Genomic DNA, 71,794 nt, shown 5'->3' with positions numbered 1-71,794 from the left:
GTGGGAGGGATCTGGGGAACCCTCCTGGCAGTATTGGAACAGGGCAAGATGAGGTTCTATTGCCATGTTGTTGATAATATAGTATTATTAAGATTTAATATGGCAGTATTCCTGCCAAAGTCTTTTCTGGTTCCATATAGGAGCTGAGAAAGATTGACGCATCACCCTGTGTCTCAGGAACTCGACTGCTGGGCAAGGGTTGAGTCTTGGTCATCATTATTTTCACAGTGAAGTGCGATGTTTAGGAATGAATGCCATAGATTTTCACCCTCAAAGGGGTCACAGGAAGAGCCTTTGTACATACAGGGCTATTTTCTTGTTCCCCAAAGCTTTCCTCTAATTTGTCCTCTTGGGCCAGTTTCCCAACTCAAAGCCAGACCCAAGTAGGGAAATGGCCCCAGAGTTCCTCCTTCAATGTTCCCTAGGAGGGCCTCATCCCGGTGAGCCTGCCTCTTGGGAAGAGTCTCCCTGAAGCCCGCGGTTAAACCCAACCACCCAGCTGGCCTTGGGAATGGCCCAGGGCTCAGGAGTGTCTGGATGGAATTCTACCTCTGGCTTGTGATACAGATCCCATTGACCTGTAATGGGTACAGACTCGGTGGCATCTTGTACTAAGTAGGACTCCAGAAATAATTATATTACTGTGCAAATGAATGAATAATAGGAATCCTGGCCTATACCCTGCTCTGTTCCCTTGCTACGAGGGACTGTAAAATAGGAACTCTTCTGCCAAAACTTTGTGAACTGCTCATTATGACTCTGGGCCACAGTGGACGTTGTTATGAGACACTGTTTTGTCTGGCTGTCCCTGGTTCCTGGTGAGGAGCTTCTAAAGCCCTAGGAATTTCCCATCTGTTGCTCAGGAGCTCCATGGGTCCCAACTGAGTTTATGCAAAAAGATGGCTCAGGACAGGATCTGGCCACTCTAGAAAGACCAAATGAGACGAGGGTCAGGGCTTTGAGCCATGTGACATCAGCGTGACTTCCAGAGAGATGAGGGGACTGGAGATTGCATTCAATCGTGTGGCCAATGACCAATCAATCAAACCTTTATAACGAAACTCCAATAAAAACTTGGACACTAGGGCTCAGGTGAGCTTCCTGGTTGGTGAAGACATCTAAGTGCCAGGGATGTGATACTCTCTGTGTCCATGGGGACAGGACATGGAAGCTCCTCCCAGACCTTGTACTGAAGGTCTGTTCTTCACAACTGCCCTGTTCTTTATCCTTTATAATGAAACTATCATTGCCAGGATGGCGTTTCCTGAGTTCTGAGAGTCGTTCTAATGAATTATCAAACCTGAGGGAGTTGTGGGGACCCTGAATTTGTGGGCCATTTGTCAGATGTGTGGGTGAGCTGGGGAGACCCACAGTGTGGTTGGTTTCTGAAGTGGGGAGCCCTTGGGAGCCTTGTGCCAACTTTGGAGGGTCTGTGCCAACTTTGAGCGGGTAGTGCCAGCATTGAATCACCACATACCAGGCTGGTTTCTTCTTTCTGTCCTGCAGGGACACTCTTCCCACACACATTAGAAAAAATCAGGTGCATCTCTATCCTTCTCTGCCATTGGAGGCTTGTATAGCTGGAGGGTTTTCCTTTGTTCAATCAGCCATCATGTTGGGGACAAGCGGCCTTTAGTGAGAACCCTTCTTTACAGCCACAAAGACCGATCATCATCCTGTATCCTCAGGTAGGAGGTCCAACGCCACCAACCTTCCAGAAACCAGAGGCATCAGTGAACACAAAGATTGTGCTTCCAGACATGTGCCCCAATTACCTTTCTTTAAGGAGAGAAGTCCCCCAGGGAGCCTCCTGGGGCTCTCCAATGCATCTGGTCTTGGGGTGACTATATGACAGACCCCTCCCACACAGGCTGCTGGGGACCAGAGGCTCCACCCTTGTCACACAAGTCCTAGTGCAGTTGCTGGCGCCGTCGGGTAAGTCCCTGGCAGGATACATTTGTAGACTTGCTATTTAACTGCGTGATTTGCTTTGGCAGCTGCTGAGATCTCAGCTCTCACAGAGATTTGAGACTTAATCACCCACAGCACCAACAAAGACCTGCTCTTTTTATGGGACTAGGGGGGAAAGAAAAATACAGCATCCAGACACGGCTCAGTGGTGCTCTGTGTACACCGCATTTAAAATACCTCTGCCCACGTGGGGCATCCACGTGTGCCAGGTTTCCCAGGAGGAAGGTGATCGTCTAAAAAGAAAAGCCAAAAAACCACAATAAGAGCAACAACAAAGGCTCAAACCAGCTCTGGAGGCACATGATGCTCATTGGAAGAGAAAGCGAATTTCTCCATTCAGCATGGTGCAGAGCGGTGGGTGGCGGGAGAATAGAGGGTGAGGAGGGTTTCTGGAGTGTTCTGTCTTGCTCACACTCTGAGAGGGAATTGCAGGGCTTAAGCCATTGATCTAAATCCATTTGAATGTCTTCATCATGCTCTGATTTGGCCGATGGCTGGACTGGAGCCCGCTCGCCCTGTGCCTGCCTGCCCAGCTCCTGCCTCCTCTCCTCTCTCTTTCCTTTGTGATGCATCTCACTCTAGCTGTTGGCCTGAGCGTCATCCAAGAATGGAAGCTCTGGGCAGGCAGGGATCTGCTCTGTCTTATCTCAGACCTGGCAAGTTGCCAGTACACCCTAGGAGCCTATTAAATGTTCGCTGAATGTACCACAAGATCTTCCAACTGGCTTCTTGCCTCTGCCCTCTCTCCTCTCACTTTCCTGCTTAGTTCATCACATAAAATATCATTCTGATAACCAGTGAGGTCAAAGGACCTTTACCTCCTGTCCCCACTGTAGACTTGCTATTTAACTGCGTGATCTGCTTTGGCAGCTGCTGAGATCTCAGCTCTCACAGAGATTTGAGACTTAATCACCCACAGCACCAACAAAGACCTGCTCTTTTTATGGGGCTAGGGGGGAAAAAAAACACAGCATCCAGACACAGCTCAGTGGTGCTGGGGATTGAACCTGTGGCCTTGTGCATATGATGCAAGTACTCTACCAACTGAGCTAAATCCCCAACCCTGTCACCACTTTTAACCTCCCCCACAGGAGCCTCTGAACCTGGTCATGCTGGATGATTCGCTCTTCCCCAGATGGCCGGGCCTTCCATACCTGCCTTGGCAAGAATCTCCACGCCCTCTTCCTTGACTGCAGCCTGCATTTCCTACCCCGCTGGGCCTCCAGGGTGCCACACACACACACACACACACACACACAAAGGCTCAGCACCTATGGGCAAATGCCTGCCTCCCATACCCACCACCTGGGCCTCACATGCAGCCAGCGAGCTGTTCTCTTTTAAAGGCTCCCCATGTATATAATGTACTACGATAAGTTCTTTTTGTTATTTACTTGAATGGAGCTGCAGCCAGTTGAAAAAAGAAATCTGTTTTTCATTGAGTGAGGGAAAAAAAATACTCCATATCGGGGAACTCAGCCATTTGCACATCCGGATCCTCTTACCACAAATGGCTTAAGGGCCAGATACGCCAGCTTCCCCTGCTAGATGCACTTGGCACTGCAGCCAAATGGAATTTCAGGCAAGGTGTGGGGGAGGGGGAGGGCCAGAGCCCTCTCTGGCTTCCTGGAAATGTGGCCTTGGCTCAGACTAGCTATTAGGCCATGACCGTAAACGGCCAGGAAACCTGGCAATGGCTACCCGGTGGTGGGAGGGAGGGCAGGTGATGAATGAGAGGAAAATGTCCCAGAATACATCTCCGATGTTCCATTTGTTGGTATGGAAGGAGGGGCAAGGAGGGGAAGTTCACTTTAGGCTTCTAAAAACCCCTGCTACGATGCCTGGCCTCCTGGGATGGGGGCACATTCCTGCTTGTGGTCAGATGAGGTCAGGCCCTGCTCAGGGCCCTAATCTTTTGGAGCTTGTTTGCCCATCTGTAAATTTAAGGGATAACAACTGTCTCTGTCCTCCCGGGTGTGTGTGTCCAGGTGCCTGGTCATCTGTAGGCTGAGCACAGGTGGGTTGGTTCCCCTGGGGCTTTCTGGTGGAAAGCATTGATTAACCTCCAATGCCAGCCATCTGCACCCATTTTGCAAGAAATATGGCTTTTCATTACATTAGTGAGACTGCTAATGATGATCAGGGTTGCTAATATTAGCACAACACACCCAAAGACACAACATGGTCAGACTTAGAGAAGAGCAGCCGTGCAGGGCGACCCTGGGGCTCCGGACAGCAAACTGCCCTTCAGCAGCTCTGCGGCGCTCCGTGTCTCACTTGCATTCGCTCACCCATATCTCAGCACAAAGTGACTGCGAGTGGTGTTCCCTTGGTATCTGGAGGTCTTGCCTCTCAGTCACTTCCTGTCTCGGAGCAGTCGGGACACATCACACCTTTCCTAGCAGGAGGGGCCCCCAACACATGGCCGAAGCCCTGTCATTGGATGCCTGGAGGTTTTCCATGGGGTTAAATAGAGATGACATGGGGTTGCTTTAGTTCCTTCATTGGGCAAATTTTCTAGAAAAGTATGAAGCTAGTTTCTGACCCAGACTCACAGATACCGACAGGTTGCTTTCCACTTAAAAAAAAATACATATATATATATATATATATATATATATATATATATTTGCAGAACTGAGGATTGAACACAGTGATGTTCTACTACTGGGTTTTTATTTATTTATTTATTTATTTTTTAATCTTGAGACAGGGTCTCTCTAAGTTGCCTGGGCTGTTTTTGAATTTGAAATCCTCCTGCCTCAGTCTCCTGAATAGCTGGGGCCGCCATGTCTGGCACTTTAGTTTTTTTTTTTTTTTCTTATGGACGAGAGAAGACTTCCACAGCTTCTCTCTAGTACCCTTCTGTGGGGCACCTGGGGTCCTCATGGTTCAACCAGGCTGCTCAGAATCCCCACTGCAGCCCGCATTCCCTTTGCCAGGAGACTTTTTCTGTACACCCAGCAGCATCCTGAGTGGTGTCCTTCTGGGGCTGTGCTGCCCACCAGCTAACCTGGGAATTACTTCATATTAAGTTGTTAAAGACTGACTGTCGGTGGAGCGCCCTACAAAATAATACAGATGCTCCTCAATTTATGATGGGATTGCATCTCAATAAACCCATTGTAAACTGAAGCCAGAGATCCTAAATTGAAGATGCATTAGATGTGCTTAACCCATCAGACACCCTGGCTTAGCAACACGGCAAGCTGCAGAGTCAGTTGCTTCCTTTCTGATCACGTGGCTGACTGGAAGCTGGGGTTAGAGGCTGCAGCTCAGCATCACAACAGAACATCCTGTGGCAAAGAGCAGCCTGGGAAGGACTGAGATTCAAAATTTGCTTTCATGCCACTAGAAGGTCTAAAAATTATCAATTGGACCATCATAATTGGGATTTTACTACCAATGAAGAGTAGTAGCTGGGGTGTCATGGTGGACGTTGGAGGAGATGTTCTGGATAGAAACTCTGGAACAGTTTCCAGTGGCCGGCTCTCCCAGCCCTGACCATAGAGAGGAAGAAAATGTCATTTACTGAGGTCCTGCTGGACCATCAGACTTTTCTATGTGTCAATGTACCTTTCCCCACTTCAATTTGCTGTTCTCGTCTCTCTCTGTTCAGCTCCTATCTCTGGAGGTAAGAGATCAGATCCTTGGAGGCAGGGAAGGGCTGTGGAACCTTTCTAAACTCAGGAAGCTGGGCTGAAAGTATACAGAGGAGCTGAGCCGAGTGCAAGCCACAGGTGGGAGGTGAGCCCTGGGTCAGGACATGGGTCCCATGAGAAGAGGTGCCTGGAAGAGAAGGCATCATTCATTGACCTATCTTGTCCATTGAGGGCTGCTATGTGCCATCCATGGTGTGAGGGACAGGGTGGGGACATACCAAGAGAAAGCCGGGGTCAGTGTCCTGATGTGTGAGAGGAGCCATTGTGGAGAGTTCTAAGCTGACCCATTTCCAGTACGCAGTGGCTTCTCTTTATCTGTCCAGAGCTTTCTCCCACTTTCTCATGGAATTAAATCACTTCCATAAGGCCATTCTAGGAGGGGCTGCCAATCATAGCAACTCAGCTCAGGGATTGGACCAAGAGGTGGGCATATAACTCCAGCCAGGCCAATCAGAGGGCTTCCCTGGGATTCTAAAATCAGGAGCCAAAGGAACAGTAACCCTTCCTTTCGGGCTGCTAAAGGGTGAGAATGTGAGTGGAGGGCTACCCCTGGCTGAATGCCTTTCTTTCTCAAAGGAAAACCCCAGCTGTGGTGGGATGGAAAAAAGCTGCTGTGTGGAGTCAGTAAGAATGAGAGTGGGGAGGGGCACCCAGCAGAACTCAAGCTCCCCAGGATCTCTGAAGCATGGATGGTTTGGGGGATGTGGAGAGATAGGGGGAGAACCAGGAGAGAAACTTGGCGGGAGCTAAGATGTGGCAGGGAGATATTAAAAAGAAATGGTACTTGACAATGGGGAATGACAATGGAAAATCACCCACGGGATTTGGCACCTAGAACCCCACAGTGACCTCGACAGGGCAGCCAAGACGTGTTGGCCAACTGCTATGTGCTCAGAGGTGCCATGGTATCTTGGGGTTCTCTCAGAACTGTTTCCCGAGAGCCAGCCTCTGCCCGCAATACTAGATAGAGAGAGAAGGGGACAGACGGAGTCCGTGTCCTCACCGTGTCTGATCAGAAATTTTATAACCACCACCTTTTCAGTTGACTGCAAGGTCCATGAATCACCCCTTTTATTGATAGGGAGACTGAGGCTCAAGGGGGACACAGATTTTTGCTTTCTGCAAGAGCTCCCATCTCTGCAGAAAGCCCCCTTTTCCAAGGTGGATTGAATCAGGTTGGTCAGCAAAAGAAACTCTGTCTCACACCTGCTCTGCCACTAAAGGAGGTCAACCGGTTCATGTACCAGGAAAGTTCAAAGATCAGATGGATTTCAGGGTTGGTTTGACTCAACAAGGTTGGTTTGCAGCCCAACAAAGTTATCAAATGCCCTGTTTTCCTCCAGTCTCTGCCTTCTGGAATGGTAGTTCTGTCCTAATAACATCTTCCCCCTGGTGGCAAAGAGGCCTCCAGGGTGCCACCCCTCACAACTGCTACCTTATTTCCTCTTGAGAGTCTTTTCAGACAAACAAGGAAAGTTTTTTTTCCCCCCCTCAGGAAACTCCCAGAAATTTTTCTCTATGTGTCATTGAACACATGTCTATTCCTGAGGCGATATTAACAATACTCTGGGCTGAGGGGCTGAGTCTCGGGTCACTTGGAACAGTCACTATGGCCTGGAGGATGAGAACACTCTGACTGTCCAGGTGGCCAATGCTCACGGCATGGGCAGGCGGGCAGCCTTCTGAAGCCAGGAGCTTCGTGGGCGTCTGAGTGTGTGGTGTGCCCGGGTGAAGGGTGCCGGCTGGCAGACAATAGGGCTCCCCCAGGGATGCTGGTGGCTTATTCTCCATGTGCACAGGACTGAACAAACAGTTTGTGTGCTCATTGAAGCAGCAGAGGACCTGATTGGATGCCTGGATGAGTTTCTCAGGAAGAGAAAGAACCAGATGAAGAGGCTCTCAAGGGACTTCGTGTCCTCCCCAGTTCTTGGAGGATGTTTTCTACAATCCTGGAGGACTGGTGTAAAGCCAGGGAATTGGAGCCCACCTCAGGGTCTGTAATTGCCTAATTAATTCAGGCACAGGGGCCTCTGGCAGGTGGGATGACAGGAAGGTGGGGCCACTCTGTGTGCTCTTACTGCCTGCCACATCCCGCCCCGGGAGGCTTGGCTGTAGGACACTCGCCCAGGTGGGCATCGGAGGGCTAGGAATTCTGACAGACGTTTGACAAGGTGCTGGACTTGGCGCGTGGCCTCCTTCCACCCATAGGGCACACCAATTCCCCTTTCATCAGCGAGGAGAAGCCTGTTAGTTAATTCTGAGCCCCAGGCTGTTCTCTGCATTTTCTTGGTTACTGCCTGGATCTGGTTCAAGTTCACCCAGGTCCTGGCTCGGGCAGCACCCACAGGCTCCGTTTGATTGCAGCGTTCATTTATTTATCGAGAAGCCATTCTCTGGGCTGGGCCTGGGTTCCAGGCTCTGTGCAGGGTGCGGGAAAGTGGAGGGTTGAGCAGGGGAAGGAGGGCCAGTCACTGCTGCAAGCAGACGCTCCAGCTTGAGAAGCACCCATCTCGCAGGTGGGTGCTGGGCTGTGAGGGGCTCGGCGTGCTTTGGAAATAGGGGTCCAGGGGTGGAGGCAGGGGTAGAGGGGTGGTGGAAGGTGAGGTCATAGGGGTAAATGGAGACTGAAGAGCAGAGACTTCTTAACAGAGTCGGAAATGAAGAATCATGTCCAACTAATAGGCAGATGGGTTTCTGAGGCCAAATGCATATGGTAGGCTACAGGTGATAGGGGTGACAGGTGAGGAATGGCAGGCAATGGATCAAGGCTGGAGAGGGCTCAGCAGTGGTGTGACTTCCCATCGGATGGGGTGGTGGCAGGAATCAAGATGGTCTTCAGGGTATTTGTACCTGAGTTAGAAAATTCAGGTGCAAATAAATAAATAAGAAAAAAAAAAGAAAATTCAGGTGCAAGGGATGGGTTTGGGTGGGTGGGATGAAGGTTCGGTATTGATGTGCCCTGGGACATTCAAAGAGTATCCATAGGATTGCAGGACAACAGGCAGAAGCACAAAGGTAGGACAGAGACAGGGATGCAGAAGTCAGCACCACCATTTTTATTTTACATTCCCTCCTAGTCTTTGTCCCATGAGAGACTGTCACAATTGCATGGGACAGAGTCACCCAACTGGGCCTCCATTTCCTGGTTGGTGACACAGGTGTTATAGCACTTGCCCTGCAAAGCTGTCTCCAACATTAACTGAGAGGGTGAGCTCAGCCTCAGTGAGCATGATACCCAAGCTGGATGTGGTCCTCACCATTGTTACCATGCGTACAGGCTTAGGATGGCCGTGGTGTGGGCTTTACACAATGCCCTGGGTTAGGAATGGCTCTGGAATATTGCCTCCATGGAAACCAAAGGAGGCAATGCTTCTGCTGTCCTCTGAGCATGAAAGAGGGAATTCATTTTTTCATGCCATCATCTCTAGGATAGAGAAGGCCAGGCTGCGTCACCACAAAGCACCCAGAGCAGAGACACAATGCAGTCTCATGTGACCATCTCCTTTCTTTCCTCTATTTTTGCTCTGGGGTCAGGACCACTGGACACAAGGTCAGGCGGTTTTACATAATGTAATTAACTCACACAGTAGCACTGGTTTGCGGAGGACTGTTCCTGAAAGAGAGTTTGGAGGTGTCAACAGCATGGCAGATGCAGTACCCAGGGTACCAACACCCTGAGCGCCTTAGTGCTTCGAATGCAGGGAGCAGCTGCCTGATTCTCACGAATGACAAGCCCTGCTCAGACATTCAGACAGTTCCTATTTTTCCTGTGCCATGATCTGGCTTTAGACAATGAGATGCATATGCGGGGCCCGGGAGAACAGCTGATCCAAATCTACTCTGAAGACTTGTGATTTCAGTGGAAAATAATGAGCAGAAATGAATTTAAAAAAGGCCCCGAAGGCTGACAAAACTCAGGCTGAGGGTCCTCAGGTCTTGGGGTTCTCACCTCACAGACTCTATGTGTCCAAAGAGTCAAGAGCTATCTAGCTTCAGCCTCCATCGGACCTCAGAGGCTGCTCCCAGCAGATGATCGAAAATTCAAGGAATGATTTTGGGATCAGTGGGTTGAGCAAGAGAAATTATTCCAATGAAAGATTCAGTTACATCTGGTTTGCTCCTACCAGTTCTATTTCATCTAGTCTCTCTGATGTCTTATCAGAAGAATACTAAATAGGGGGATTGGTTGTGCAACTTTAATAATGCCAACCAGAGAAGAGAAATGTGTTTGTGGATCCATGAGACTGGCAAGCACTAAGTCCACAGAATATTTGGCAATTTCTTCATTTAGCAGTGCAATTAACCTCCCCTGCTATGTACTTGATGGTGTGTTAATTGCTATGGGTGCTGATACCATTTGAATGTGTCCCCCCAAAAGCTATGTGGGCAACTCAATGCCCATTGCAACAGTGTAGGGAGGCGGGGCCTAAGGGGAGGTATTTAGGACATGAGGGTGCTACACTCATGAATGGGCTAATGCTGATTACCAGTGGGCTTGGGGCTGTAGGTTCAATCTTTTGTTCTCTTCCTCTCTGTCTCCTTGCCCTTCTGCCATGGAATGACTCAGCAAGAAGTCATCACCAGGAGCTGGCACCTTGATCTTGGATTCTCAGCTTCCCAAACCATTAGCCAATAAAGTTCTATTCATCATAAATAACTCAGTCTCAGGTATTCTATGATAGTAGATTAAGAAAGGGTCTAAACATGACAGGAGTCCAGTAAAGCTCCTTGGACAGATGGGTAGCTGGGCAGATGGATATGTGGGTAGATGGATGGGCGGATGGGTGGAAGGGTGGATAGATGGGTGGATGGTGGATGATGGATGGGTGGAAAGGTGGATGGGTGGGTGGATGTAGGGATGGTGGATGATGGATGGAGGGGGTGGATAGGTTGATAGGTGAATGGATGAATAAAGAGCAAGACTTTGTAGTGTCCCCAAGTATTATAGTGATTCTTTATGCCTCCTTGGTGTGTTGTAATGGAGAGAGCATGGTCGCTTAGTCACCTCATCTGGTCCTCATCCTAGATCCTGTGGTGGAATCAATTACAGATTGTGAGCATCTATCTTTCCACTGAAATCAGGGTGAGGCCTGAAGATTTTCAAATTCTCTTATGAACAGCTTTGCTTTTCTGTATTGTAATTCAGGTTCCTTGGGAGAAACAACAGCTCCGTGTGTTTGGGACGGGGGGGAGCTAGATTTTTTGCACCAAATGGATTTTCTGCCTCAGATAACAGCAGAAGCTTCCATTTCACTGGGTTTATTAGTTTGAGCCTTAGGTGGAAGAGTGGGCTACACCTCACTCCTGGAGAATTTGTACCTCAGGAGAGAAAGGCCCAAGATGATGCATGGGAAAGGACGTTCCAGTCAGTGTGGAGCAGACTGGGCCTTTTTAGTTTGTAGAAATCATGCATCCTGGGACAGCTATTTCCAAGGGTACATGCTGAGATATGCCACCAACATCAGAGTTGAAGTTCAGGTAGGCTAATTAACCTTGGTTCCCATGACAACCAGCCAGGCAACCCCATTAGTCCCAGGCAAAGAAGCAGCCCTACACATGGCCCCGGGAGAGGAAATTCTGAGGGCTGTTACTTCTGTGTCCTGGCCGGGGTTACAGAGGTACTTTAAGAGGGTGGGGTCCAAACTCTACTCCTCCCATCATGATCCTAAATATTGGGAAACTGACGTCAGAAAATTTGCAGAGGGACCCACCAGGGCCTACCTGCTCCCATACAATTCTTAGACACTGGGCGGTTCAGGGCAGGGAGATGGAGGTACTCAGTCCAAGGACCAAAACTAGGGCTCTGGCCAACCCCATCTAGATACTGTTGACTAACTTTGTGATATTTGGAGGTCGTGCGCATAAAAAATGTCACAGTTCTTGGGTCCTGTGTCCCACAGGAGCCGGTAATGGATGGGGGAGGAGGTATCTCAGCTCCTGCATAAGTTTTTTATATATATTTTAGGTTAGTGAATTTGAGAGATGGCAAACCAAAGAAAAATATTGTGTGCTTTATGGGGAACCTTTGATCCATAGCAACTGGCCTTCACTTTGAGACATTCTGGCTTGCCTTCAAAATTCTGTGCTAATTGACATTTGTCTTTGGCTCCATAAAGGCTTCTACCCCAGTGTCACTAGGACATTGGAGGCTGAGATGTGGTCCTTCCTTTTCTGTACAGGCCAGACGCTGCAGCAATTATCATAACAAACAATTGCCTACAGAACTTGCTTTGTCTGCTTTGCTAAATGAGTGGACGAATCTTGTGACCAGACGGACTCTCCTTTTATGGGCCCTGGAACATTCTCAGGCGTCTGTCTGAGCAGAACAAAAGGGGCCTAGAAGTCTTTATTTCATTCCAACTTCTTCCCCTCCACCCCCAAACACCCACGAGGTGTTAGAGACAAAGATCTCAATGGAGACAAAGGAAGCCGAGAGTCTGGAAGTTGTAGTCAGAGGAGCAGCTCATTTTTCTGATTCCACGTTGATGGGAGAAATAATTTTTTTTTAAGACCTTCCATCTTCATGCAAGGAAAGGTTTTGAAGTGTTTGCCCCCAATTAGTGCAGCGGTGGGCAAGGTATGGATTCATCTGGAAATAAGGAAGGACTTCAAGTGAGGTAGAGGGACTACCCTTGGCAAGAGGTGAGGGGCACAGCTCCCAGGCCGCAAAGCTAATGGGGCTTAATTAGCTGCCAGGGTGGAGAGATCAGCCTGTGCTCTTGGCAGGAGGCAGAACACAACTCCACGGAAGGCCTTGGAATCCCTCCCTTTCCTGAGAAGCCGCTTCCTGGGTCCTCAGTGGCCTGTGTCATGTGCATGGCTTGTTCCTTCCAGATGGTGGCAGGATTGGTGTTGAATGTCCCTGTGACAGTGGGTGGGGCCCAGTCTCATGGTAGAAATGATCCATATTGGATGAGCTGACTCAGGGCAAAACTGGGTCTCAGCTTCTCCGTCCCTCGGCTGGTCAGCAGATCCTTTAACCTCAAGGAAGCTTGGATTTCTCATCCACAAAATGGGCTCAGGGACGACACTGAGGTAAAGAGTCAGTGGGTGTTAAGTAAGATAATGGAAATGAACCCGAAATCTGTGATGGGCTCTTCATACTTGTAAAATTGTGCTTCTGCCACGTCAAAGGCAACTTTGGAAAAGGGAGAGGTTTGGGAAGTGTTATAGTTTGTATATGAGATGTCCCCCAAAAGCTCCTGTGTTAATGTAGGAGGTGAAACAACTAGATGATGGGAGCCACAACCGAATCAATGGATTAATCCAACTGATGGATTAGTAATTTGAATGGAGTACTGGGTGATAGCTGTAGGCAGGTGGGGTGTGACCGGAGGAAGTGGGCCCCTGGGTATGTGCCTTGGGAATGATACACTTCGTCCCTGGCTCTTCCTGGCCTCTCTCTTCTTCCCAAAGGCCATGAGCTGAGTAGCTTTTTCTACGATAGCCTTCTGCCTCACCCCAGGCTCACAGCAATAGAGTCACCAACCATGGACTGAATCTCCAGAGCCATGAGTCAGACTTTTCATTCTCTAAGTTGTTCTGATCAGGTATTTGGTCACAGCAACAAAAATCTAACCAGCTCAAGGAGAGTCCAAGGGGAATGTGATTTTCTTCGGATACAGCCAACAGCATGTTCTCTTCTGTCCCAATCACGACGGGTCCCAGGGTGTCAATGTCCTTGCTCTGCTCACAGTCAAGGACCAAGAGCAGTTCGGTGGCAGGAACCAGGACCCACTGATCTAAACCACTCAGCCGATGAGTGGTCACAATGTGGTTGCCTTGGCCATCGTGCTGGGGAAGTGCCTGGACCACCAATGACCTGAAGAAGATAAAGATTTGTCTCATGTCTACATGATTTCTATTTATTTATTTATTTGGTACCAGGGATTAAACTTGGGGCACTCAACCTCTGAGCCACATCCCCAGCCCTATTTTGTATTTTATTTAGAGACAGGGTCTCACTGAATTGCTTAGTGCCTCGCGTTTGCTGAGGCTGGCTTTGAACTCACGATCCTCCTGCCTCAGCCTCCCCGCCGCTGGGATGACAGGCGTGCACCACGGCGCCCAGCTGTCTACCTGATTTCTCATCATTGATAAATGCTCACAGCTGGCAAAATGCTCGTAACATGCACCAGCAGACCCTGGTGGGCACCAGGGAGCCTCAGGAACAAGGAAAGGAAAAGGCCCCCTCCCTTGTCAGCAGTGGTTTGGAGACGAGGAGGGGGCTGTTTTTTTGCTTGGTGACTGTGTAGCAAAAACCGAATAGTAGCTGAATGGAACCGTGGGTGGAGATTCAAGGGCGTGCTTCTGAATGGTGTTTGGGCCACAGGCGCAGGGGCTGCTTGTAGACACAGCTCTCGGAAAGGCAAAGGGAACCAACCCATGGGCTCTTTGAGTGGCATGCCTGATCCCCGCTGCACACCAAGCTGAGAGGCAGGACAGGCTCGCCTGAGCAATTACCCGGCCTGGCAAGGGCCGGGCCCAAATTCTGGCCCCTAAGTGAGCAGCACTTTGTCAGTGGATGTGATTCTTGTGTCATCTGCCCAACGGCCCCCATTAATTCTCCCCCAGAGCCAGAGTGACTCACGGCCTTGAATTAGCTATTGTTGGGGCTGTGGGAGGCGAACGGGAAAGCCAATGGAGAAAGGTGTGTTGACAGGAACGTTCTGTTCTGTCCTCAGATGAGAAGTGCCTGTTTGGCAGAAGTCGTGGTGGGGACAATGTGTAGGGAATGTCCTTGAAAATCCTCAGGCTGTCTGGCTGAGTGGCAAAGAAGAATTACTGGGAGCTAATTCTTGGAAGAATGGAACAAGAATTTGTCCATCCATCCATCCATCCATCCATCCATCCATCCATCCATTATTTAGGCAGTATCTCTCTGTGACAAGCACCATCCCAGGCTCTGCAGGAGCAAGACATCCTCCTCCTCGGGGAGCTCACGCTTCGTGGGGACGCACACAATGGAAATCTGTGCTGTCACGTCAGTTTACTTGAAACATCTGGAAAGCAAAACCTGATGCCGCAGAGATGTGTTGAGGTGGCTGGAAAAATTCCAAGATGAATAACACGTGGCCCTCGGAGCTACCCCCACCGGGAGGCATCCAGGAAAGGACAGGGAAGGAAGGGAGGAGGCTCGTCTTGGAGAGTTGCATCATAGACTCCAGAGCTTCTGCACTGAAGCAGAAGAGACAAAGTCACCTTCCAGAGAAGAGGCCTCTGGTCAGCAGGACTATAATTGGATTTAATGTGCACCCTATATAAAGAAAGATTGTATCGAGTGGAAAGAAGGTCCTGGGTAGGGCCCCCTCCCCCACCCGCCCTGGCCCTGCCTGGGAGATTCAGCATTCTGGTTCTGTCCCAGTGTCAGGGACGTCTGCGTGGCAGGGAGACCCTTCCCGGGCTGACTGTGGAGGGTAAGTTGAGTTATGAGCACACCATTCTTCCTTCCTGGGCTTGCAATAGCCAATGGGATATTCATGGATGTGACCTGAGCATACTTCAATAGGCATCTTTCAATATCCGAGCCACGTTGGCCCTGTGATGGTTTGCGGAGACGAGTCTGAGGCCGAGGCCCCTGCCTGGTTCCACTTGGCCTCCTGATGTCCAAGCTCCATCCAGAGATGAGCTCCTCTTGAGAAACAAATCTCTTCATTCATATTCCCAGAGCATATGCCAATCACCTTCTGGGGCTGGGCTGGCCCTGGGGGAAGTCGTGAACAAGAGAGACTAGGGCTGGGCGTGGTGGCAAATGCCTGTCATCCCAGCCACTCAGGAGGCTGAGAGAGAAGGATGGCAAGTTCAAAGCCAGCCTCAGCAATGGTGAGGTGCTGAGCAACTCAGTGAGACCCTGTTTTTAAGTAAAATACAAAATAGGGCTGGGGTGTGGCTCAGTGGTCGAGTGCCCCTGAGTTCACATCCCAATACTCACCCTCCCCCCCCAAAAAAAAGACAGACTAGGCCCTGGGCCCTGTAGCCAGCACTTCCCTGAGGCGATTCTGGCCTGCCAGGCAGATATGCACAGTGACCAGGGAAGAATTCTGGGGCCCCTTTCAGCCAGGATCCTTTGTGGGGCAGACTGAGGGGTGGGCGAGGAAGCCACTTGGCCTGTCCTCATCTCTGGCTAAGGAGAAACTAGTTTCTACTAAACCATGTGGCTAGAATTCTTTTATTAACAGGTCACCCTCTGCATGACAAGGGCAGGAGGAAAGAACACTTATTGCCACCCCCAGTGTCACCCAAGTCCATCCAGGGTAAGTCCCCGATTGTGCTAGCCAGGCAGGGCTGCAAAGGGACTGTGCCTCCCTCTGGGGACCCTGGGTGGATGGCTTAGTAGGATGGGCTCTCTGCAAAGTTTTGCATGATTGACAGACTGCACTGAACTCATGGCCCCTGCTTGTTTAGAATGGGAAGGTGTTCGCCCAGCCTAAGTCCATTTGCCCACGGAGCGTCTTCAGCTGGTTGTATCAATGGCAGGTGCTCCGTGCACTTGGACTGCACTGCGCTGATTTCAATGTCTTCCTGTGCAAAATGCCACAGTCTCTACAGGAGGACTTGGTGGAGGTGCACCCAGCATTGCAGTTTCTCAACAGTGTGAAGCCTAAGACGGTTTTCCTAATTGAGATCTGATTGACACAGAGTCAAGGCCGTCTTTGTAGTGTATGGCCCTCTGAGTTTAGGAATGGGAAGTTGCATAACCATATCCTCACCCCACAAGTTTGCATGTGTGACCCAAATAGTCACTCCTACTACCCATGTCTTGCCTCTGGCATTCCTGACCTGTTTTCTCTTCTGACAGTTTGGCCCTTCCCAGAATATCATACAAATGGAATCATACAGTGTGTGGCCTCCTGAGTCTGGCTTCCTTCAATTAGTAATGCATTTCAGCTGTAACTGTTCTTGCGCATCTCAAAAGTTCACTTCTTTTTATTGCCGAGTGGTGTTCCATGGTATTTATGTACCACCGTTGGTTTATCCCTTCCTTAGCAAAGGACATTTGCACAATATATATAGTTGTTGTTGATTAGGAATAAAGCAGTCACAAATATTCATATTCAAGTTTTGTGAAAACAAATGTTTTCATTTCTCTCAGGTAAATACTTAGGAGTGGAATTTGCTGGTCAGATGGAACGTGTATGTTTAACTTTATAAGAAATTGTCGAACTGTCCCCCAAAGTGGCGGTATCCTGTGACATTCCCATCAACAACACAAGAGAAGGTAGGTCGTTCCCATCTTCATGGTACCTTGTCACATTTCCCCAAAGACGAATGATGTTGAGAATCTTTTAAGGTACCTGACTTGTCATGAGTACATTTCCAAATCTTTTATGCTGTAAAGTTCACATCTTTGTTCCACTTAAAAAAATTATGTTGTTTTCTTGGATGTTTTAGAGTTTTTTTATATCTTCTACAAATAAGTCCTTAATCACAACCTGTTACAACTCTTTTTGCTTTGTATAATCACTGATCTCTTAGACCAATTCAAAGTTCAGAAAAGTCATTTAAAAACATAAGTACCTTCTTTTAAACTACTTTTGGAGATCTTAACTGTGTAGATCCAAATTTCTGTCTAGTATCACGTTCTCCCGACTGAAAGGTTTTCTTTAACATAGATCCCCTTAGTACAGATCGGCAGATCGTGAATTCTCTCTGCTTTTGTTTGTCCGCAAAGGTCTTTATTTCATGGTTATTTTTGGGAGATGGAATTCTGGGGTGACAGCTTTTTCTTTGAATACTTTATAAAGAGATCAGTTCCTGGTCTTGTGGCTTGCATATTTTCTGATGATGAGCCTTCGGCTGTCCTCTTGATCCTGCCTCTGTGGGCAGTGTTCTCTCTCCTCTAGCTGCTTTTGGGGGTGTCTGTTTATAGCTGGTCTTTAGCAATTTGAATAGGATGTGTCTGAGTTTTCTGTTTGCTATTCTGTTGATGGAGGGCTGTTTATTTGAGTGTGATTCTCCAATTTCTTTGAATCTGCAATTTAACGTTTCATTATTTTGGAAAACTGGTGCTCATTATCCACACAACCATGGGTTCTGCCTCATCATGTCTCTCTTTGCCTTCTGGGTGTCCAGTTACACGTATGTTAGGCCACTGGCTGTTGTTCCACAGCTATCGGAAGCTCTATGCTAATTTTTTATACACTCTTTTCTTTTTGTATTTAATTTGGATAATTTCTATAGGCCTCTCTTAAAGTTCACTGGTTCTTGTCTCAGAAGTGTCCAGCATTCTGATCATTCCTTCAAAGGCATTCTTCATCTCTTTTATAATTTTTTAAAAAATGTCTAACAGCTACAGTTGACTTTTTCTTAGATTTTCACCCCTTTGCAAAAGTTTCTCATTGGTTCATGAATGTTGTTCAACATTTACACCAGGGTCTTTAACATATTAATTATAGTTATTTTTGAAATCTCTGTTTTACAGTACTAACATCTGAGTCATTTCTGAGTCTAGTTCTTTTGATGATTTTATCTCTTGACGGTGGAGTGTCTTTATTTGCTTTTTGTCATGTAAATTTTTTTTGCATGCCAGACATTATATAAAGAGCAGTAAAGACCAAAATAAATACTTATGTCTTCAAGTGGCAAGCCTTTTCTGAGCTGCTGGTGTGGGCTTTGAGTTAGTCTATTTAGAAAGGAACCTGGGCTTGTCTCAATGAATTGCTGTTTCTTTGCTGTTATATTTACCATCAATGCACTACCAGCTTTGATTCTTTTTCTAGAAGAATCTTGTGTGTAGGGTGGCAGCCTGGGTGTTAGAGACTAGGTGTGTGGCACTCCTGCTGCCATATACCACGATGGCTGTCACCTAGGGCTTGCAAGCCTGCTAGCGATTGTTGTGGTTTAGATATGGTTTCAACGTATCTCCTAAGGAAGGGCTCAAGAGTTAGAATCTTGGTCTCCAGCGTGGTGATGTTAAGAGGTGGTAGAACCTTTAAGAGGTGGAGCCCAGTGGGAGATCATTCAATCCTTGGGGTTATGCACTCTGAAGGGATTCACACAGATCTTGTAGGACCCCAGTTAGTTCCTGCAAGAGGGATTATTGTAAAAAGAGCGAGACTGGTTCCTCTTTGTTCCCTGGCTTCCCATCTTGCTGTGTGATCTCCCCCTTTTACATGTGCTTCCGCCATGATGTGATGTAGCCAAGGGAGGCCTCCCCAGAGCCAAGCACATGTTGGCATCATGCTCTTGGACCTCCAAAACTATGAGCAAAATAAACCCCTTTTATTTATATATTACCAGAATTGGGTATTTCTGTTATAGCAATGGGAAACAGACTAAGACTGTGGTGGACAAAGATGTTTTCTCTCTTCCTAGTCCAGCCTCACTCTTAAGTAGGTCTTGTGTCCCCGGGTCTTGGCAATGAGACTTTCCCAGTGAACATGCTCTCTGTCTTTTGTTAGCCAAAGTCCACCTTATATCTTTGGTGGGTCTGGTGAAACAGATACTTTCCTAAAGAATCATCAGATGACCTCTAATGAGATTAGTATAAGATTCTGGGCTCAGGATTATTTTATGATCTTCCCTTTAGGGCAAATTTATAGACTGTTACTCTTCTCCCACCTGCAATAGATTTTTGTCTGTGTCCTGGGGGTACTGAGTTGTCTGTCCTTCACCAGCATCTTACAGCCTTTGTTCCAATGAAGACAAGGGTATCTGTCAACCTACCCTATAGTGGCCGTCCCTCCTCTCCTCTGAGTCTGCATGCAACTTCAGCTCTTCAATGGGATCAAGAAAAGTTATGATTTTATTGTTAGGGCAGGAACAACATTCCTTCTGGCTTTCTACATCCCAGGTAGACACAGGACTCCCACCTGTCCAATGTGAAAAGGAAGAAACAAGGGAACTAGAGGAGAAAGTACTGCAGAATCAGACCAGGAGACTTTTCAGACATGGAGAAGCAGGATATGCCAAGGGCCCCATTCGTCAGCAGACCCAGGATGCCGTGTTCCTGGACAAAGAGGGAAAGCATTTGCTACAGCTCAAGAAGCAGAAAGGGACGAGTCAACTGGCCGTTAATGGACACAGCAATTAATTGAGACAAAAGCAGAAGAACCCACTAAGACTGAGGGTATCTAGGCCACATAAGTGGAGCTCACTGGAGGTGAGGGACGGCAGGAGCCTGGTCCCCTGGGGAGTCTGAGGGATAAGAAAGGAGGTGATGGGCAAGTACCTATCTTTGCACAATGGAAGGAGGCTGGCATATGGCACCTCCTCCCCCAAGTGTCCAGCAAATGAACCAAAAATGTCTTCTCCCCGGCAGCTCTGAGATTGCTTCCCTCATGGGGAAATTTCCATCTCTTGATTTCAATCACTTCTGGACTCCTGCCTACCATTCCCCAAAATACTTTTCTTTCCACCCTCATTCTTACTGCCCCAGTCTGGACTCCTACTTGTCTCCCTGCTTCCAATTCCATCTCTCTCCTTCAGTCTCCCAAAGTATCAGCATCATAGGACATGAAGCACCCATGTATCCCTCCATGCCTCACAAAATGTCAACGGCTCTCCCCTCCCTAGACGGCAGTCACAAACTCGCAGCCTGTGGGGACCAGGCAGGAAGCAAGTACTCCATGAACAGGTGGGTGTGAGATGGATAGAGACTGATTCAAGAGCTTCCATACACCAGACCACCATGGGCAATTGCTTCTCAACTCCAGGTGACCCTTGTCAGGTGAGAAGATGGGCCATGAGGAGGGCTTTCCAATTGCTTTTTCCCAGACAAACGATTAAAAATGAACTTTTGTGTGAGTTTCCCAATGTCTAATGGGGAAAATTTAAATAATGAAATAATTTAATTAAAATAATTTATAAATTATCAAAGGACTGTGTGGGCCCAAGGAAACAAACCTCTGGACAGGAGGTGCTGACAGTTGACAGTTTGCGACCCGTGGTTTGGAGGGTCAGCTCCTTCCTCCCAGCTGATGTGTGAAGTACTTGAGCCCTTTTTTCAAGCCTTCCTGACCTGAACCCATAGACCAGACAACTTTTGCTCTAGGCCATGGTGCCCAGTGCTCAGTCTTCATACCTAAGTCAGTGACAGGTCCCCCTGCTTGCAATAACCTGCTTGTCACCTCCAATCACTCAACCTGCCCTGATTTTCAGGGGCTGCTGCCTGCTCCAACCGTGCAGAAGAACTTCTCTAACAGCTCCACAACCCACTCACTTCCCTTCCTCTGTTGCTTTAAACTTCATGGACTCATTTACTTTTCTCAAAAAGAACTTTGTTAAGATCTACAGACGACACAGTTCACTCATTGAAAGCGGTGATTTTCTGTTCAGTGAGGTTGAACATATTTGTTCTGACTTCCAAGTAGCAGTTGAGGTTGCTTATAAAATTAGGCACAATATAAACAGAACGACTAATGAAAACAATCCAGCTCCCCCAAACAGAAATGGACTTTGCCAGGCACCTCAGTGAGTCACTCTCTTTGAGCATTTATTTTAGCTTAAGTTCCCTGCAAGAAAAGAAATGAAGGGCCATCAGTTGTCTAATTCACTTTGTCTAATAAAACAATGCAGACAAATTTCTCGAGAGATGTTCTTTCTTGGCGAAGGATCCGAGGAGGACATCTACATAAAGAGCCATTATATGTGATTTCTCTTGACAAAAGACAGACTTCTACTCAGAGCAATAGTGACATTTTTCCCCTTAAATAAATTATTGTCTCAATAGACTTGTTAGGAATAAAATGTTCAATGTGACTGTGCTCAAGAACACAGGCTTTGCAGTCATAAAAACCACATTTCCCATCTTGAGTAATCTTGTGCAAGTTATTTTATTTCTATAAGCCATAGTTGCCTAATCTGTAAAATGGGGTTAACAATAGTTTTTTTATTATAGGATTTTGGTGTGAGGATTGAATGAGAAAGCTTAAAATGGTGTCTATGATGTTTCTCTACTGTAAAGACACTATCTCACCCTTTGTAATTGATAAGCATTTTTTAAGGAGATATTTTGAGATATGTAAAATATCCTATTATTTAAAATTTTACCCACTGGGTTTAACATCTATCAATGGTTCTTACTCAAATCAATCATTCCAGGGACAGGTACCAATTGGTAATCTTCTAATATCATCCCTTCTCCCACAACTATTGGTTGAATTTCTTTAGTAAGAAAGATCTTTATAAAACTAAAGAAAATCTAAATAAATGAAAAGACACTCACACTTATGCATCAGGAGATTTAATGTTATTAAGATGCTAAGACTCTTCAAATTGATCTACAGTTTCAGTGCAATTGCTATCTGATTCCCAGCTGAATTTTTGCAGAAATTAACAAGATGATTCTAGAATTGATAGGGAAATGCAGGAGACCTAGAAAAGCAAAAAAAAAAAAAAAAAAAATCATGAAAAAGACTTAAAATTTACTTTAAAGCTATATAAATCAGGAGAGTATGGTATTAGCATAAGAACAGACAGAATTAAGAGCCTAAATTAAATTTTTAAATTATGGACACAATTTTTGATGGAGTTATGATGACAATTAAATGGAGGAAAGGATAATGTTTTCAACAAATGGTTCAGGAACAACTGGATATCCACATGCAGAAGAATGAAGCTAGATCCTGCCACACCAGATACAAAACAATCAAAATGGATTAAAGCTAAATCTATATGAGTTAATGCTAGATAAGCTAAAACTATAAAGACATTAAAAGGAAACTTAGAAGTAAATCTTTATAACCTTAGGTCAGGCAGTGGTTTATTAGATATGACACCAAAAGCACAAGTGACAAAAGAAATTATACATAACTGGACTTTATCAACATTAAAATCTTTTTGCTTCAGATTATGCCATCAATAGGGGGAAAGATAACCTGCAGGATAGGATAAATTATTTGCCAATTATATATCTGATAAGGGACCTGTATCAAGAATACATAAAGAACATCTACAATTCAATAGTAAACAGATACCTCAATAAAAATGGGGAAAGAATATTGGTAGACATTCCTGCAAAGAAGACATCCAAATGACCAGCAAGCTCATGAAAAAGATGCTCAATTTTGTTATTCATTAGTGAAATGAAAATCAAAGTTACAATGAGATGCCATTTCACACCTCACAAGACAGATAATAACAAGATGAGGAGATTTTTTTTTTCATTTTATGTTCTTATCATGTATCGCTGATAGGAACATAAAATGTAAAATGTAAAACTGGCAAAACTTCTATGGCCAACAGTTTGGCAATTCCTCAAAAAACCTAGAATTGTTATATGACCCAGAAAATCCACTCCTAGTGAAATTTATCCAAATAAACTAAAACACATATTCATATAAAAATGTGTAGATGTATATTCAGGGCAGCATTATTCATAATAGCTATATAGTAGAAATGATCCATGTGTCTACCAACTGTGAAACAGACAAATGAAAAGTGTGGTAAATCCATACACTAGAAAATGATTTTATAATGCAAAGAAATGTCATAGTGATACACGTGATAACAGGGATGAACTGTGGAAACCCTAAGGGAGAGACACCAATGCCAAATGACCACATGTTGTATGAATCCACTGACATACGTTTGGAGTAGATGAATCCAGGGAAAGAGAAAGCAGCTAGAGAGAATTGGAGAAGAATTGCTAATGGTTGGGGATGATAAAAAAAATATTAAAATTAGATGTGAGGGATATACAAGTCTGTAAATATACTAATGGATGAGTTATAGGCTATGTGAAATATATGTCAATGAAGTTGCTTAAAAAGAAATATATAAACATCAAGAAATCAATATACAAAGAGGGAGAACTCCCCCCTCCATTTACTTATTTAATTATCTCAAAGTGGATGTCAGTTTAATGGGCTAGAATCCTTTACTATCTTACTTTGTGCTCAAACTGTCGTGTATTTTGCCAGTGGGGACATCTTCAAGACAATTACTGTGTCCTTTTGACATGTGCCTGTGATTGTTTGAACTTCCTTTACTATTGTTTTTCTTTACTTTTCAGTACAAGATAGTCCAGGTTAATCTTGTATTTTCCTTGTCTCAACCTGGAATCAGCCATTTCTTCCAAGAACCCTGGTTCCTTCAGTGGAGAACAGTATTTAGAAACCAAGTTCTGGGCACCAGGTGTGTTTATTGCAAGTGGGGTGTCTGCAGTCTCTCAGGACACAGAACTAGGAAATGCAGTAGATATGCACATGTTCACTCATGCACACATACATACACATGTGCAAACACACACACACACATACATTCTCACAATCAATACCCATTTCTATATCTAGTTATGCTAAAACCCATGAGTTCACACTGACACCTCCAATTTTAACTTGATACCAGAGGGTCTGTTCTTTCCTGACCCCTTTCCATATTTGTAACTCCTTCTCCAGTAATAAGAAACTTGACTCTCATTATCCACCATCCATGCTGACTTGCTCAGTTCTAGGCCACTCAGAAAGTAAGTTTCAGAACTGCTAGCTCATGTCTCTGGGAAAAAAGAGGCCTCCTAATTAGAATCCAATATTTATTTAGAATTCTTTGTGGTTTTAGCCTGAGGCTATGTAGTCCAAGTACTGTTTTCAAAAGTTAATTAAATTTGTTCTTTCCCCCCATTTCATCATGATTATGTTATTCATTTGAATTGTGATTCGGTTACATTTTATTTGCATTCAATTTTAGAGCCCCCTCCTCCCTGCGTATTGACTTCTTCCCTCCCTCCTTCCCTCCCTCCTTCCTTCTTTTCTTCCTGGCTTCCTTCCCTCCCTCATTCTCTCTGTGTGAGATATTAACATGGTCCCAAACTCAGGACTGCACACACACAAAAAAAAAATTAATAATTTTTTAAACTTCAAAAATAAATTTAGGCAAGTGTCATTTCCTCTGTTATTTCTTTGGCCCTTTTTGCTCCATTCCCAGTCATACCCTGCAGGTGGCCAGTCTCATTTATCCTTGCAATATTTCTCTCTGGTCGAGTGAGCACATAGATGTCTATTTTCTAATCTACCCTTTCCACAAAAGGCCACAGATGTTCTTTTGCACTTGACTTTCTTCTCTACTGTGTTCTAGAAATCAGTCCCAATCAATTCATAGACATCTTCATTTTCGGACTTGGTGCTCCCTCAAGTAGATATCTTACAATTTTACTCCTTCACTCTGCTGTGTATGTACATTTAGGATGTTTCCAATATTTTCTAGTGTTAGGTGTATCTTTAGGGGGAAATCCCAGAAGCAGGACTGCTGGGTTAAAAGGTAAAAGTATATGTAGTTTTGTGAGCAAGACAAATTTCCTCCAGAAGGACTGTTATACTCTGGACTGTCATCAATAATCGCTAAGAGTGCTGATTCCCGTACGGTCTCGACAACCCAGTGCCTGTCTGATAGATGAGAACCGTATCTCAATGTGGTTTTAATTTCCATTTATCTTATCATGAGTGAGGTGGAACATATTTTTTTACATTGAAGAACCATTTTTCCTATAAATCGTCTGTTCAGATATTTTGCCCATTTTTCTTTTGTGTCTTTTAAATCCTTTCCCCCTCAATTTTGAAGAATTGTTTATATATTAAGAATTAATTCATTATTTGTGATATGTGTAGAAACCGATTTTCTAAGTTTGTTGGTTGTCTTTTAACTTGGGAGAAGTTTTTTTCTTCTCCCAAGTAGTTTTAAACATTGTGATTTGGTTACCATGTCTTTCCTTTGTTGCATCTGGGTTTTGAGTCACAGCTAAAAGCCTTTCCCTACATTGAGATAGCTGATCTGTTTGGAATTTGTTTCTGTATATATTATGCAAAGTATGTTGGATCTAATTTTGTCTTTGTCCAAATGACTGACCAGTGGTATTACCTGTACCTGGAGGAAACCTGCGGGGTAATCAAGCAGATCCGTATCTGAGTCCAACACTGCAGTATTGGGTGATGTTGCAGATGGTGTCCATCATTTGTACATTGTTTCCTTGTCTCACTGAAGATTATTCTACCCCTAATTCCTTCCTGCCTCCTCCTCCTCCTCCTCCTCCTCCTCCTCCTCCTCATTTTGTTGGACTTTAAACAGCAGGGATAGAGTAAAAATTGTCTTTACCATCTTTAGCTGGAAGTCTGTTAAGTATATTTTAAAATATGATGTATTAGCTCCATTAAAAAGAATTAAAAGTATACTATGAGCTTTTTAAAATAATTTTAATATTTATTTATTCTTTTAGTTTTCAGTAGACACAACATCTTTGTATGTGGTGCTGAGGATCGAACCCAGGCTGCACACATGCCAGGTGAGCACGCTACCGCTTGAGCCACATCCCCAGCCCTACTATGAGCTTTTTAAATGAAAAAATCGAGGCCAGTTGGCTGGGGTATAGGAAATGGTGCCTGCTGCCAGTAACAGGGACAGTGAGTGAGAGTCAGAGTCGGGTAAGGCAGCTATATTTGTAGTAAGAGACGGCTTTGGGGATCCTAAAAACCTACAGAAGTGTGGAAAATTCCAGGATTCCTCCTACAGTCTTCCAATTGGTTGAGTTAGGTTGTGCTATTCTTCTTGAATTTGCAATAAAACCACATAGTGGAGATAGTAAACAGTTCAGTAACTATTGAATAAAGGATTTGCATTTTCCTAAGTTAGATTCTGAATTACATATCATCCTTACAAAGATAAATTATGTTAATATTAGTAATATTACTTACTATTAGCTAGTAGACAGAACATTTTAATACTTCTGTTTTTTAAATAGAAATAACACAATTGGGTGGGAAAGCACACAAGCTTTGTTTTTTGGCCTGCTAACCTGTGACTTGGCCCTACTGTAGAGAGTCAGACCATTTGGACCTTATCCTGGCTCAGGCACCCTCACTGATCTGCTGCTAGAAGTTACCCAGACATGAACCCTAATGAGAAAAAAAATTAGCTTTGGTGCATAAACTTTGCCAGACCCAACTCATAGCATGACTAGTGTTAGTCACTAGGTCTTAATTTCTATGACGTTGCTGACAATTATTCGATCAGAGCAGCTTTCCCAGGAGCATGCACATAGTTTGGAGCCACAGGCATCTTTGGGAGTAGGAAAGAGATACACAGAAAACAAGTGAATTCTTCTTTATAGTTTTGCTCTCACACACAGGTCTTCCCCTGATACCCAGAGAGGCCACTTCTTTCTTTCTTTCTTTCTTTCTTTCTTTCGGGAGGGGGAGTATATACCAGGGATTGAACTCAGGGTCACTCAACCACGGAGCCCCATCCCCAGCCCTATTTTGTATTAAATTTAGAGACAGGGTCTCACTGAGTTGCTTAGCGCCTCGCTTTTACTGAGGCTGCCTTTGAAGTCGCGATACTCCTGCAGAAAGGTCATTTCTTGTATCTCCTGGAGCACCAAAGAACTGACCAGGCGTCTTCTTCATTGAAGAGCAGGTGCCATGAACACAATAGGTGAAGAATTTTGGGTGCTTTTGACATGTCACCCTGCCCTCACTGCAGCAAAGGAAAAGATCAAGTGTTTTTACTTTTTGTTGTCAAGCTTAAGCTATTTCAGGGCATTTGTCAACCTTTACAGAGTTTTCTCATAAAGTTGGAAGGCTCTGAATTATAGGAACACTGCATTTTCAGAGAGGGGGAAGAAGCCTAAAGTTGAATCCCTTAGAAACAGGTCCTGTTCCCCAGACCACAGCTTGACCTTGTAGAGCAGAGGTCCCTGGCTTCTCTCTTCACCACTCATGGCCTAATGCCTAATGTCCACTCTGGGCCTGGCATTGTGGCAAGTGCCATAATCCTGTTGAGATAGTTATAGGACTTTTGTTATGTTTTTGTGTTTGTCACTTCCGGCTGCCACAACAAGATACAGCAGTTCCCCCTTATTTATGGGGAACTTGGTTTCGAGACTTCCAGTGGGTACCTGAAAGCACAGAGAGTACTGAACTCTAGGTAAGCATTGTTACAGTTAATTGGACAATGAGACATTCCTGTGCAGCAGAAGCAGGATATGCAGGAAGAGGGATGGTGTAGGTCCCAGGGAAGATGGAATAGGATGGTGAGATTTCATACTACTGAGAACGGTGTGTCATTTAAAACTTGTGAGTTGTTTATTTCTGGAATTTTCCATTTAAAATTTTGGTTACTGAAACTGCAGAACATGAGACTCACATACCATAGAATGAATGGCTTCAACCCCAGACATTCATTTCTCACAGTTGTGGAGGCTAGAAGTCCCAGTTCAAGAGGCTGATTAGGCTCATGCTTGGGGAAGGCTCTGTTCCTGGCTTGCAGATGGCCACTGTCTGTCTGTGTCCTCACATGGCCTCTTCTCCAAGGATAGGTGGAGGCAGAGGGAGAGCTCTGATGTCTCTTCCTCTTTTTAAAGATACAGTCCTTCTGGGGGCAGTGGCACAATCCTGTAATACCAGTGGCTCAGGAGGCTGAGGCCGGAGGATTGCAAGTTCAAAGCCAGTCTCAGTAAAAGGGAGGCCCTAAGCACCACAGGGAGACCCTGTCTCTAAATAAAATACAAAATAGGACTGGGGGTATGGCTCAGTGGTCGAGTATCCCTGAGTTCAATCCCCGGAATCCAATAAATAAACAATAAATAAATAAATAACACACACAGTCCTGTTGAATTAAGGGTCCCACCTTTATCACCTCACTTAACCTCCCCAACAGCCCAGCCTCCAAATACAGTCACAAGGGTGGTTAGGGCTTCAATAGATGATTATGAGGGTGAACTACAATTCAGTTCATAGCAGTTTCCTGCTTGAATTTAAGGATTTAAAAAAAGAGTTGTAATCACAGTTATTTTTGGTCCAAGTGAGATTTCTACCTATTGGTTTACCGACTCACACTCATCTAAAGTCTGTCGGCCGACAGGGCACACTGGTTAAGGATCCTTATACTTCCAAATACACAAGATCAATAAGGTGGATCAATAAGAGTAATCACTCGGGTCATACTTGTGCATCACCCTCTAGGGTAGGGAGTCAGGTAAACAGTCCTGCCAGAGATTTCTCACACAGAGAGTCTCGTACATGGTAGGCACCCCATCCAAACCAGCCAGAGTCAACAAGTAAACCAGTGAGTGTTCGGGTGAGCCAAGGTGATTTCCCCTGCTCGTGGTAAGAGCCTGGGGTAGAAGGTTTGATAAGCAGAGACTTGCCATCTCCCTTCTGTCCGTCATTTGCACAATCCTGAGTCAGAACCTGAGCCTCTCATTTTTCAACTCTGGGTTTTTTTCACTTCCTGTACCTTAGGAAGGGCAGAGCTTCCTTCAAGTCTCTGTGAAGTGAGCCTTGGATAAACTGCAGAGGTGTGAAAAGCACCTGTCTAAGAAGATCTATAAAACGTCTCCTGCAGGTCTTTAATCCGGCTCCTCCGGGGTGTGTGGCATTGGCAGTTCACGCAGGTTCAATCAAACGCAGACAAGTGGGAATGGATTTCCTCTTTACGCAGTTGGCTACACAGTGAGTTTCTTTTCTTCCTTCCTTCCTCTTTTTTTTTTTTCTTTTGCTTTGCACTCTTCACAAACTTATTTTGAGCTCCGTCTGAGACGGCCGGGATGTGAAGGATCAGGCTAACGTTGTTTGATAATTAAGGAGAAATCTATTTTAAAAATCTCTCCCAGCATTCTGCCAGCTGGACTGTAAACCACGCGCAAGTTGCACTAAGTAAGAAAAATGATCGGCCCAGGTCTAGTTCATGATGACATATGTTAATGACAGCATATTTCATATTTTTTTCAAGCTATTTGGGATAAATTAAGCAAGGGAAGTAGTCTACCCTGCAAACCCTGCATTGGCATGCAGCTATTAGAGTAGGATTCCTCTTCTAGCAAAAACTACATAATTAAATGTAGAAGACTTAATAAATATTTGATAAACCCAATTTAGCTTACATTCGCTGAGTGCCTTCTATGTACGTACAAGCCATAAGGCTCACTGCTACACGGTTTATAAAATAGAATAAAGCAGCTTATCAAGGAGCCTTGGTTTCTTAAGTACTTTATGTCACAATAATGTAAAAATATGTAATAACTTTTTAAAGACATCAGCTCGTGTGTTGTATCTTGAAAGACTCTGCTTCCCTTCACATGTTTTTATCCTGCTGCGAGCCAGAGAAGTTTTGTGGAAATGAACAATTAAAAATGTTCCGACCTTAAGGAGATCTTTGTAAAATGTTGGTAGGGCTTAAGTAATGCTGTTAAAAACATTAATTTAGACAGGGTGTTCTAGCTGAGAGCCAAAACAAAAGGAACGGAATTCATTTACGGACTCTTCTGCCAGGGGGACACATGCACACTGCCATTTGCAGATCTAATTCTATCTTGGCTGGAAATGTTTTTCCTAAGCTCACATGAAGAAATCCACCAAGAAAGGAGTCCTGGCTCCCACAGCAGACAGATAACACTAGCTCCTCTCAAAAAGGCCCTTAATACTGATGGGTTTCTTCTTCCCCCACCCGCCCCTCCTGCACTCACCGAAAGGCTCTATAGAAAGTCTCTCTTATTTGTTCCTTTGTATTTCTCATTAGGGCCTGAGAGGAACCCTATTGAGTTTCCCTGACATTATCTCAGTCCACCTGATGCCTGGGTGTTTTGAAATGTCATATTGCTTGAGAGATAATACCAGTCCTGATTATGTCTGTCACAGAGCTGGGCATGGAACAAGTCGGTGCAAGGGGACAATAGGAAGGGAAGTCTTCCTTTGCACCTTGGAGTGGACAGTCCAGAGCAAGGCCAGCCAAGCGTCCACTCATCCAGGACACGCAGGGCCACCAGAATCACTCCTGTTCTCTCTGCCATCCTGCCCTCTTAGATCCTAAATTCCCTTGGTGCATGATTCCTGGGGTGGGGTGGGGGGGAGTAAACACAATTGATATTGGACTCAGAGATAAATTAACCCCAGATTTGCAACCTTGAAACCTACATGGGCCAGACGAGCATATCAATGTGCGAATCAGACTTGCTTAAGACCTGCTGAAGAGTCAAAGTCTGGCCCTCTGAAAGGAACTCAAATTTAAAAACACCCTAGCACACAGTTGCCTAAAAACAAACCACATCTGTGGGCATTAACTGACTCACATCACCGATACACCATTCCTGACCTGGTCTGCACTCTCCTTTTATAGATGGGACCTGAGTCCCAGGATGAAAACCAACTTTCTTCTGGAGCGGGACTAGATTCAGGTTACCTAAATTTCCTTTCCTACTTGGTTATTTGTTGGGGGCAGGAAATGAAGTTGGGACACTTCTAAGTCCCAAACCTTCAGACCTGTTGGCACCACGCCCCTCTGACTAGAGCTGTCTGGGGAAAGGATAAGCTGCCTGTCATCTCAAGCGCAGGGTGGGTGGCTTTGGTGGCTCTGGAAATGAAGCCCCCAGTTTATCTTCTGTTTTAGTCAGCTTTGCGTCACTGGGACCAAAAGACCTGACATAAATAACCTAGAAGAGGAAAAGTTTATTTTGGCTCATGGTTTCAGAAGTGCAGTTCATGGTGGGCCAACTTCACGGTGGAGGAAAGCAGCTCAGGACACGGTCATCTGGAAGCAGAGAGAGTGCGTTATGCTCACCAGGGACAAAACATAAAACCCAAAGGCATGCCTCTAGTGACCTACTTCCTCCAGCCACAACCTACCTCCAGTTACTGCCCAGTTAATCCATATTTGTGGATTAATAGACTGACTAGGTTATAGTCTCATGATATAATCATTTTACCTCTGAAAAATTCTTGCATTGTCTCCTACATGAGCTTTTGGGAAATACCTTACACCTAAACCATAATATCTACCTTATGCCTAAGACATCTTCCTTCATCTTTCAGCTTCCTCAACTGTAGGATGCTAACTCCATAGATGAAACTGAAGCAGAGATGTAATAAGATGGTGATAGGAAACCCTTAAAATGGTGCCCGATGGATTATCAATATGTTGTGTTGGCACTATTATTTGACGTGGTCTTAAACATCACCTGCCAAAATAAAAACATTACTCAGAAGCCCAACTAATAGGAAATGATTTAAAAAAAAAAAAGAGCTTTGCGTGTGATTCACACTGCATACCAAGGAAAATTACAAGGAAAGGAATGACAAGACCCAGCCAGAAAAACTGAATCATGAAAACCAAGCAGCAATGCTATCCAAGGTAAATCTTTTCACCAGCCAGGATGGTAAAAATTAAGCAAATTTATTCTCAAGAAAGATGTGGCAGAGAGTTTTCTCAGAAAAAGAAAAATTGAACAATCTGCTTACTAAAACCTCTTAGAAAAGAAAACTTTCCTTCAGAAATACTTCACATTCAAAATTGTTGTGAGTCAGAAAAAAAAATGGATGGGGTCATTTTTCCTCAAGTGAACTAAGATGGATAATTTCTGTAAATTAACCACTTTCCAAAAAAATAAAAAGAGAAGCAAATTAATTCTGTGCTATTAAAATGCATCTATCTTCCTACATACTTAAACATCGCTAGCTTTGGTTGGGTCTCTGCTGGCAGGGAGTCTGCTGGGGAGTACCCACTTTTGAGCCGTGGATCCTTTCACATGTGCCACTGTGGTTCTGACATCTATATTCACTTCACATAGGTCCTTGCCTTCTCCAAGCTTCCAAGGGCCATCCTAGTCTCGTGTTCGCACCCCCTCCGGGGTCTTTGCCATGGTGTTCAATGCAATACACACACACAGAGTTTCCACATCAACACACTCTCTTCAGTCCAGCCCTGTGTCCCCCTCCTTGGTCACTTTGTATTAGTCAGCTTTCCATCACTCTGACAGGAATACCTGAGATCAAGTAAGAGAGGAAAGATTTATTTTGGCTCCATAAGTTTGGTCCACAGTTGCCTGGCCAATCACTCGTGTGAGGCAGAACATCATGGCATGACGAGTTTTTGGCGCAAAACTGCTTACCTAGTGGTGGCGGCTGGGAAGCAGAGAGAGAGAGGAAGAAAGGGCTGAGGACAAGATATACCCTTCAGGTGGTGCCCGCCATGACCCACTTCTTCCAATCAGGCCCCACCTCATGTCTCCACCTTTTCTCAGTAATGCCAAACTGGGGACCAAACCTTCAACACATGAGTCTTTGGGGACATTTCAGGTCCCAATTAACACCCACACACCATCTTCTGGCCGCAGCCACTCTTCTTCCTTAGCAGGTGTCTGGATCCCAGCGGGGGTGTTATAACTTGACCCTTGATACTGGGCTGGTGCCAGGGGAGGAGGTGGAGGCGAATCCTGACTGGAGTACACACCACCTTGAAAGGCTGATGCTTTTGCACAATCTTCAAACAGCCTCTCACAAGGGGAGGTGAGCCCCTGCAGCAGGGCCAGGGGTGGGAGGGGCCTGGGCCTTTAAGGTTCTAAAGGGCGTTCACCCAGGTGACCCTATCTCAGTCCTTAGCTTCTGGCCCCTTGCCCGCTCATGCCCTGAGCATGGTGGATTGGCCAGGGCTGAGCATGCAATCCACTTGGGAGCACTGGGGCTGCTCTCACAATGAAGGCCTGGTCCCGACTCTGCCTACCTCCTGCCTGCAGGAGACAAGGGTCTCTTTTATTTCCTGTGCAGGAGTGTGTGTTGGTCAGCTCTCCATGGCTGTGACAAAGTACCTGAGATACAGGACTTAAAGAAGGAAATATTTGTTTTGGCTCACAGTCTCAGAGGTTTGGGTCCAAGGTCACTTGGCTCTGTTGTTTCTGGGCCTGTGGTGAGGCTGCACATCAGAGCGGAAGGGCATGGCAAAGGAGAGCTGCTCAGCTCAGGGTCAGAAAGCAGAGGGGGAGGGGCAGGCGCTCGTGGGGGAGAGAAGGAGGAGCCATGGACAAAATACATTCTTCAAGGACCTGCCCCCCCGCCACCCGTGACTGACTTGCTCTGACTAGGCCCCCACCTCCTGAAGTTTCCACCACCTCCTACTAACAGCCCCCGCTGGGGAACAAGCCTTCAGCACATGAGTCTTTGGGGGGACATTCCAGGTCCAAACTATAACAAGGAGGCTCTCTGAGTGTCACCTGTGACTTTTATGGTCTTCCCCCAAGGCGTTAGTGGCCTGCTCATTATAAAGCATCCAATTTCACTGGGATCATTCACTTCATTATAATATTGCTTTGGGCCTTTAACCTCCCAAGTCCCAGAGAGTAATCAAGAGAGGTTGCTAGAAAAGATACAGAGAGGCTGCATAATGGATACCACCATACAGTCAGGTAACAGGAATAAATCCTACCAGTACAACTATAATTTAAAACAATTTATTATATATCTCAAAATAACTAGAAGAGAGGAGTTTGAAGATTCCCAGTACAAAGAGGTGCTAATTACTCTGATTCGATCATTACACACTGTTTACATGTATCTCAATTACCATATTGTACCCTGTAAATACATACAATTATGTCACATTAAGAAAAAGTAAAACTTACACGAGTTTTTCTGATTGGAAAAAAGAAAGCCAGAGAGCCTGTTCCTGCCAGGACACTCCCTGCCCTTATCCAGGCCGGAGGGCTCTGTGCAGCCGGCACCGCACCCTCGCCTTGCCAAGACATGCCAGGTGGTGCCGGAGACCCACCTGCCACTGGGCAAAATATACCCTTCAAGGACACGCCCTCAGTGACTGACTTCATCCGACCAGGCCCCGGGTGGACTCCGCCTTGGAGTCGGCTCCTTTCGACCATTCCTGACCCTGTTGCAGGTCCATTTTTCCAGAAACAGGCTCTGAGTCTGAGAGTTGAGTGCAAGCAGTTTCCTGGGGAGCCCTAGAGTCCCCGCCAGAGGAGGGGTGAAGGACAAGCCAACTGTAAAGCTGTTACAGCCAGAGCAGCGCACACTGCCCAGGGTTTCTGGTGCTGGGCCCGCCCGAGTTGCCCTGCCCCGGAACAGTAGGACCTGAGCCTTGACACTGCCCAAGGACCAGATGCACTGCTCGGTGGAGGCAGAGTGACTTTGGATGAGGACTTTGGATGAGAGGGACTGAGGACAGAGTGACTTTGGACGAGAGGAACAGAGCAGCACAGTCTTTTCCTACCTCCATCTCAGGCCCTTCACTCTGCAGCCAGTGACCTTTCCAAAATGCAAATCGATCACATGACCACCCTCCTGCCTGAGTGCTAGGAATCAAGTCCAGGTGCCTTCCTTGGGCGCTGGAGGCTTTGCCTGATTGGACCTTGGCTGATCTTTGCGGCCTCTTTTTTTGACACTTCTCTTGAAGGTTCTGCTTCAAAAAGCAGAATATTCATGGCTGTACCAGGCCTGTGTGGGGGTGTGAAATGCTTTTTCTGCCCTCACCTCTTCCTTCCCCAGAGCCACTTCCTCTAGCACCTCTGACCCTCTGACTCTTCCTCTTCCCCTACATTTCTAGCTTCCTCCTAGAAGTCTTCCCCGACCCCCTGGAGTAAAGGGTGCATGCTTCTTATCCTTCCTGCCTCTCCTTGACAACCAGACTGTTCATCCTGAGCTTTAATTCTGGTGGCTCAGTCTCCCTGACTAAACTCTAAGTCCTGGGAGGACAGTGACCATGGCTGTCTTATTCATTGTTACCTCTAACTCCCAGCGGGAGGCCCAGCTACCAGTGTCCTAAATGAACAAGTGAATACAGAAGGCAGTGGAGCATTCAGCAGGAAAAAAAAGAAAAAGATGACTATAAATTGCTAAAGGTAATTACACATTGCCCAAACAGGCTTGGAGAGAGACTGGAGTGACCAGTTTTCAGCGGAGATTCTCTCTGAGGTTGAAAGATAGTGATATCTATCAAGCCCATGAGGAAGGTGAACTCACCCAGTCAAATGGGGTTCAATACTCACCTTTCTAAAACTGCTCGGTGCAGTTCTGAATGCTGGAATTCAGGGGAGCGGGGAAGGCCATGGATTTAGAGGGAATCTAAGGGAAAAAAATCAATGAAAACAGAAATTGTGATTTCTTCAGAGAGATCGAACAAGTTAGGACCCCCACTTTGAAGGTATTGGAACAAAGGACACAGGATGGAAGTCTGCAAGATGATTCAGGATGTGGGCAAACATTGAGGCTGTGGATGGCGTGGACAGAAAGGAACCTTTACACAGCAGGAAGCAGAGTACAGGCCCCACCTGAGGGAAGGCACAGATGGCTCTCCAACAGAGGGGGGGCCACCAAACGGAGCGGCCTGCCCTACTCTTGCTGCAGTGACCCCTGTAAGAGCCCCGCCCAGCCTGGGTGGCATCCAGAGTGGGTATCTAACTGGTGTTTGTGGAAAGGGTCCTTCAGATGCCGAAAGGAAATAAGAGATTTGGCAAAACATCTTGGAGTTGAGTAAGAAAAGAAAATCTCCGGTGGAGTCCTGGAGGACACCACACCCCTTTGGGATGTAGCATGACCTCTTTTCCCTTGGCTGTCCATTGTTTTGAGGAGTAAAACATTACTCATCTGCGCCCCAGTTTCTTCCTCTGTAAAATTGAATAGTTGAAGGATTTGGCAACCAGACCTAGCACAGAGTTAAGTGCTTAATAAATATCTGCTATTATCATTGCTGTTTTAGGAGATACAACATGGCATCTCGGAAGAGTTAAGTCATTTCTAATCGAGAAATGTGACTTCAAATGCTGGCTCCAAAGCATACTGATTATGTGACCTTGACCAGCTGTTCGACCATTTTGGCTTCATCTGGAAGAAAGGCAACAATACTATCACCATCTATCCTAGCTGGTGACCTAACACTGGGTTCACAAAATCTGACCATTCCAATAACTCAAGAAGATGACAAATAAAGCACACAACCACCCAGAAATACCTCTTCAATAATCCAGAGACAGCTCTGCCCCATGAAGGGTCCGTGGAAAGAGAGAGAGCCACTAGAGTTTTTTATTCTTATATAGGGGACACACAAGGGAACATTCCATCCCCCAAAGGGCAAAGGGGTAGGATTACAAAGGAACAGGTGAGTGTAACTCAACCCCCGCAGGTGACACCTATACCTGGAGACACACCTTGCTACAAAATGTAGTCATTGGTCAGAGCCCAGGGAAATCAGGACGGGAAGGTGTCTGCATCCACGGCAGCTCCTGACATTACTGAGCACAGCGTTGTCCTAGCCTGGAAATTCCTTATTCACTTGTGCATGTGTGTGTTTTCCTTTGAGCTATTTATGGCGTGTGCCTTTGCCCTTTAAGAATCATCCCCTGGGCTGGGGATGTGGCTCAAGCGGTAGCGCACTCACCTGGCATGCGTGCGTCCCGGGTTCGATCCTCAGCACCACATACAAACAAAGATGTTGTGTCATACAAAGATGTTGTGTCCGCTGATAACTAATAAAATTAAATAAATATTAAAAAAAAAAAGAATCATCACTTGAGGGCTGGGGTTATGGCTCAAGTGGTAGCGAGCTCGCCTAGCATGCATGAGGCACTGGGTTCGATTCTTGGCAACACAGAAAAAATAAAACAGAGATATTGTGTCTACCTAAAACTAAAAAATAAATATTAAAAAAAAAGAACCATTACTTGATACTGGGAGTGATGCCTGGGGGTTGTTTTCTGAGAGGGAAATGAAAGGGCGGCACAGAAACCAGGCTTAAGTCACAAGCCCACGCGAGCAAGCCAAGAGGCAGCCTCTCTGCCTGCTCTGAGGGGAACGGCATGGAATCTATTAAGAGAGCAGGACCTCACCACTTTTGTCTGTCTCTGTTTGCAGCCTCTATGGCCTGATTGACTCCAAACATCTGAGGACAACAGCTATGCCCTGACACACTGTCTCAGGATGTGCCTCTAGTCTGACTGAAGCAGAATCTTTATCTGCTTTATTTTTATGTGGAGTACCAGGGGCCGAGCTAACAGAAAGCCACAGGCTTCAATGTGCCCCCTCTTAGTTGGGGTGTTTTCCCTGCTGATATGGTTTGGATACAGTCCGTTCCCACCAAAAATCATGTTGAAATTTCATTCCCCACATAGTGGTGTTGAGAGGTGGTAGGACCTTTATGAGACATTTAGGCTGGGTGGCCAGGTGGCACACGCCTGTGATCCCAGCAGCTCAGGAGGCTGAGGCAGGAGGATCGCGAGTTCAAAGCCAGCCTCAGCAAAGATGAGGCGCTAAGCAACTCAGTGAGACCCTGTCTCAAAGTAAAATACAAAATAGGGCTGGGGATGTGGCTCAGTGGGAGTGTCTCTGAGTTCAGTCTGGTACCTATGCCTTGCCCCCCGCAAAAAAAGAGAGACAATTAGGTTACAGGGGCTCCATTCTCAAGGGACTGGATTAGCTCCTGCTAGAGTGACCCCTGGTGTTTTGCTCATGGGCATGCACCTGCTCGTGTGACACCATCTGCCATGAGGCCTGCACCAGAAGCTTAGCAGATGCCAGAGTCATGCTCTTGGGCCTCCAGAACTATGAGCTAAATGAGCCTCTGTCTTTTTTAAAAAATAAATATCCCAACCTCAAGTATTTTGTTATAGCAATACAAAACGAATTGAGATAGCTCTTGACAACAGATATTTGTACCTGAATTACCTCCACAACGCTAACCAGATATTTTACTGGAGACATTTTCAGTATTGCAATGTAGTCAAGGACAAACTCCAAAGGCATGAATTGCTATTAATGTATAGAATCCTCTTCCAGACTTATTTTCTCTCTCTGCCCTCTCTTAATGTATATGCCTGGTACAGACAAATCATACCTATGAACGGTAAACTCAAATCTTTTCCAGATACCATAAGTATGATGTTAACAATGAGAAACAGATAAGAGAAGGCTTTCAAACCCTGAAGCTGCATTTCAGAAATAGTTACAGATAGAGATATAAGCTATTAGGCTTTTTCCCAAAAGAACATGAGTAGAATGAAAAATGTGTCTCAGTGTGGATGAAAGAAAAATAAGAAAGAGGGTTTATTATTTTTTTTAACCAGAGTATTTGGTATAATAAAGGGAAAAATTGAACTCTGAAAATATCCAAGTCTTTGACACTTATAAACCACCAGATTTATCACTTACATCACTTTGTTAGACCTCTTCATTTTTATAGCTAATAATAATTACAATAATAATAATAATAATAATAATAATATTATTATTATTATTATTATTATTATTGGTGCTATCTGGTACCAGGAACCATGCCCACCACTTAAACAGATAGCATTTCATCTTAGCCTCACAACAACCAATGAAAAGATAGTATTTACTCCAATTTGCAGAAGAGGAAGTTAAATCTCAGTTGGTTAGGTAATCCAGATCCAAGTTCAAGGCTAGGAGCCATGCAGTCAGGATGATTTGAATACAGGTTAGTTTAATATGAAGTCTGAACTCTTAAACTCTAATGATATTGCTGCTGGCTGTGAGTTTTCTTTTTTAGGCTCATGCCCACAATTTAACACAGTTATAGTACACTTGAGAAAGAACACTGGTATGTAAGTCAGCTTCCGTTACTGTAACGAAGACCTGAAATAATTGATTATAAAGAGAAAAGGTTTGTTTTGGCTCACAGTTTTGGAAGTTTCAGAAAAGTTCAGTCCGTGTTGCTTGGCCCCATTGCCTCTGGGCCTGTGGTGAGGCAGCACACCGTGGTGGGGGCATGTGGTGGAGCCAGCCGTTCACCTCACAGTGGGAAGCAGAGAGAGCATAGGGAAGCAGCCGGGGTCCTACTAGTCCCTTTGAGGGCACACCCGCAATGACCATTAGTTTCCAATAGGCCCTATCTCTTAAAAATTTCCACCACCTTCCAACAATGCCAAGGTGAGGACTAAGCCTTTCACACACAGGCATTTGGGAGACATTCCAGATTCAAACTATAGCAAGTGGGCTCGTGAAGACCCTAGAAAACAACAACAACAACAAAACAACCCTGAGAAGTGGAGGGGGTCCCCTGCCTGGGCTCTGTGGCCTGCAGGCTTCCAGCGGCTGTGCATCAGCATCCACATCAGCATCATAATGCTCTTGCTGTAACAAAAAAGTATAGCATCAAGGACTTTTAGAATAAACTGCATATTCCTCATTCACTGGAGCATCAGCCAACAGATCTCAATCGTTCTTTAGTCTATTCCAATACCAGATAGAACTCCACTGTCTAAGAATATGTTCCTTGGAAGTCTGAAGGCATTTCTCCCCTGGATGGCTAAGTGCTGCTGCTAGGAAGTAGGGTGCCACCGAGTTGCCAAGCCTTTGTGGGTGGACTTTTTATTTTCTCGGAAGCTTTGCTTTTAGGGACTTCTGTGTCTATGGTATTCTGAAATTACATAATTATGAGTCTTAATGAAGGTCTATTCTGCCTGGAGTCCTGGTGGATCCCCTCCACCTAAGAACTCATGTCCTTTGTCTTTGGGGATAGTCCCCAAATACTGAAGGATGTAATCTACTTACCATAAAGTCTACCCAACAAAGGACACATTTCAGTGGTTTTTGGTATACAGTTAAGAGTTGCTTAATGGACTAAGAATTTTGTCCTTAGGTGACCTCACCACTGTGTGAACTCCATAGACTGCCCTTAAACAAACCAAGACATCTACCAGGTCACTAGGCTATAATCTTAGGGGACCACTTGCATATACGGTCTGCCATGGACTGAAATATCATCACATCAAGTGCGACTGTATTTACAGGTGTGTGACCATTATCATGATGGAATTGTGGAACACCTCCTGCACCCCCAAACAATCCCCATACCTATCTGCAACCATTCCCTGTGTTCCCCACCAGCCTGCAGCAACCACCAATCTATTTTTCTTTAGATTCCTTTTTTCCTTTCTTTCTTGGCAGGACTCAAACTTGCCATCTTCCTCCTGTGTAGCTGGGTAGAATTATTTCTTCAACAACCCTCTATTTTCTTTGTTCTCTCTTTCTGGAATAGCTATTGTTCAGATACTGGATGCCCCTGATGGATGTTTTAGTTGTCTTATCTTTTCTCTCCTATTTCCATCTCTCTCCCTTTGTTCTGCTTTAAAGACAATTTCTCAATTTAAATTCCAAATCTTTTACTGAAAATGTCATTTCTCTCACAGTAGTTTTTAATTTTCAGGAGTTCTTTCTCTTTTGTACTCTGCTCTTTTTGTAACCTCCTGTTCTTTTTTCATGGATGTGATCCCTTCCTTTATCTCTGAAGATAGAGCTTTCTTGACATTTTCTTCTGCTCCTTGGGTCACTGCTTCCCTTTGAGTTCTTCCTTCCTTCTGTTTGTTTTGGTGTCTGATTTTCATAGTAGAGCTTCTTAATATTTGATGATGTTTGACTGTTGACTTACTCAGGAGTGAAGCACTCATATGTGTGTGTGTGTGTGTGTGTGTGTGTGTGTGTGTGAGAGAGAGAGAGAGAGAGAGAGAGAGGCTGGTGACTTCACCAGGGTGGGGGACCCTGGAGCATCCAAACTAATTGGTTGGAACCTTGTCATTCATATTTTCAAAAGATGTTTCTATTGTGCAGGGTACAGAACTTGGCTGGAGGGGGGGGCTGTCCCCTTCTCTGGAGCATCCTTAACTACCAAACAGAATATACATTTTTTTTTCCCCTGGAGCTCATCAGGTTCCTTAGAAGAGAATCTTTCAGTCTTCCAGCTCAGGGGCAGGTACCTGGCTACCAAGGTTCCAGGACCCTATTGGGAGAGGAGCCGAGGGTCTCTCTGGTCAGTCCCCAGACATACAGGTACTCATGTAGTAGTTCCTGCTCTCTGTATTAAAGGTGCACCTTGTGGCTCAAGCGGTAGCGTGCTCGCCTGGCATGCGTGCGGCCCGGGTTCAATCCTCAGCATCACATACAAGCAAAGATGTTGTGTCCCCCGAAAACTAAAAAAAATAAATATTAAAAAAAATTCTCTCTCTCAAAAAAAAAAAAAAGGTGCACCTTACCTTATCTTGCCCCAGGATTAGCAGCAGCAGCAGCATCTGAAAATCTGTTAGAACTGCAACTTCTCAGGCTCTACCTGGGACCTGAAGCTCTGAGGCCAAGCGTAGCCATCAGTGGTGTGTGAACAAGCCCTCCCAGGGATTTGGATGCTTGCTCACATTTGGGGATGCCTTCTCCAGCCTTTGGTTGGGAAGTGGGGAGAACAGTGGGGAGGAGGTAAGGTAAGTCACGTGAACAGTCAGGTGTAAATCCTTCCATTTCCAGCCTCGCCCGCACACTGTCCACCTTCAGAAGTCCCCGGGGACCCCAATCTTCATCAGATTTTATACTAGACAGCGATGGCTCGGTGCCTCTCTCCAGTGTCCGATTTTTCTTTCTCTGGTCTCAGACAGTTTCAGCTCTTTCTCCTTCTTTCCAGTTCCAAGATTTTATTGTTCTAAGATTTTATTGTTCTCGTCTCCTTTGCGGTTCTCTTTATTCTTGCAGTTCGTGTCTCTTTTAGTCCCTTTGCTGCCATTTAAAGTGAGGTTGTAGGAGGATATTAATCCACCAGGTTTTACTAGAGCCTCATGATATAGATTAAGTGAGTAAAGAATGCTGCAGCAAAAAAACATCTATTTCTGTGTATAACAAAGAAAGAACAAAATCACAATATGAGTTTGTGTGTTTATACATGCTCGTACATGTATATTAACACAGACGGGTGGATTTACATCCAACTGTTCATGTGACTTACCTTAGGTCTCTGAGGAGACGTGCAGGAGAGAGGGTGGGGAGGGGAGGGGAAGGGTTATCATTTTTAAAATGTATTTGCCTCTGAATTATTTACAAAGAGCAAGTATTACTTGCATAATTCAAAATATCAAAAATATACATGCTTTGCAAAAACTGATATTTATTTTTTAGTGTATCATAATACATAACAGTGGGATTCATTTCCACATATTCATAAATGCAGATGACATACTTTTCTCCATTTCAATACCCAGAACCACCCCAGCCCTCTCTTCTCCTCCCTCCCCTATACCCTTTCCTCTACTCTGTTGGTCTTCCTTCTATTTATATATTAATTTAAAAAACATTTTTAGCTGTAGATGGACACAAAACCTTTGTTTATTTAGTTTTATGTGGTGCTGGAGAATGAACCCAGTGCCTCACACGTGTTAGGCAAGCGCTCTACCACTGAGCCACAACCCCAGCCCCTATATATTAATTTTAATTGATATACAAAAGTGGAGTGCACTGTGGTATAGTCAGACATGAACCTAGTCGATTCATTTGGCTGATTGCATTCCCTCCCCTCTTCCTTCCCCCTTGGTCCCACTCTTCTCCTCCACTGATGTCCCTTCTTATATAAAACCGACATTTTCCAAATTCACACAGCAACCTGTGTGACCCGCTCAGAAGCTGGCAGGTCTGGGCTTCAGGGAAGGAATATCCCTAACATCCAGATGGTGTCTTGCATGTGGGCTGGGCCAGCACAATCTGAATAGTCAAGTGTTTTTATCTTTATATCTGTACATTCTAAGTGAGGGCTCTCAGGCTTGGCCTCATTTTAGACTTATCTGAAATACTTACGAAATGCCTCATCGTCCCCCCCTTCAGACCAGTTAAACCCCTAGGTGGCTCTAATGGATAGGCAGGGTAGGCGTTCATTTAGGTAGACGTAGATTTTAATCAAGTTTTAAAAGTCGGTTAAACCATCTCTCTGGTGGGGCTCAGATCTTACAAAAAGGTTGCTTTACTGGAATTTAAAAATTCTTCAACTTTCTTACATCACATAGCACAATACTACAAGATTTTGGTCTCGGTCTTAAAAAAAATTAGCCAGTTTTGGCTTTGCTAGAACCCCAACAATGAGCTCCATCCACATAGATCTCATGGCATTCTCCAGCTAGATGCTCCCTCATGGGCCTTAAAGATCAGGCAAGTTTTCATTTTACAGACAAGGAAATGTTACCCAGAAGGATTCATTCACAGATTTACCTCATTGAGGGTAGGTGGGGAGGGAAGACAGAGAAAGAGAGGGAACGCGTGTGGGTGGGGAAAGGAGGAAGGGAGGGAAGAAAAGAAGGGAGAGGAGAGAGGGGGCGGGGAGAGAAAGTGCTCTAAAAGATCTCTGTTATTTTATAGGTTTAAGTAACTGGTTTATTTTGTTATGTCAAGAAGGTTCCCTAAGGATCACTTGTACTTATCCTTGAAAAAAACCCGTCAAGGTCCAAATAAATTCTTGAGAATGGCTCATCTGTTCTTCCTTTTGGATTTATACTAACGCAGGTCCTGTCCTTGGCCTCTTGCAAAAAGCAAAGAATAATTTAAAAAAAAAATTCCATATCTTTATCCAATGTGCTTCTCTAGGATGGACTGTTTTCATCTTTGCAGTTTTATTGAAAGTGTTTTGCTTCAGAAAGAAATCCTCTTGGCTTAACCTGAAATGTTCCAGAACAAACGGAGCTGCGTGAGCACAGCCTTGGACGACTGGGTTTACACGCTGGAGAGCCAGGGAAGGCTGGGCCATTGTGCTCTTCTGACTGCGGTTGAAGTGAGTGGATGAGTGTTTCAGAGCAGAAAATAGTTGGTTCATGTCATTCACCTGGATTCCAAGTTCAGGGGGCAGGAAGAAAATGAACGCTTATTGGATGAAAATGTGTTGTTGGGTTTTCTTGTATTAAAATCACATCTCCACACTGGCCCATTACAAATGTCCTCTCTTGGGTACCTTATCTAACATGCCGTTATGACTTCCCAGGTGTATCTATTAGCCTGTTTGTTTGGTTAAACCATTTACATATGTTGGATTGACATATTCCCATACAGACAGAAGTGTACATTGTCTCGGGGACCATCATTTCTTCCTGTCACATCACATGGAGAGATATTTATATATAACTCTGTTGGCTCACCAGAAGTCCTTGATGCCTTATATTCTAGCTACCAGTTATGGCTTTGAAAAATGTCAGATTGGTTAGTATATAATTTATTTTAATACAAAATTTACATACAATAAATCCTACCTGTTTTAAGAGTACAATTCCATTATTGTTAGTAAATATACAGAGTTGTGCAATCATCAACACAATCCAGTTTTAGAATATTCCCATCATCCCCAAAAGAGCCCTATATGTTAATTTGTAGTTAATCCCTATTCCCAGCTAAACTCCAGGTAACTAATAATCTACTTTCTGTAGATTATTATGCCTTTTATGGACATTTCATATAAATGAAATCATCTGTTCGACAGGTTTCTTTAACTTAACACAGGTTTTTTGGTTTCATGCAGGTTGTAACATATAGGTTTTTTAGGTTCATCCAGGTTGTAGCATATGCTGGCAGTTCATTCCTCTTCGTTGCTTAGTACTACTCCCTTGTATGGACAGTTTACATTTTGTTTATCTATTCACCAGTTGATGGACATTTGGTCTGTTTTCACTTTTTGGCTATTATAAATAATGCATGTAGGTTTTATGTGAACACTGTTTTCATTTGTGTTGGCACCTAAGAGTAGGATTGCTGGGTCATATGACAAGTGTATGTTAAATTCTGTAAGTAGCCACCAAACAGTGACTGTATAATTTTGCATTCCTGCCAGCAATTTAGGAGGGCTCCAGTTGCTCTCAGCATTTTAAGTTGTTTTTTTGTTGTTGTGGTGGTGCTGGGGATTGAACCCAGGGCCTCATACATAGGAGGCAAGCACTCTACCAACTGAGTTATATCCCCAGCCCCTTAAGTATTTTTTTATTTGAGCTATTCCAGTGGGTATGTGGTGGTTCTGATGTGCATTGTTGAGTATTGTTTCACGTACTTACTAGCCATTTGTATGTCTTTTTTCTTTCTGGTGTATTTTTTCCACAGTTTTTTTTCTTCTTTTTATTTTTTTTAATTTTTTAAAAATTTTTATTGTTGGTTGTTCAAAACATTACATAGTTCTTGATATATCATATTTCACACTTTGATTCAAGTGGGTTATGAACTCCCATTTTTACCCCGTATACAGATTGCAGAATCACATCAGTTACACATCCATTGATTTACATATTGCCATAATAGTGTCTGTTGTATTCTGCTGCCTTTCCTATCCTCTACTATCCCCCCTCCCCTCCCCTCCCCTCTTCTCTCTCTACCCCCTCTACTATCATTCATTTCTCCCCCTTGTATTCTTTTTCCCTTTCCCCTCACTTCCTCTTGTATGTAATTTTGTATAATTTTTCCACATTTTTATTGGTGCATTATAATTGTACATAATGATGGCATTGGATGTTACATATTTGTACACACGATATACATAACTATATTTTGGACAGTATCACTCCCCAACACTCTCTGGCTCTCTCCAGCCCTCTATCTTGGGTCCCTTCCTCTGCTGATCTCCCTTTGATTTTCATGAGATCCCTGCCACCCTATACCTTTCTTTTTTTCTCTCTCTCTAGCTCCCACATAGGAGAGAAAACATACCACCCTTGTCCTTCTGAGTTTGGCTTATTTCACTTAACATAATAGTCTCTAGTTCCATCCATTTTCCTGCACCATTTGTACATATTTAGCAATTACTTTTCTTTCTTTCTCTTCTTCTCTCTCCTTTTTTTTTTTTTTTAATCCCCTAGTCCTGGGCGTTGAATCCAGGGCCTCGCACATGCTAGGCAAGCACTTTACCACTGAGCTACATTCCCAGCCTTTTACAAAATTTTTAGTTTGAGAAATGGTCTACATTGTCCAGGCTGGCCTCAAATGTTCAATCCTCTTGCCTCAGCCTCCCCTTGTAGCTGGGATTACAGGTGTGCACCACTGCATATGACTCTATTTTTCTAATTTCCATGAAGCTTTATTGTGTGTAATGGGCCTAAACTTCACATATTTCAAGTGTTCAACTTGGTTTTTACATGTGTATAACCCATGAAACCCTCACCACAATCATGATAACGAATATATCCATCATTCTCAGAAGTTTCCTTACAGCCATCTGTAATCCCCCAGCCCCCTTCCATCCTCCATTCCCTGATGATCTGCTTCCTGTCACTCTAGATTAATTTCACACTTTGAGAATTTTATGTAAATGGAATCATGAGTATTACTCTTCTTTTTCCTAGATCCTTTCAGCCATACTGATTTTGAAATTCATCCATGAATTTAATGATTGATCATTCATTCATTCATCTTATTGCTAAGTATTTACCTCAATTTATTTATCCACTCACTTACTGGTGAGTACTGGGTTGTTTACACTTTCTGGCTATTACAAACAAGGCTGCTATAAACATTTGTGTACAAGTCTTTGTATGAACATAGCTTTCATTTCTCCTGGGTCAATGCCTTGGAACTGAGTGGCTGGATTATAAGTTAGGCCTATGTTTAACATCTTCAGAGACAGCCAAACTCTTTTCCACAGTGGTCATACTGTATTCAGGTTGTTCTACATCCATGATACACTCATACCATTCTTCTGTATAGCTCCATATTTCCATCTGGTATAATTTTTCTAATGTCTGAAGATAATTTCCTTTAATATGTGCTGTGGACCTGCCAGGGATATATATATATATATATATATATATATATATATATATATATATATATATGGCATTTTGAATGTCTTTATTTTACTTTCAGTTTTGGAAGGTATTTCCCCAGGGTCATAGGATTTTACATTGACATATTTAGTCCTTTTTTCCTGACTTACACTGTTTCCAACTGGAACTCTGCTATCATTCTGACCTGTGTTCCTCTGCACATAGTATCTCTTTCTCTCTTCTCCCCACCTGCCCGGGATGCTTTTAAGATTTTCCTCTTTATCTCTAGGTTTTAAGAAATTTGAGTATGATGTGAATCGGTGTAGTTCTCTTCATGTTTATTGTTTGGAATACACTGAGCTTCTTGGCTCTATGAATTTATAGTTTTGTTCAATTTTGGAAATTTGAGGCCATTTTTTTCTTCAAACTTTTTTTCCTGTTCCATCTCTCCCCTCCAATTCAAGGACTCCAATTATCTTACAATAGCTTATTTGAGATTACCCAAAATAAAAACAACTGTAGCCCACAGGTGAGACAGAGAGAAGATAATTCACCTGGTCTTCGGGACAGCCTTGCAGAAGAGCAAGGAGGAAGAAATGGTCAAGGTGAGAGACTGAGAACAGGGTGGATGAACAGTCAGAAGTTCTGTGTTCAAATTGTACCCAAATCAACTATTTGATCTCAGGTCCAGACTTTTATCTTTCTGGATCTCAGTATTCTCCATTGTAAAATCTGGGAGTTGTTCCAAATGATACCCAAGGTTCCCTCCAACTTACTTTGTTAAATTTTTTTTTTTTTTTTTTTTTGGTTCTGGGTACATTTTGGTGGTGGTAAAGGGAAAGAAAGAGCTGCAATGTAATATCCTCACAGCCTCCTGAAATCTATTCATCTTCTCTTTTTTTAATATAACTAGTTACAATGAGAGTCAGGAAACTAGGTTGTCAGGACCAATCCTCTCACTGAAAACAAAAGCTGGATTTAAAAAAAATCCTTTAAGGCATTTAAAGAGCCTGGAAAGATAGTAAGAAACTACAAACCAGATAGAATGTGAAAGCCACATTGGCTCATCCAAGGGAGTTGATTTTTTATTGGCTTAAGTCCCTAAAGATGAGGAGTTTCATAATTTCTCTTCATCCAGTGGAGGGGATAATGACATAGAGAACTAGATTCATTTCCACAATGAATTTCATGTTCAGTATTGGTTGTGTCCAAGGATTAGAATGCTCTGTCTGAATTAAAGCTGTCATCATATAATAAGGTTCAAGCTGAGCTTTTAAATCATTAAACCATTTGACATGACCTCCAAGATATTATTTTACAACCAGAAATTCTTAAACCATATTCCCTAGTCTTTCTGAAGGTATAAAAAAAAAAAGTGACATCTCACTGGGCCCAGCTTTCCCCTTGTCCCACCACCTATGTTCCTGGTTTCTTTTCATTTCTTCCAACAATAAGGTATTTTGTGAAATTGAGTTACAATATCATTCTTTTCCAGTTTGTCAGCTCAGATACTAATCACAGAGCAGGTCAATGTGCTAGCTTTTGTCAAAGCCATTTCTGTTTTAGATTTGTCAAAATCGTCCTCTAAAGGCATGTGCTTACACTGATGAGCCAAGATTCAACGAAACTTCAATGGGGTCACTTCTAATCTGGCCAAAGAGGACAAACAAGCTCTTTGTGTCTTACAGTTACCAATATTGGCCCACAAGTTTGGGAGGATCATAGAAAAAACTCCTGGTCAACCCAGGACAGCCCCAAGATTCCCCAAGGAAACTATCACAGCTCTCGAATTATGGCAACCAGGACATGAGCAACACTGCAGGCGTGTGGACGTCCTAACTCTTGCTTTGTATTTTCCATATGAAGCGTTTGTGACTCCATGGCTTGGGGGGTGACTGAGGTTCCATGAGAATGACACACATATGGTCTGCTATGATATACAGAGGACAGCTGAGGTGGACTCCAGTGGAGAAGTCTCTTGGGGGTTATTCTGTCAAAGGTCGCCCTTTTAAGGTTTCAATTCTCGGGGAGAGGCCATTCCCCCATCCTTTAATTCCTCAAAAGACAGTTGATGCTGGAAGGCTTTTGTTTCTGTTGCTTTTTCCTAGACATAGGCATTCCCAGTGCATAATTAAAATTGCAATATAGTATTCTTGCCTGTAATTTTCAGACACAATTAGGCTATCAAGCAACCTTCTGGATCAAGAAGTTAGTTCTCCTCATGGGAGTAATATTTTGTGAAGCATATGGCCCCCACGCACAACAACACACCTTTTATAACAAATATTTGAGTACTTAACAATATGCCAGGCACTAATCCAGTGCAGGAGACACCGAAGCACACAGAAACAAAGTGTCCTTTATCATTACCAGTTGAGTATTTCTTGACCAGTTGACTCGATTACTGGAACCTCCCTCAAGATCTGAAGTACTGTGAATTGCATTTAAATACTACTTTGAAGATTAAGGTTGACTTCAATGGCAAAGGAGATGACAATCTCTCCACCTTACTACTCACCCATCACTGCCCCCAGCAAAACACACACACACACACACACACACACACACACCAATCTTTATACCCCCTGGCTTTGGTGGTTTTCAAACCAGTACTCATGGTACCATTTATTGGTTTAAAGATAAAGATTAAACATCAAAACATCAGCTGCAGTTTCAAGTCACATACTTAGTGCATATTTATTTTGTTATGAGGATTTAGAAATTCAGAGGATTCTTTTTAGAGCCAGGATGGAAAAGAAAAAATTGAAATACAATAAAAAGAATGAAGTCTAAGCTTTGACCTAAAATATCACACATTGACTCAGATTCTTTTTGCTTTCATATGCCATGAGGATTTTTTTTTTTTTTTTTGGCATTAAATTGACCTTATCTGTCAAACCCAAAGACTCAAGGCTGCAATACAGCATTAAGCCTTTGTTCTCAACCCTTTTACTACCTTATGTAGTTTGTAGGAAGCTAGACTTTAAAACAATCATAATACAGTATCTGTTTCCACAAAAGATAGGATTCTTTGGGTTCTGAAGTTAAATGAAGATTGTTTAGTTCATTCTTGTAAAAGAGGAAAAAATATCTTATTTAGAGAATTGATTTATTTAGGGCAGCCCAAATTTAAGGGAAATGCCCTCCACCCCCTTTCAGCTCAGATGGGCTGTTCATTAGCTGGACTGAATCACAGAGAAAAAGAAGAAAGAGTCTAGACAGAAAATGCTGCTATCTCTGCCACAAAAGCAGCCACGTACATGAAGGGTTTAATTCACTTCATGTGGTCTGGGGCTCAGCTGAGATGGCAACGGGACATCTGGAACACAGATGAACCTATTTTTCTGATGGAGGCTGGTAATGGTACAATTCCTCTCTGATTAGCAATCTAAAATATGCAGCCTCTTTGCACCTTTATCCAGCTAGGAAAAAGCTGTCTCGGGGATGAATATCAGGATTCTAGGCAGAATAAATGATTCAGGTGAGATGAAAGGGCCAATAAAAATTTTAGTTCAAAGCCCAAGGCTGCACTGAACCTATTCTGTTGAGAATCAACATCATTGGAGAACTAGTTTTGACTCTGACCCTCTAATTGCAATTGCTGTGTGGACTCAGAACCTTTGATAGCGCTGGGAGAGAGGTCTGTTCTTTTATAATTTCAACTTAACCCCCACCAAGTGGTGTTGCAAAGCCTGCAGAAAAAAAAAAACTAACCCCTACCACCATCATTTCTGTGACACTTCCATCTGGGCACCCCAGATAGGCAATTTCAGAATCTGGAACGTGTAGACACTTCAGACAACAATTCCTACTTTCCTTTGCTCAATTAAAAACTGAATATTGTTACTACTCACTTTGTTTATTCTTACAAGTAGCTATTCTGGTCATCTGGCCAAAATAATGCCCTTGTCCTTCACTGTAGATGACAGATGAGTGATAACTATTACAAATGAGATAAATTTATCTTAAGGTATCCTTGGAAACAGCAAACAGATCTGGAACAGAGGACCACATGTCTCAGAGATTATTAACTACTTATTTTATTTTTCTCTATGACTTCAATCTTCCTGTCTTTCACCCTCTCTTCTGATACTCCCTCTCCTTCACGTTATCCTTTTCAAGGGCTAATCTTATTCCCAACCTCTCATGAAAATATCTCCTTTCATTCTAACACAAAGACTTTCTTCCTACAGAGTCACAGAATGGATTATATGGTGAGCAAAACCCTTTTTCTCTTTCCTACAACTATGATTGTACACAAAGACATCCAACAGATATTTAAGGAAAGAAGGAAGTACAACAGACCTAGATATGGCCATTAAGGAGCTCGTGGTCCAATAAAAAATGATTACAGTATAGGGCTGAATGTAGGAAGAGAAAGGGTATTCAATAACCTACCATTCTCTACAGAGTCATTTCAGACCGAGTCAAATCCGGGCGTAATTTCTAGAGAAGGTAATAGGTAGGCAGAGTCTTAAAGCATGAATGGGTTTTGTGATTCTAGAAATGGCAGGAAGTTCATTCCAGATGTAGGAGATAAGCTGAGCCCCAAATCTAGAGACTGAAAAGCAGGTGAAAAAAGCATCAAACAGTTTACTTTGAAGTCAAGTTTTACAGTAGAAAATGGGTTCGAATAGGAAGGTAGGAGGGGCAAATGATGAAGACTAAAGATTTTACAAATTTGTACAGGGAGATACTGGAGGTTTCTGAGTAGGGGAGTTCACTGCTTTAGTGGGGTCCTTCAGGAACCTCGATCTGGCAATAGAACGTAAGCTGACACAGAGATGGTAGGGCTGGAAAGCTCAGTTAGGAGGCAACCATACAGTGTTGAACAAAACTCACGAGGCTGTAGCAGTGAGAAGAGAGCTGACATATTGTAAAAGTAGACATAGAACTCAGGAACTGGCTAGAATTTGAATAGACCCAAGGGTAGAGAAAGAGATACAAATGAATCCAAAGTTTTGAATCTGGATGATGCAGAAATAATGACATCAGAAATAGGGAACACAGGAGAAAGAGAAGAGGCATGAGGAAGAGAATGACGACTTTAGTGAAGGACACGGGGAGTTAAAAGTGAAGGCAGTGAATCCGTGAGATGTCCAACATGCAGATGATTTTCTTTTTTATCTTCTGGAGCTGAATATAGATCAGGAATGTCACTAACAACACTTAAAAGAACTATTAAGATAGATAGTATAGAAAAAGGAGAGAGGTATGGACCACTCAGCTTTGGACATATATACTGAGGACAAGATAGTGAAAGAGGATGTAGAGAAGAAAGTAGGGAAGGATAGAATGAAGGAAGAAAGGAGAGAGGAAAGGAAGAAGGGAGGGAGGGAAGGAAGAAAGGAGGACAGGAAGGCAAGTCAGCCCAGAACACAGGAAGAAAATCAGAAGAATTCAACATCACAGAAATCAACAATGGGAATCTTTACTTTAAAAAAAAGGAATTAACCAACAATATTGATGACTTCGATAAGTTCCAGAAGAACGATAAGAAAGGGCCATTGGACTCAATGGCAAATTGTTAATTTTTAGGGAAGACCTGTTTCAATGGTTTGATGTACAAGTTACAGAATGGTATAGAGAAAAGACCCTGGGGACCAGAGGGCCTTGGACCTGCTGTTAATCACTATATGACATTTTCATCTTTCTTAAACTGTTTCCAAATCTTCAAATTTCCATAAAATCTTTTCCAACTCTCACTTTCAAAGATTCATGCAAGCTACTTGTGTGCCTAAATCATGTGGAGATACTGATCTACAAATCTTTATAAGAATTAGGCCAATTTTGCAATTCATTGTAGAAGTGAGATGGTGTTTTAATGTTTCCTAATATGGGGGAAATTAAAGACTACATTCTTACAAGTCCTCAAAGCAAACCAAGTTCATAAAGTTCCTTTCTTTGGCTTCCTTCCATCCCTGGTCTTCTATCCTTTACATTAAAAAGCTGAGCTAAGTTATTATCCCTGTTTTATCTAGTGATGGATTACATTGCTTGAAACCAGAGGACGCCATCAAGACTTTTTGAATTTGTTGAGGTCAGTTGAGTAATATTAATAACCAAATCCCCAAAATCATACCTTGCCAACCACATGTGATCATACCCTGTGCAGGAAACTCCCCAAAACTCAAAGTCTCATCTCACAAGTCCCCAGGTTAAATCAGAAATATATTATTCAAGAAGAACCCGATATGCTGAAGAAAGAAAACTTATTTTATCTGGGGGGCATATGTCTATTAGATCTCACAGAAACACAAAATCAGAATTATTAAAAATGTTAAATATTGCAAATATTTTCGATGGGTCCTGGGATACAGTTTAGTGTTCTACTCTGTTAGAGTAAATGTGAAATTGTTCACTTTGAGTGAATTCTCTGATTAGAGTTCAATAATACCATGCTTTATCTTTTAAAAAATCCTACAGAGTAGGATCCCTTTCTCTTGTTGAGACACTAGTAAATTTTCCTGAAGTTCTCATGACCTGTCATTCCTCCAAGGAGGCTGGCCTATTCTCAGAATTCTTGCCTTATTTGGTCATAAAGTATACTATAGAAAATAAATGAAAACTTTAACTTTGTTCCTAATAGAAATTATATAATTCAAGCCTGGCCTCGGTGGAGAAAAGGGGGGAAGGGGGGTCATTAGTGTCTACCATGCACCTGCTATTAAGCTAAATGCTCACATATGTTACCTCACTCAAGCCTGGCAACAATAATTGACAGTAAATTTAGCTTCAATTTTAGAGATGAGAAAACTGAGGCTCAGAGAGGTTCTGTCAAGGTCAAATGGCAAGTTATAAAACCAGGACTGAACAAGAGCCTGTCTGACTCCAAAGTTAAAGCTCTTTTCACTCTCCCAGGCAATTCAGTTTAGTGAAAAATCCACTCTTGAAAGGATCTGAGCATTTTATACATAAAAAAGGGTTAGTCAGGATCTTCTGGGGCCTCCAAATTCTGTGGTATCTCCACTGAATCCTACACACACACTCCCCATTCTTATTTCCCCCTTCTGACTGAAATTCAGCACCGAGGACAGTTCCTGAGTCATGTTTGCAGGAAGCTGTCCTTGGATTCTGTTATTGAGCTCACACCCCCATCCTTGACTTCCCAAGTGGCACCAAGAAATAGAGGAGGAAATGTAAAAGAGTATATGATGGGATCCTCTGACACCATGGTGGAAATTAGCACATTTCCCAGAAGACCAAGATAAAAATGCATGTGAGAAGAATGAGGGAGCCAAACAGATGGGGCAATAAAATGGAGGCGGAATGAGCTCATCAGGATTCCCAGCACATGGTGTAAGTCCATCCTGGGCTCTCAGCTGACCTGGGACCAGCAGACATAGTGAATGAGTGGGTGGTTACTAGGCTGCAGCATCAGTTACACTAAGAGATTAGGTGGCGCTGATTCACTGCTGCAGATCTGCACGACTTTTCAAGTGGAGGCAAATCTGTGGGCCCTGGTCTCTGCCACTCACACAGCCATTCTCCTGGGTAGTCTGAGTCATACATGCAGGATCATACAGGTAGATAAGATGGCTGTGCTGTGAGTGAATCAAGGATAAGCATCCATGTTGCTGAGAGCAGGTTTCAACCACAGCTACATCATCTGCTTGTGTGAAGGTTTTCTTGCTGTAGTACACAACCCGCCTGTCTTTCCAGACTCACCATTGGCTACAGGTAGTTCATAACACAAACAGAAAACTGAAATGGTTGCCACACCAAACAACAATTCCTTCTTTCTCAAAATACCAAGCCCTTGAATAGAGCCAGAAGGACCACTAGAGAGTCTAGCCTAATTCCCTTTCTCTTATATGCAAGGAAACTGAAGACCAGAGAGGAGAAATGGCTTGCCCAACACCACTTAGTGGCTAGTGACAGTTGGTATGAGGACTCGAACTCCTCATTCCTAAACCAGCAGATTTCCCACTGCAACAGGAAGACAAAATAAAGCCCTAAATAGCATATACCCTGCAAACTAAACCCTCTAATTATACTGCCTCCAGAGAGAATAACATCTCCAATGCCTGGGTCTTTCCATCTGGGATTTGGCAATTTCACTGATCACTTCTACTGGAATCTCTTTTAAGAAATTTAGGAGTAATTATTTTGGGATATATGCTATTTTTATGTCTTCTTGTACACTGCCTTCTTTGTTCAGGAGGAAATTAGAATTCTAGAAATACACTTGGTTTTATTTAATTATTAGAAGAACAAACCTCTATGCAAGTAGTGGCAAATATGAATTATCAGTCTGTGTCAAGAAGGGATATACGGAGCAATACAGGAAATATAATAATCTATTGTCACATCCAATTAAGATCTACCTAGGTCTATGAGTAAAAGAATATCAAATCTATGAGTGAAAAATTTAAAAGTCAAATTTATCTAGAGAATTCTGAACATGTCTGGATTTGGTGCCTTGTGGGGTCATCTAAAATATAACATTTCGAAAAGTGCTTTGAAACCTCACTGCCTTCATTATTGCCATTTGTGCATAAGTGGGCTTATTTGAACTTTCTGAGTTTTCAACGAGCTGAAGTAAGGATGCAGGAAGAATGAGTCTACTCAAGGTTATATATTCAAGGTCAAACTGACACTTCCTGATGATGCCGACCAACAAAGATATTAGCCCATTACTCATCACCCGCCATTTTCCACCCCATACCTTTCCCACTGATGGTTATTCTTACCTGAATCATTTACTTCCATTGTCCTCTGCTTTGGATAGTGGCTAGACCAAGTTTCCTGTCTCTTAATGTTTATCCTTGAAGAGCTTCTCATGAATAGAACTTTTCTTACAATTTAGCAACATTGTCCTTGAAAACCCCACAACTATTTACATAACAGAAGCTATTGTTTGAAGTGCAAAGCAGGTCAGAATTTGGTTTCTAGAGATTAATCACTGCAGTCTATTTTATATTATCATAATAATTTCATTTATTTTGATACAATTTGTTTTCAGAATCAACCTCTGCTTCTGTGCACAAGTGACAAATCCATTTGTTTCTGGTAGAATGGATAATGTGATTAATGACCTTGCAACAAGATTTCTTAAAAAACAGAGAGGAAAAAAAATAAAGATTTCCATTTTTAATGCACAGTAACTCAGCTCAGTCTGTAGCTGTGCATCAAAATCGCTCTGAACTTGTTTTTATGAGCCATCGATAAATTCTGAAACAAATTTGCTCCTCCCTTTGGGGGTTTTCTGTACATTATCTGTTCTCTCCAAGAAACAGGACAGCGGTCTCAAATTGGGAAAGTGGACACTGTGCCCACCCCTCCTCATTTACAAGGACGTGGCGCTGTTTTACGACGTGGCGCCATCGCGATGACTCCATCCTGATGGTCCTCAAGCTCGGGTCTTGCTGAATAAGGTCACTGCCTACAACTAGGCTGTCGCTGGACACGCACAGGAGAGCTCTTGGGTGGCCTCGTGACTCTGGCCCCCTCGTTTGCGCGGAGTCCCCTCCGTCCAGCCGACACCTGGCACCTGCGGATCTGAGAATTCCCTCGAGTCTGCGGGATTGGGGGAGGACGCGCGTCCGCGTGGGCGGCCAGGCTCCAGCGCGCCCGGGCTCCTCCTCGGGAAGCGGGACACCGCCCCCCCCCCCCGGGCTTCCCGCGCCGCGCCGGAAGCCCGCAGCCACCGTGGGCGCCGGGGGCTCCCGGCTTCTCCTCAGCCCGTGAGGCCCGCGTCCTCGGGCGGGCCCCAGGGGCGCCTGGGCACTACGGGCGGCCGCTCCCCAGGACACCATGGCCGTTTTGGCTCTCACTGCTCCCTTCCTGGGGTCCCCGGGACGCCGCGCTAGCGCCTTGGGCTCCGGCCCACGCGCCCTGCCCGGCGCCCCGCGCGGTGACAAGCGCCCCCGCCCCGCCCCCCGCGTGACGCGCAACCAGCCGAGCCAATCAGAGCCCGCGGCGCGCGCCCCACGCGCCAGTACCCCCCCCTCCCAACTTAAGAAAGGGCGCGCAGGCCGGGCCGGGCCAGAGCGCCGTGCCGGGAGGAGAGCGCTGTAGTGCGACGGCAGGTGGCGCGGGTCCCGCGGCCCACGCGGCCCCTCGAGCGAAGAGCTCGAACGCACCAGCGGCGAAGGCGCCTCCTGCCTCGCGCCCCGACGGCGACCGTCCACCTGCAGATGCTGAGGTGAGCGCGGCGGCGGAACGATGTGGGCGCTTCTGGTCGCCGGCGTGGCGCTCGCTTTGGTCGCCGGGGCCCAGGACAGCCCGGCGCCCGGCAGTCGCTTCGTGTGCACGGCGCTACCACCGGAGGCGGCGCGCGCCGGCTGCCAGCTGCCCGCGATGCCCATGCAGGGCGGCGCGCTGAGCCCCGAAGAGGAGCTGCGGGCCGCTGTGCTGCAGCTGCGTGAGACCGTCGTGCAGCAGAAGGAGACCTTGGGTGCGCAGCGCGAGGCCATTCGTGAGCTCACGGGCAAGCTGGCGCGCTGCGAGGGGCTGGCGGGCGGCAAGGCGCGGGGCACGGCCACGGGCAAGGACACCATGGGCGACCTGCCGAGGGACCCGGGTCACGTCGTGGAACAGCTCAGCCGCTCGCTGCAGACCCTCAAGGACCGCCTGGAGAGCCTCGAGGTAGTGGCGTGCGCGGGGTATCTAGGGGGTGACGCCCTCGGGTCGTGGGATGGAGGTTATGCTAGAGATCCGTACATGGTCTTGTCTGATGTGCACTTATCCTTGGGGTGAGCTGAGTTTGGGGGTGCAGGCAGAGGGTCTCGGACCTGCCCTGGACCTTAGCGTCGCACCCCTTCCTCCCGCCCACCCCCATCTCCTTGTTGGAAAGGGCTGAAATCCCCCAACTTTGCGCGCCTGGACTGCCCGCTGAGCCCACTGTGAACTTCCCAAGATCCTAGCTAGCTAACCCCGACCATCAAGACTGGAGCGAAATATCTGGGACCGGATATCCTCTTAACTCTCCCTGCTAAATCCAAATCTCTGAGCCGGGTGTGCTCCCGATGGTTGTGTTCAGTGCTGTGAGGCTGCATCAGGAGGTCAACTGCCCTGGGCATGTGCTGTTTGCTTTTATAAATAGGGTCGGACTGAACCAGAGAAGGGGCAGGGACTCGTTGAGAAGAGAGTGCAGGGAGGCCACCAGCGACTTAAGAATTAGCATCAGAGCAAACATCTTAACTTCAAAGATGCCTCTGACTACTAAGTTGGACCATTATAAGGTGCCCTTCAGGATAGCTTTGGGGGAAGGGGACCTTATTCTCTTGGCTCTTCTTGAAAGATGTGTGCAGTTTGGAACTTTGAGAGAGAAATCATCAATTAATTTTTCTTTACACTCTACTTAAGAAGTGTGGACATAGCTGTTAATAGCATTCATCAACATACCTATTAGCAAAAGTAGGTTTTAAATTACAGGTGGTAATTATTGCTAAATTATTGGAGGGTTTCTTTTGGCATGACAGCTAAATACAGTATTTCCAGCATCTGTACCTCTTATTAGTCATTGTGATTACTAACAGCTAACATTTCTTGAGGACTAAATATAAGTCAAGCATATTACTTAATTTTAACCCTTGCAAGGAATGGCATGAGGCAGTTCTATTTTTTGCAGTTTACAGTTTCGAACACTTGGACGTAGGAAGGGGTAAAGAACTTGCCAAGGGCTCTTGGCTAAGGCAGCAGCAGGCTGCTTCCAGAGCCAGCATGGTGGCGGAGGTATAAGAGAAATAGGAAGTGAAGATTTAGAAACAGCATTAAAAAAATATTTCTGGAATTTAGAATAGTAACATTTTATGTCTGTCATTTTCCAGAATATCTCTGCAAGCCTAGGTGTTTACTTTGTACTGCTCTGAAACTTGGGGGATGCTTTCATTTCTAGATGCAAGCTCACTAGCTCTGAGTACCATTGATTAACGCTGTAAAACACAATCCTCTCTGTTTTGGTCTTTTTCTGAATTGCAGGTGGTTAAAATTTTTACTTTTTATTCAGAGGAGAAAAGCAGCTTTGAGAGGGGAAAATGGGATTTGCAAGTTTTAAATACTGCAGCAAAGTAATTCTGTCTGACTTTGAAATCCTTTCCTTTAAAAAAAAAAGCATCAGTGAAATGCTCCCTTTTGAGCCATTGGCATGATTTAATGCTGAGTTTTGGAAGCTTCTCCCTGTGTGGTCGGGCCATTGGAGCCACATGTCACAATTTCTATTCAGCTGACCTGAATGTCTCTCCCTCTTGTCCCCCTCTCTCTCGGCAACTAAAAGCTCCAGCTCCGCACGAACGTGTCAAATGCTGGGCTGCCTAGCGACTTTCGAGAGGTGCTACAGCGACGGCTGGGGGAGCTGGAGAGGCAGCTGCTGCGCAAGGTGGCAGAGCTCGAGGACGAGAAGTCCCTGCTCCACAATGAGACCTCCGCTCACCGGCAGAAGACAGAGAGCACCCTGAACGCACTGCTGCAGAGGGTGGCCGAGCTGGAACGAGGTACATGCTGTGCTTGTTTTATCTGAATGGCCTGATTTTCATCACTTGTGGTCAGACCCAAGGTTTTAGTTTATGGACAGCAGTGATTGTGGCATAACATGGAGGTGTTCTTGGGCATTTGTACAAATAATAAAGGTGACCAACAATGGTCATCTCAGGAATTAGTCCCCAGTCCTACTGGCATTACCCATGGGAAGGCAAATGAATTGGAGACCAGGTTGGGTAAACAACCCGATCTCTGGCCTTCTGCCACACGGGCATTTCGTCTCAACTAATCCTTGCAGCAAATTCTGGTATCTTTCTCTTCCCTGTTCACACTGTGGTGGGTAAATTTCTCCCACAGGAGACAAAGGGAGGAATCAAAGGCCCTACATAATTCAGGTTGTATTTATCAACTCCCAAATTGCTGGGTGGCATAGGTGTGAAGTTTGGTTGCTGAAATGAGTATAGGATAATAATCTTCTCAGATGCACTAACATGGCAAAGGCAATTTTTGATTACTTGGATTACTTGATAGGAGAATGTCCAATAGCAGAATTCCAGTGATTCTTGTAATGACATTGGCTGAGGAGGGCCAGATGGAGAAGGGGATTCACTCATGGTCTGTTCATCCCATGAGTCACATGTCTCTTTTACCCCTTTCCTTTTATCTCTTTCTTCAGAGAAGTCTATCCTTTCTTCCCTGACAGGGTGAAGTGTGGCTAACCTGTTTAACTTGGTTTCTTGAGTGTCAAAGACAGTTTCCTCTCTGCCTCCCCTCTGCTTCTGGGTGACACCAGGAGACCCATTAGGTCTCAGAGTCTTCCCTGAGGGCAGAATAGCTGCAGGGGAGGCCTTTCCATCAGGCAGGAGTGGAAGGTGGCATCTGGCCACGGCCAGAGTGGACTCCTTGACCTGCTCTCAACCACAGTGGATCCTAGGGACATTCAGGGCCATGACGTGGGCACACTGCAGTTTAGTGTCTTGAGGGGAGGCTGTAGAACCAGAGCAGAAACCCGGAGGGCTGGTAGCTCTCTTGCACAGTGGCCAAGTTGCCCCCAGGAGACGTGCTGTAGGAGTGCACAAAGTCAGCGTGGAGATAGGCAGGCAGGTGCTGAGTGCCTCACCTCTGGGGATTAGGTTGCTGTTATATTTATTTCACAGATGAGAAGCATCTCACTTCTCAGCCAGACAAATGTCCTTTGGGTAAAGGGGACCAAAGAGGCCTGGGCCACTCACTGTTGAACGACAACAGTGATGTGAACCTGCACCTTCCTCTTGTCTGTCCCCCAACCGCTGTGTTTCATGTGCTTTACTCCAATCCCCTTCATTGTGGCTCTGGCCACCAGGAGCTGCCCGTTGGAGACCCCCTCACATCCATAGCCTGTCTGTTCACAGCCAGAAGGAAGGAGTCAGGACTCAGGCCCAGGCATCCTGGTTCAACCATCCATAGTTCTCACTAAAAGTCCTCAGAGCTATCTAACCCAGAAGGGACACTTGATGACACCGGGGCCACGCCCCTGTTGGCCATGCCTGACGAAGACTGGCTCAAGAGAAGCAGCTCAGCTTTTATGGTCTGGTGCCCTTTGACCCCACTATGGAAACTCTGAAATCTTCCTTGTGCTCTATCAACTCAGTTTGTGGAGGAGTCTTTAAGGAAAGTGACCATTTGCTTACCAGTTTGTTCTCTGTCCTATTTGTGACCATTGTAAAGGGGTGTGTAACCACCCAGCCCCACATTGTGCTATGGGTGGAAAGTACATCAAGGTCCTGAGCAGCACCACTTGAGCCCAGAGGAGGTGGATTTCAACAATGTAGCAAGTGGGGGATCTCTGGCCAATGGTCCACGATCCTGGGCCTATTCTGGGCCAGATTCTTGGCTGTGGGTTTCATACTCTGTCTCCTCTAGGCCCTGCAGCCACCCTGTGGCAGGTATTTGTTACAGATGAGGGACTGAAGTGGAAGAGCCAGTGACGCCTGTGTCCACTGTAGAGCTGGGATTCAGGTTGATGACCCAGAGGAGGACTGAAGGTTCTGGCCCTGCTGGGCAAGAGGCTCCCGGGAGCTTAGCAGGCAGCCCCCACCCCCTGGGTGTGAATGCTCATGCTACCTGGTCCCCAGGATGCCTGTTTTTCCTTGTTGTAAGGTCCGATCATTTGCAAGGGTTTCTAGAGTCTGGCCAGCTGGCAAGGCGCAGCTCGGCTCTGTGTTGAAATCCGTGTTGGCACCAAGAAGACCAGAGCCTCCTGCTTCTAGCCCCAGGCTGCCCGCCCCCCTCCTTGGACTTGTCTGCCACCTGCAGTTTCTGATTTATTGGTCAGGCCTTTTAATTCCTTAATTGGTTTTAACCAAGTTTCCTCTGAACCTCCAAGCTCTTTTATTCAAATAAAAGGCACCAGCTTTCAGGGTATGAGCCCCCTCCCCTGCCCTCAGCTCTCCTAACTCTAATTAAACCTATCTGTTGTCACCAAGCTAACGATATTACCGACACTGACTCTTATTAAATTGGCAAGCCGGCCCACCTGCAAGCATAGAAGCCATTTCTCTTTATTAGATAATGATGCCTTCATTAAGAACATGGCCATTTGCCACTTGAAGATTAAGTGCTGGTGGCTACATGTGGTGGAAAGAGGGACTTCCAGTCCTGCTCTGTTATTCACTAGCTGTGTGACCTTGCATAAGTCACCTCATTTCTCTGAGCCTCAGCACCTCAACTGTGCAGTCTACAAAATGGAGGAGTGGGGACTGTCAGGTTCTGTCTCTGATTTTGTTTGGCCTAATGAGGGCCCAGCCGCTGCCTTCACTGTGGCCCAGCTTCCAGGCCAGGGTGAGTCAGGGAGACTCCAACTGGGAAGACCAGATCCTAGTATTGATGCTCTGCCTGCTCCAGAGCCTGGGAGGGGACACTGAGCCCTGCTGCTGTCCCCTGCAGAAGGCCCTCCTCAGATCCCCGTGAACTCTGGCACCAAAGGGCTTCTGAAAGCAAGTCCAGTGGGGGAGGGTTGTAGTGGAGAAAGGTTATCTGACCATCGGGCACCTTGTGGGTATTTACTGAATGTGTGTGGAATGAGTGAAGGGTATTTGGGCTCCTTCAGTGGCAGGATCTGGTCCCCAAATAGAGGAAAGCATGTCACCATGACACCTCACAGAATCAAGTGTTTTCTGCAAACTGTAACGTGTGGCAGCAGGGACTATTGTTGTTAAATTCATTTTGAGATTAAACCAAGACTGCATTGAAAGTCACTTAAATCCACTTGAGAGTTGGTGTTCAAGGATTTTAGAAGTGCTGTGTCCACGTGGGTGGCCAGGGGACCTGGGAGGTTTTTACCAGTCCTAGAAAGGTCTAGAAGCAGCAAGGCTCTGGCCAGGTGTGTTCCCTGAGTGAGGGCATCACTTCTGCCTCCCACTGGTTCCGTACTTCAGGGAATGCTCAGGAGATACAGCCTCTCCTGGGATGAAAGGGCCAGTCAGGAGCAAAGGTGTCCACAGCAGAGATTCAGACCACAGCCACTTGTAAGTGGAGTTGTAATGTCAAGACCCAGAGCCTGACTCTTGGCCCTTGTGGTGGTAATTATTTAGTGTGACAAGTGACGTGGGCTTACTCCTGCAGTGTCTAGTTCCCTGTGAGACTTTCCTCCTGTCAGCACAAGGCCCCTTGGGTTCTGGACCCTGCCCTTGCTAGAGAAGCCAAGGAAAAATCAGAGGATGTCATTGAGGAAGGGTTTTCTGGAACCTTCCCTCATGCCCGTATGAATGAGGACATTAAACCCAACTTGTCTCTACCTCCTTCCTGAAGCTTTTCAGTGTTTTATTAAGCTGGGCTTAATAAAATTTATTAAAATGAATACAGGTCCACACCTGTATTTCCAGCAACATGGAAGGCTGAGGTGGGAAGATTGCAAGCTCAAGGCCAACCCGGGCAGTGTAGCAAGACCCTGCTGGAGAGAGAATAAAAATGAAAAGGGCTGGGGATGCAGCTCAGTGGTAAAGCACCCTGGATTCAATAGCCAGTATCATAAATAAGTAGATAGTTAAGAAAATAGGAAATGTTAACCAGAAGGGATCCGAGCTTTCCCTTTGGATTTAAATAGGCCTCTTCTCCTGTCCTAAAAGACAAGCAGAATTCTCTACTGGGTCTAGTGCGTTGCTCACAGGAGATTCTTTCTCCCCTTTCCTGGGCCTTCTTGGGCCTTGTACTGGCTGGTACTTATGGGGTGGTCCTTGTTGGTGGCAGACCTTTCCATGCCCTGAGGTCGCCATCCTTTGCTGGCCACCTCAGCCACTCATAGCTGGAATTGCTGCCCGATTTCCCTTTTCGCTTACTGCTGGGTCCTTGTCTGTCTTCCCCATCCCTCCCTGAGGGCAAGCACTGTCTCTCTGGCTGCTGGACTTTAGCACTTGGAACAAGGCCAGCATGTGACAGGTAGCCAGTCATTCTAGGGGCTGCCTGCATGGGGTCCCCGAGAGACTCCCCTGCCCAGGCTGGAGGAGGGTGGTCTAACTTGCTGTGGCTTCTTCTCTCTCCACCCAGGCAACAGTGCATTTAAGTCACCAGATGCATTCAAAGTCTCCCTTCCTCTCCGGACAAACTACCTGTATGGCAAGATCAAGAAGACACTGCCCGAGCTGTATGCCTTCACCATCTGCCTGTGGCTGCGGTCCAGTGCCTCACCGGGCATCGGCACCCCGTTCTCCTACGCTGTGCCCGGGCAGGCCAATGAGATCGTGCTGATCGAGTGGGGTAACAACCCCATCGAGCTGCTCATCAATGACAAGGTAGGCCTGCTCGCGCTCCCCACCCCTCAGGCAGTGGATCCAGGTGTTGAGGGAGGTGGACATCTGGAGGGTGTCAGCACCGGCCAGCCTTTACCACGCTGTCCAGATCCCAGCCAACCACACTTGCCTTCATCCACAGAGCAGGGGCCACAGGCCTGCGTCAGCAGAGCGGTCCTCCTCATAGGGACAGCTCTGCACTGAGTCAGTCCCTTCTGAGGGGTGGCAGCCAGGCAAGCCTAGGGGCAGCTGCCGCTGGTGGTGATCCAAGCTGTGAGTCTGGCCAAGAGGCAGCAGAGAGTCCAGTCACCAAGGGAGTGGGAGGAGCAGAGAGCAGATCTGCATGCAGGGACAGCCTGGCTGACTCGCCCAAGTGTTCTGGCAAAGGGCGCGTGTGCACGTCTGAGGGTGACGGCTGCTCTGGGCATGCCTTTTTGAGAGATCAGGCTTATTGAAATAATTTGCATATGATGAAATTTACACTTTTTAATGTATGTTTTGGCCAGTTTTGATAAATGCATTCAGTTGTGTAACCACAACCACAAAAATAATATACATCTGATATAGACACATGAGCAGTTTGTGTTTATACACATATCAAACAGCATGTATGTTTAATGTAACGCATCATCACCCCGATTTCCTCATTTCCTTTATAGTCAGCTCTTGCCCCAGCCCATGCCAACTGCCCATCTGTTCTCTGGACCCATAGTCTTTCTTCTTTCAAAGCAATTGCTCCTCTGTAATAGGCATTTAGAAATGAGGTTTCCTTGAAAGAGGGGTGGGGCCCACTGGGACCTGCCTGCAGCCCCAACTCCAAACTTTCCTTCTAAGGTCATACTCAACAAATGTGCCTCCTCCTCCTCCTGGGTGCATCTGAGCATTTGATGGCTGTATTCACTCCCTGGCTGCTGAAGCCACTCCAGGGCTGGATGGGGAGGGAGCTGAACCCCTGGCTCTGTGGTCTTCCCTGAAGTGCCCCAGGTAGACTTTGTTTAAGTTGGCAGTGGGGGCCTAGCAGCAGCCTCTAACTGAGCCAAGGATTAATTGCTCTAAATAACACCCCAGGACACTGCAGGCCTGAGGGTCTTGTTTTCCTCTGTATTTAGACCTCTTGTAAACATCTAATTCCCGGGAGGGAGGCTTGAGGTTGCTAGGAGACCAGCAGTAACAACAGGGTGGTGCACAGCCTGCCTTGGGTGGCTTTCACAGGTGGCTGGAGCCTGCTCATGCACACACTCAGAGGCTTCCAGCCCTCTGCACAGGCAGGACCCAGGACGTGGCACCCCCCCCCCTCCGCCCCCCAGCACGCTCAGATCCCTGAGTGCCACCTGGGGTATCCGGGACTCTGCCTGAGAGAGGATCCCAGTTCTGACTATTTTCCCAAGTTGGATGGGGGATGGGGGGAGGGGGAGGGGCTGACTCCCTTGGGCTCTGCACCTAGAGCTCAGAGCTCCCATGGGAAGGTAGGCCCTCAGTCAAGCCAAGAGTGTCCTTGTCACAGCAGGGGCTTGTGCCGAGGCTGCCCTCTGCCTCCATCTGTGTGTGAGTGTCAGGAGTGTCACCACCTGTTGGGAAGTCCAGCAGGATCCAGGGGAAAGGGAGAAGCGTTGGCCCTGGGACACCCAGGTACCTGCCTTACCTGCCCTGGGGGCGTCCCTGTAGGTCAGAGCCCAGCAGTCCTCACTGTGCATTGCTACCCACAGGTTGCACAGCTGCCCTTATTTGTCAGCGACGGCAAGTGGCACCACATATGTATCACCTGGACGACACGGGATGGCATGTGGGAAGCTTTCCAGGATGGAGAGAAGCTTGGCACTGGGGAGAACCTGGCCCCCTGGCACCCTATCAAGCCAGGAGGTGTGCTGATCCTTGGGCAGGAGCAGGTGGGTGCCTTCCCTGGATGCTGCAAGGTGGGGATGCCAGGCCAGCAGCACAGGCTCCCCGCAAGCTGCCCACCCAAGCTGTCTGCCCCACAGATCTGGCCACTGTGGCCTGAGGGACAATGAGGTCCCTGGCAGGCTGGCTCATGCTGTCTCAGGGCAGGCATGGGGATATAGCCAGCACTGGCAGGGACCAGGTTGGTGTGGTGGTTCTGACCCAGGGGCAGGAGTGTCCCTGTGGTCACAGTGCATCTTGGGATTCGGGTCCAGCTTCCTTCTGGGGTGGAGAGGCATCTTCCAGGGCCCCTGCAAACCTCCTTGAGCACTTGGCCTTGGCTGGCACAGGATGCTGCAGCTGGAATCCAGGAGCTCCTTGTCCAGGGTCTGGCCCTGGCCCCAGCAGGGGCACTTGGGAAATGCTGGGGGAACACAACCTGCAGGGGGATGGGGAGGGGACAGGGAGACCTCAAGTCCGAGGAACTTGCCATCTAGGTGAGGGGAGCAGTGGCTGGCTGGGGGCAGAGGAGAGTCACCCTGCCAGCCTGTGTTAAGGTGTGAGGACAGTGGAAGGCGCTGGGTGGGGCTTGGAGGCTGGGCCCTCCTTGGCCCCCTTCCCTCCTTAGTTCCTCCACTGCCTGTCCCCTGAGGGCTGGGAGTCTGGAGGCCCAGCCACTCTCCCAGCTTTAGGCAAGTGTCTCCTTTCTGGCCTCAATTTCCCCCATATAAAATGGGTGCTTTGAGGAAAGCTGTCTCCAGGCCTGATGTGCCCTGGAACCCGAGGACCCATACAGTCTGGGTCTGGGTGTGATTGGCAGGTGGGGGTGTGTGGGGGGTGCTCCTCCCACCCGTGTCCCTGGAGAGTGAGCAGCTGAGTTTGCATGTGCACGCACCCTGATGTGGATGTCCTGCCTGATGTGGATGTCCTGTTCCGTTTCCCAGGACACTGTGGGGGGCAGGTTCGATGCCACGCAGGCATTCGTGGGAGAGCTCAGCCAGTTCAACATATGGGACCGCGTTCTTCGCGCACAAGAAATCGTCAACATCGCCAACTGCTCCACGAACATGCCAGGCAACATCATCCCCTGGGTGGACAACAACGTCGATGTGTTTGGAGGAGCTTCCAAGTGGCCCGTGGAGACCTGTGAGGAACGCCTCCTGGACTTGTAGCCACCTTCTCCCCAATCAGGAGGGGACCAGGCTGTCCCTGTGGGGAGTTCAGGGCCAGTTACTCCCCAGCCAAACTGTGTCAAACCGCCTGCCCTTGTGGGCGGGACCCCAAAGCCCATTCCTGGAGGATTTCGAGACGGAGGCTGGGTGGCAGCATTTGTCACTAGCATGTTTGTTCCTCCCTAAGACTTTGTTGTTTTGGGGGTCATACTGGAGTCCCCTGGGAAGAAGCCTGAGCCGCATGTGGGCAAAGAGCTGACTCCCCGCCAGGGGTGAGGTCCACAAGCCCCTCTCCAGAGTCCCCGTAAGTGCTGGCGCTGCCCAGCCCTGCCTGCCCCTTGGGTCCCTGGTGTCCTTGTTGTCTGTCCCCTTTAATAGCTGTGCAGCCATCCCCCATCCCTTGTGTGGAGTGCACCCCTGCTGGTGACAGCATTGTGAGTCCCTGTCTGAGGAGTCTCAAGCCTGCAGGGGCAGCTGCCACCAGGAAGCCTGCCTTCTCCCAAGCAGAGGGGGTGTCCTGGCTCCAGAATGGAGGAGGGCGGTGACAGCTGACCCCTCCCCCTCTGCCAACTCTTCCTCAAACCCCCCCTTTGACTGAATCATCCCTGACTGAATCATTGCTTGGCTTGCTCGGTGGCTTTGAAAGGCCTCTCTTCTCATGTGGTGCCAAAGTTCATCTGCAGCTTTTACAACCATCCCCGTGGCTTGGGGGGTTTATTTTTTCCCAGCAGAAGAGAACAGCCATTAGGAGGCTCCCACTCCTGGTGTCCTGCCCTGCAAGGCTCGTGCTTGTCCTCATCCTCGTGGGTCCTGTGAGCAGTTCACCGTCCCATCTACTGTTTCCCCAGAACTGGGAGGGAAATGGGTGTCATTTGATATCTGCTAGTGACTCCAGGCTGCTTAACACATTGTAACTTATTTTAAAGGGAAAGTGATTAAGTGGGGAAATTTACAAAGCTAAATATTATATATTTTATTTTTCATACCTGTTTGAAGTGCAAATCTGTGGAGATTCCATTCGTAGGACCAAGTTGACGTGCTCATCCTGATATTGTATGCCACGAGAACTCTCTTCATGATGGAATTTTGATTAAAATGCACTGGAAGATGCTTTGGGCTTTGTGTTCCCTGTCAGGCCGAGGGTAGGAGGGGTGGGCAGAAGCACAGCTGCTGAGGCTTGGGGGGGCACCCTGAGGGCACACTGTGGGCCTGTGGGAGGGTTTAGCCCAGGTCTGCCCCTCCCTGCCCAGCACCAGGCTGTGGATGCCCAGCAGGCTTTGTGTCCCCAGGCTGTCACTCTCAACCAGAGGATCGAGCTCAGCAAGGGGACCCTGAGTTGCCTCCAGGTGCCATTCTGCTCAGCGCCTAATCTGTGCAGGTGCCCCACAGATCTATTTAGCATCCCATTTAATCCACTTAGCATCTCGTTTAATTCATTTAACAAACTCCTGAAAGGCTACCCCTTGCAGGTGAACTCAGAACAATTAAAGCTGCAATTGGAGTCCGCAGCCAGTGAAGGGCAGACCCAGGGGCACAGCCGGCCTGCGACTCTGAAGGCCCTGTCCTTCCACCACCCACTCCCACTCACCTCTGCCTTCTGCTCCTTGGTTCTGAGGAACCCAGCACCCCTGCTTCCACCCTGCGCCCCCTCTGTTCCCACCTGGCCCTGATCGGGGGCCTTGATAGTTTCCCCATTTCTGTCACCACTGGCCACTTCTGTCTTTTTTTTGGCAGTACTGGCGATTGAACCCAGTGCCTCGCCCATGCCAGGCAAGTGCTGTACCACTGAGCCACATCCCCAGCCCTCCATTTTTATACTTAGCAGCTACAGAATCTATCTTGGTTTGACTCTACCCAAGAGTCTAATCTGGGGGCCACCTGACAGGATGTGTGCTTGATACCAAGGCTCAACAGGAAAGTAACCTCTGAAGCCAAGACCAGGGGTTCACCAAGGTCCCTGGAGTCCATCTTCGGCATTGTGAATTATGATCTCGAAGGAACTAAACCCTCTTAGTGTTGGGAAAAGGCGAAATTAGGCCACATGCCTTCAGCTTGGGTCTTTGGAGCCCGCCATGACGAGGCCACGTGGAGAGCAGTTTATTACAAATTCCCTTGATGAAAATCCCAGGTGGCCCTGGGAAGGGGACGAAGGGTTTCCTCATTTTGTGCACATGCCAGGTGCGGAGCTGACCCACCCCATCCTCGACACTGCCTCTTGCTAGAGCAGACCCTGGGAACCGCTGATGATTCAGATAACTTCCTCCCTGCAGCTGGGGAGCTTCGAGCCCAAAGCATGGGACCAAAATGCTCCTTGCTAACCTGATCTGAAGACAGAGGACCCACGTCTCAGCTGCACACTGCTCCTCTGCAATGTTGACCTGCCTGACCGAAACGAGCCATTCATTCAAACCAGGGGGCTCCTTATGACTTGAACCCCCCATCTGAAGGACACCCCTGGCCTTAGTTTCCCCACTGAGGACCTTACCCTTAGCTTGAGGCCAGAAAACACCTTGTTAGTTTCCTGGGTTCTCCAATAAGGGTGGAGTAGATAGTGTCCTGGATGATAGAATATTCTGGTTGGGTAAGGATTGCCATGGAAACCATAGCTGAATGATCAATGATTAATGAATTGAAAAGTGATAAAAATGCAGCTGAAACAAAAGCAGTTGGGGACCAGGTCTCTGCTGTTGGGGGAAGCAGGTTTGGAACCTTCATTGCCTCCTGGGGCTCCGTGCAGCTCTCACTATATGGAAGACCTTAGAAATAAATGACATCTCCCTGTTGGGCATAGGTATTACCATTATTCTGTCAACAAGTATTTTATTTTATCTATTTTATTTTTGGAGTACTGGGGATTTAACTCAGGGGCAATTTACCCCTGAGCTACACTAAGTTGCTTAGGTCTTCGCTAAATTGCTGAGGCTGGCCTCAAACTTTCGATCCTCCTGTCTCAGCCTTCCGAGTCACTGGGATTACAGGCATGCACTACTACACCTGGCTCAACAAGTATTTTAGGTGCTACTGTGTACTTTGGCCATTCTTCTAGCCTCTACTCTTCTAGTAGTAAGATAATCAAATTAGTTTAAACGGAGGTCAGTTCCAGTGGGAATCTATCTGTAGATAAGAGGCAAATATATAAATAAGAAAAATGCAGGTGATGAGTTAGGGAGTAAGTGGGGAACTGCTTCCTGGGGTCACATTTAGGCTAGAATTTGATTGAAGAGAGGGAGCCAACCTTGGGTGAACCCCCTTTCCCTCAGGACGGAGGAAACAGCACTGTGAAGACCCTAGATTGGGCTGAGCTTGGATGTTCTAGAAACAGCCAAGGTGGTGGCATGAACTGGGCAGGGAGGAAGGATGGAAGGGGATGGAAAGCCAGCAGGGCCAGACGGTGAGGGACTGAGTTCAGAGCTTAATTCAAAATGAAATGGGGAGCTCTGAGGTTGTAAGCAGAGGAGCGTGGCGATCTGATCAATGTTTGCAGAACACTTCTTTTCCTGGTGGGTGGAGAATGAATGGAGAGGGTTGTAGGGAGATGATGTAGGGAGGCTGCTGTCCCAGGCCAGGAGGAAGGTGAGGAAGGTGTGGGTCAGGGCAGGACGAGGAGATGGAAAAAAGTGAAAGGATTCAGGATGTAGAGTTGCCAAGAATCGCTGATTTTCTGAGATTTGGAAGAGGGAAATCAAATGTGAGATTTTACAAAGCTTAACAAGTAGGATAAACTCAGAGATCCACACCTAGGAACATCATAATCAAACTGTCAAAAATCAAAGACAGGAAATCTTGAAAGCAGCAAGAGAGAGGAGACTCATCACGTCCAGGAGATCCTTAATAAGATTTACAGCTGAGCTCCCATCCACATCTGTGCAAACCACGAGGCAGAGCAATGACATATTCAAAGTGCTGAAGGAAAAAAAAAATATTGCCCGAGAATCCTTTATCTGGCAAAACTTACCTTTCAAAAAATAAAGGCAAAATTAAGACATTCCTAAATAAATAACAAACAAAAAAAAAACTGACTATTTAACACTAGCAGACCTGCCCATCAAGAAATCCTAGGGGCAGTCCTTCAGGAGGGGATGAAAGGACACAGACAGTAACTCAATCCTACATAAAGAAATAAAGAGCCTGGGTAAATGTAACAAGACAGGGAATTACAAAAGACAGCGTGAATGTAACTGGGTGTGTAGCTCTTTTTCCTTTTTGACTTAAAAGTCAACTGCGTAAGGCAATCGTAAAGTTGCACTGATGGACATCGATACATAAACATATAATTTGGTAATAATAGAACAAGAGAGTGGGGAGAGAACAGAGCTATGTAAAAGCACGTTTTTGGAATTATTATTATTAAATTGGTATTAATCTGAGCTGGATTGTTATAAATTAAGTTGCTAATTGTAGCGCATAGGCAACCACTTGGAAAATAACTCAAAAGAATGTAAGAAGAAACAAGAGGGAAATTAAAATACTACACCACAAAAATATCCATTTAACATAAACAGAGGTAGTAGTGGAGGAATAAAGGAATTAATAAACACACCAAATGGCCAACATAATCCCTACTGTTTTAATCAGCTTTTTCATTGCTGGGACCAAAAGACCTGACAAGAACCTAGAGGAGGGAAATTTTATTTTGGCTCATGGTTTCAAAGGTCTCAGTCCATCAATGGCTGAATCCATAGCTCTGGGCCCAAGGTGGGGCAGAACAATATGGCGGAAGGGTATGGC

The 71,794-nt window shown here is 45.8% G+C and overlaps 1 protein-coding gene and 1 non-coding gene across 2 annotated transcripts; one reads left to right on the top strand and one right to left on the bottom strand.

Annotated features, from left to right (window-relative positions):
- Window positions 1–44,967: 44,967 nt before the first annotated feature.
- Window positions 44,968–45,040, bottom strand: Trnar-ccu (transfer RNA arginine (anticodon CCU)). Its single transcript has one exon. It is a non-coding gene; the product is annotated as a tRNA-Arg (tRNA).
- An 11,795-nt stretch (window positions 45,041–56,835) lies between these two features.
- Nptx2 (neuronal pentraxin 2) lies at window positions 56,836–68,176 on the top strand. The gene is made up of 5 exons (XM_046453763.1): window positions 56,836–57,417; window positions 59,048–59,264; window positions 63,775–64,019; window positions 65,723–65,902; window positions 66,839–68,176. The coding sequence occupies exons 1-5, from the start codon at window positions 56,995–56,997 to the stop codon at window positions 67,064–67,066; spliced, it is 1,293 nt and encodes a 430-aa protein (XP_046309719.1). The 5' UTR covers window positions 56,836–56,994; the 3' UTR covers window positions 67,067–68,176.
- Window positions 68,177–71,794: the final 3,618 nt, after the last annotated feature.

The sequence above is a fragment of the Marmota monax genome, unplaced genomic scaffold (genome assembly GCF_021218885.2).
Source record: "Marmota monax isolate L192 unplaced genomic scaffold, Marmota_monax_Labrador192_F-V1.1 WCK01_AAM20220418_F8-fsc00148, whole genome shotgun sequence".
Taxonomy (NCBI): domain Eukaryota; kingdom Metazoa; phylum Chordata; class Mammalia; order Rodentia; family Sciuridae; genus Marmota; species Marmota monax.
This window is presented reverse-complemented; position numbering and strand designations above follow the sequence as displayed.

Coding starts and splice junctions, on each gene's coding strand:
- Nptx2 (XM_046453763.1), top strand. CDS start 56,995: ATGTGGGCGCTTCTGGTCGCCGGCGTGGCGCTCGCTTTGGTCGCCGGG. Junction 64,020..65,722: donor AGCTGCTCATCAATGACAAG/GTAGGCCTGCTC, acceptor TGCTACCCACAG/GTTGCACAGCTGCCCTTATT. Junction 65,903..66,838: donor TGATCCTTGGGCAGGAGCAG/GTGGGTGCCTTC, acceptor TCCGTTTCCCAG/GACACTGTGGGGGGCAGGTT.